Genomic DNA, 53,937 nt, shown 5'->3' with positions numbered 1-53,937 from the left:
CCTTCACTGAGAGAGTCTTTCCATTCCTTTACATTGCCTGTAGTCTCCAACCTCTGCAGATCTTACCAGTGAAGATCTCTGTGGCAGTGGAATAGCACTGATACATATGGATGTGATGTCATTTTAATTTCCATTTCATTTTCATGTACACCTTCTGCTACTCCATTTTTTGTTGTTTTTTCCTCATGGTGGGTGTGTGGCCTTTCTGCGGTATGTACTGTGGTTTAGTAACAATTTGTGCACTTTGTTCATTAGAAAAAATCCAATACAAAGATAATTTAAAGATCTTGAAGAGAAACTATACCACAAAAACAGTTTGTGTGTGTGTGTGAAACACGTCATGTCGTTGCTGGTCTTCATTTCAACAGTTTGTTACAAAAGTGATATTTGTTCTCTTTTAGTAGTAAATATGGCTTGATTTTGCTCCTAGCGGTTTCACTGAAATCGATCACATAATTTAGAAGCACCTTTCAGGTGCTCCCTCGTCATCTCAGGGGAGCAGCTCTGGGTGAAGTACCCTACCAGAGAGGTGGGGGTTTTACCCCTCCACCTGTACCTTAGACTCACGAGTCAGTCTCTAAATGCTGAGAGGCGGAGATCTCGAAAGTCTGGCACCGTGACACTACCTGTATCTTGGTCCTTTTTGTGCGTGGCTGGAAGCCAGCGCACCATAGATAGCATCCCTCCCTCCGTCGTGTTGTTGACCTGCAGTTCTATGTTGCCACCACAAGAGGCAGTAGGCCCAGCACACCAAATAAATACACTATGACACCAGAGACTTTCCAGATCCCTAGGTGGTGGAGTGGATAAAGCTCAACTCCCATGTGGAAGGTCAGGGGTTCAAACCCCAGTGAGGAAGAATTTTTTTGTCACTGGATGTTATAGAAGCTATGTAAAAATGTGGTAACCTGGTGGTGCTATGTCAGTTATTGAATTAATGTGCAGTAATTGAACATTTTAAATACCCAGTAATTACCCTTTATATATTAGGCTATACTTTGCATGTATTTACCAGGTAAAAGTTATGTAATTGGGGGAGTATGAAAGGAAGGGTTATCCAAAAAATGTAAGTAAGTAAGTTAATTTAGCAATAGAAATCCATAAGCCTAAGGCCAATGGGCCTAGGATATAGACAATAAACTACCGGTGGAATGGTGGTGGAGCATCCATCGGGAACCCGCTGTAGATGCGCTAGCCTTATGTTATCTGGGTTTATCCCTTACCTTTGTCCAGAAACAGAAGTTTAACCAATTGCAGCAAAATAGCTAACGTTACAGGAATCATCAGTGTAACTGCTTTAGCCACTGACCGCTACCATTAATGTTATGGAAGCTGCTGCTAGTTGTTGTGAGCTCATGAGCTAACTGGAAGTCCAGCTCTTATTGTGCAGGATTAGCATTGAAAGCATTGGAACTGATGTGTCCAGGCGACAAGACCTATCTTAATTTATCAGACATGATTTCATGTCATTTCAATTCACAGCTATGTCAGTGGCATGACTAGCTTCAGTCCTACCAGTCCTGTACAGAAACAAGCCAGCCACGCACATAAGCCAGGTGGACCTGGCCTGGTTTAATTGGATAATCACCACATCTTGACTGTAGGATAATCTAGCTAGGCTTCACATCTGTGAGTGATTTCAGATCTAATGGACCTCGCAGTCAAGTTCAGCCTGGCATCAGTGGGCACTAGCTTCATTATTCAGCTGGGTGAATAGAGGCCACAACAGAGCTGATAAAGTCTTAATTTGACCGTCTGATATAACTAACAATATATGTACAACATGTCAAATGGTAATTACCTTTATCGATAATAATTTTTCTTTGAAATCAATTTGACAAGAAACCGTCGCCCTGAGATGGGCTAGCAGCATTCCACCTTTGAACCCCAAACACTCCAAGGCTGTAGGTGCCTCAAGACTCTTCAGACATCTACTCAGCCCCTCCCCACCTGCTCTTCACGTGCCTCCTCACCCTCCTCTTCACGCTCCTCACCCTCCTCTTCACGCGCCTCCTCACCCTCCTCTTCACGCTCCTCACCCTCCTCTTCACGCTCCTCCTCACCCTCCTCTTCACGCGCCTCCTCACCCTCCTCTTCACGCTCCTCCTCACCCTCCTCCTCACGCACCTCCTCTTCACGCTCCACCAAGGACTGACCGAAAAAGACCATTTATTTAATATTAAACATGACTGCATAGCTTTTCATTGTTCTCTCTTCTCAATGGTGTGAACATTTGTAATACACACTGACCACCACTAATGGCCATTAGTTGCCTACTAGTGGTCAATTAAATCCACTGCAAAGGGAGGCTACAGTACATGCAAAGTTCAATTTGTCAGAAAGTCATTGGTGGAGTTACATTCTAGCACTAGCAGCCACATTCTATTATAGCACTAGCAGCCACACACCATTGTAATGAGGAGTGTCATGGCTGTAGCTATCATGATCAGGGCTCAAAACAAGATGAGGAACCAACTTGATCTCTTCTAGGTTGATATTGAGCCCTGATTAAACAGGTTTTCCGGACCTTGGACAAAAGTACACACCATTACTTGTGGTGTGGCTATATTAGGCTGTTTGATTTCAGCATCCGGCTTCATTAAGAACTGTGAGCTCATAGTTGAGTGTTTTCAGCCAACAAAAATATAATTTGAATAGAACTGACTATGCTTTGTGTAAAAACCCTTCAGAAATTAAAAATAATAACCATGTATTTGCTCCACCCATGCACAAAACCAAACCAGGTTTTACACCTCTGTGTAGGCTAGGCCTACAGCCTATATAGCCACTACAGACAACAGAGCTACAGTACAATAAATATCAAGGAGCACAAAACCACTATTAATAGGCCTACACCATATCAGGTCAGTATGCACAGGCCCATTTGATCAGACCAAGGGTGCCTATATACAATACTGTGCACAAGTCTTAGGCTCCCTAAGATTATTTAGGCTAGTCTCCACTGTTGTTTTAAAGGTGTTTTATGAATAAAGTTTGACTTGACTTGACAAGAAAATTGTTTAAAGCTATTTGTCTGGACAGTAAGTGTTTATTTGCATGTAAAACACTATATAACATTACAACCAATACAAATAAACAGCAATAATAAACATAATAATAATAATGACACAGCAGTGTATCAAGGCAAATTTTGTGTTCTAAAGGAGGCCACACAAAATACCAACTTCTTTTAAAAACAAGAAATTCATATTTTGGTCCTCAGAGTGCCTCAGATTCTCTTCAGACTGCCAGTCTGCCACTGACCATGGTCAGCTACTTTTTTCTGCTTATTTTCAGGTAGCCTAGTTTACAACATACTAGGATTTTGCTTCGGTCAATGGTGCTTAACAATGATGGAGAAAACATTAGGTGCAGGGACAAGAAGGGACCGTGCAAAAGACAGGACAGTACAAATGAGCAGTACAAAATACAATAATGTAGTGTGATGAGTGTATATGCAGTAAGTGTAGAGTGTAATGTATGTGTGATGTAGACAGTGTATGTGAGGTGGTAGGTACGTGTGTGCGGAGCGAGTTATGTCCTGTGCGGTGCGAGCTATGTAGGTGAAATGTTAGTATTTTGTCCTCCTTGACTTTGAGATGTGTTACCTTTTCATATTTTGGGGAAATGTCTAATGATAGATAACCATTACCCCCCCCCCCCCCCCCAGTCTTCCTCCCATTATGCCCCTGGAGTTTGTGGGCTGCATTGGAGGCTGTGATCAGACGTTGAGGAAGGTGCTTGACCTCAGGTACCTCCGTACAGAAGGAGACTGGCCCTCTTCGTGACTGTCTCTTTCCCCCAGCGCCAGAGGGGGAGACCGAGGGGGAGGAAGACCCCAGCAGCCTCCTCCAGCAGACCCCCAGCTGCTGAGTTGGAGCGCGCTAATGGAGCCAGATAGTAGGCAGGCAACGAACGTAAGCAGCACCGAGGGCTTTTGTCCCTAGTTAACTGGTTTATTGAGACAGTTATTGGATTTTGTTTTCTTGTCGTAGCCTACCTGCTGCAATAGCTTATGTGAACTAGCGTTTGTTTGAGCAGAGGAGGACCGGTAGCTTGTTAGCTTAGTGTAGTATATCTAGCTAACGCTAGCTATTTCAGCTACGCATGCTCAGCCTCTCACTAGCCTATAATATCCGGCCATTTTGAAATATGAAATAATTATGAAAGTATATTTTAAAAACTGAAACACAACTGATCAAATGTTTGATCCATGCCGTTCAGTAATCAGCACAACAGAGTAGTCTAGTGTAAGCTAGGCCTAAGATAGGCTATAATCAAAGTCCTTATCTCTGATATAACAATAATAAACTAGGCTATTTAAACAGATTTAATAATAATAATAATAATTTCACTACAATGCCCTACTTACCCATGGTATAAGCACTGTTGAAACTTGAGTAGGCTATAGGCCTATAGTCATTTTCCTCAGCTTATTGGCTATAGCCTAGGCTACATTTAATTTTATAATAAATTTCAATTATATTTATAGTAATACATGTTTATTGCTGGGTTTATGAAAACCATTACTAGTAGGCTACACCACGCTGCCTGTGTCACATGGTTGCAGATAATATATTAGATATTATGACAAGGGAGAAAAAGAGCTACTATAACTGTTCTAGCAAAGCTGCTATGAGGACTTATATTTTGATTTAGAAAAATGTTTTTCAGTTTCTAACTAAATGTCCTAGAACTAGAATGTCCCCCAGTTAAGGGTGGTGGTGGGGTTCCGACATACAGGATGATGATGATGGAGGAATTATACTTAATAATAATAATAATAATAATAATAAACTTATAATAATAATAATAATATATAAACAGCAATTCTGATGCGTTGAAAGCACAGCAATTGCAATGCCAATTAATATTAGGTTAAAGAAATGCCATTTCCCCTCAGTTTAAACCGTTTTGAACCGACTTCCGGTTTAAGCACCGCCCACTTCTGAATCCGAATCCGAATAATTAGCTGTCATATACAAATAGTGGGCTCCCGGCACACCCCTCAGTGTTTCCCACAGGATTTTGGGCAGCTATGGGGGGTGGACCTCCGACCCAGTAGGGGGGTCCGGGGGCATGCCCCCCAGGGAGAATTTTTAACATTGTTAATTTAAATGCATCAATTTGGCGTACTTTGAGAGCAAAATCAAGAAGCCTTAGCAATTTAATCATCGGACCACATTTGGTTATGAAAGGAGATAGCAAAGAAGTAGTCATACACAAATAATGGTAAACAAGACTGGACTTTAATACATAATAATCAATATTAAATAACATCCAGTGTCGTGCCCAGTCTTTTTTAATGAAAATACAGGTAACACCCTGACAAACAACTCAATGTGCCAAAGACCACATTTCCATCTACTGTATAAAAGGCTATTCAATGCAACATACTGGGGACATGAGCCCTTAAAAATGTCAGTTCTGAAAAAGAAAAATCTGGGAGAAAATGTGCCAGTGGAAGCTGAAATGACTGCAGTTGCTAAAAAGAGCCAGCTGACCATCATCTAATAGAGATCCCTCAGAGATGGCAATCGTGCAGTCTGAACAAGGCTTACCCTCTGACACTAACAGCTGCCACACACCAGGGCAGAGGGCCTGGACATCTTACTGGTCTAATATATCTCCCACCCTCTCTCCCTCCTTCCTACCATCTAATGAGCCTCTGACACTAACAAAGTGCGAGTGTGTGTGAGAGAGAGAGTGTGTGTGTGAGAGAGAGAATGATGAGTGAGCTACCTGCCCTGTTGCCTCTACATGCCCTCCTGCCATCTGAGAGTCAGAGTCAAGTCCCTCTCTCTCTGTCCCTCTCTGAGAGACTGCTGGCTGCTGGATGGAGAGGAAGCTCTCCTGCCTGAGAGTCAGAGTCAGTCCCTCTCTCTCTCTGTCCCTCTCCCGCCACTGGCTCTGCTGGCTGCTGGTTGAGACTGCTGGCTGGAGAAGCCGTCTCTCCTGTGGTAAATAAACATTTCACTGTTAGTTAATCCACTTTATTTTTTGACAAAAGCGCATAAATAATAATTAATCATAGGCAATTCATAGGCAATGTTTGGCTATTGACTTGGCATCTATTGCTACGTGATCCTAGCTATCAAGCCAAAGTTACTTCAGGCTCCGCAGCAGTTTCTTCATCTGCTTCTACTCTCACTTTCTTCTTGAAGAATGTATATATTGGTCTGGTACTCATGACCTGAAAGTCAAGAGTACACACATATTAGCTAAGCTTAAGACAGTCCCGTTTTTCAATGACATTGGCCTGACTAACGTTACATGCAAACCTATATAGCTAACGTTAGCTAGTGCTAGCCTAACTTTAGCTAGGTAACGTTGCTGGTAGCTAATTAGCAGTCTAGCTTGCTAGCTGGAAAATTCACGTTACATAGACTGGAAAATAAACGTTGCAGCATAGCCCAAATTATGTTTGGACAAGTAGACAACTACAGTGGATATTCAATATGGATTGTATTGTATATATTGTAAGTAGCTAACGTTAACTTACCTCACACAACCGTATCTCAACTCCGTGTGGAATTCCAGCATGAATCAATGCAGCTGTGTGCAATTCACACTTCCAACAAGTGTGATTGGCACGCGACCTATTTCAATCCACGTGATTTGCGGGGGATGGGGAGGGGGAGAAGCACAGCGTTTGAGTTTTGTTATTTATTTAGAGAAGTAAAAACTTTTGATAACCTAAATGTTGCAGCTATGGCGGGACAAATTCATCCATGGCGGGCCGTATGGGAAACACTGCCCCTAGTGTCCAGGTGACAAGACCCATCTTTATTTATCAGACATTACCGTCCTACCAGTCCCGCACAGAAACAAGCCAGCCAACACACATAAGCCAGGCTGGACCTGACCTGGTTTGTTGTTGATATCTTTATACCTTATTTTATTCATAATGTGTGCTGTAACGAGTGGTGTCCACTGATTAATAGGGAAAACCCAGATATTCAAAAATGTGATGGCAGGTTGTTTCTTCATGCAAAAATAGATTTGTATATAAAATCTAAATAAGAATAGGTTTACAATTAAATTAAGCTGATTAATGTTAGGCTAGTAGTTTAGTGGAGGAAGGTCATTTTTAACCCTTAGGACAAGGGGAATAGGCTATACTTGGGACATCACATTTATAGCGGAGGACAACACTGGCTGCATAGTGGTGTGGCTATTGACTTTATAATAATGACACCCGATTAAGCTAGGCCTATTGGCGTTTTCTTGTTATAGCAGTGTCACGCATGTTGGTTAAAAGCAGCTGTCAGATATCAATCAATTTACTCTTATCGGGAAGGTATCTGATTTATGGTACTGTCTCACGGTGATCAGATTGGGTACCTGTAGGCGTGCATGTTTTGAGACACGAGAGTAATGAGTTAAATTGAAATTCAATAGGCTATTGAGCCTCCCTCCCTGACCCGCCCAAACATTTCTTCACATTGTTGAAGCCTGTGCGCGCTCATGGGACATTATCGTAAACGCGCCCCGCCTCGGGAGCGAGCCGAGCTCAAATCCTCCCCACTGTATCGATGAAGTTGTTTCAAAGATGGCGGATTTCCTGCCGTCCCGGTCCGTTTTATCTGTCTGTTTTCCTAACTGTCTCCTCACGAACAGCGAGGCGGAACAGGTAAGGAAATCTAAAGAGATAGACAAATGTCTGAATCGGGACAAGACGTATGTGAAACGGCTAGTGAAGATCTTACTGCTCGGAGCGGGCGAGAGCGGCAAGTCCACTTTCCTCAAGCAGATGCGCATCATCCACGGACAAGACTTCGACCAGAGGGCCAAAGAAGAGTTCAGAGGCACGATATATAGCAATGTTATTAAAGGTACGTTTCGAGAGAACTGTTCTTGTTCTGTTACTTGATGGTGCCGGCGAGTTACGGGCTTCTTTGACTGCGTATTTTACAAGCTAGCTCACAAGGTGTGTGGGAAGTAGCAGTTAGCTGCTGGGCTATCTGGTACGTCGAGTTTCTCATTCTCCTGCTAGCTAGGTTAGGCTATTCTAACGTAGCTAACTTAGCACAGCACACACAAAAGCTACGAGAAACGCCCATGTTATTTGAAAGTGTTTGTCCACCACCGTGGGACTGAACACAGGGGTAGCAGAGATGGAGACAGCTCCTTATCCACACACGTCATTTTATACAGTATGATGCTATTAAATCATGCTGTTTGACAGACACGTAGCTGACCAACGTTTTGCTCAAGTTTGACAGTTGTTCAGCTGTTTGATGAAGTTGTTAATGAGTTGAACTAGCTAGTGCTAGCTAATAGCTTAGCACCACTACCAGCTAACGATATTAAAGGTGGTTAGCTCGTTATACTAGCTATATTATCTAGTGCTGGCGGGGTTACCGTAATATGTGAATATTGTACACGAAGATTAAGTATAAAGTTCGCCTATTGGGACCGAAAGCTTTAGACTAACGTTATTTGCCTTTTTTTTTTTTTTTCGCTTGCTGTTCACTCCTGTCTGTTGCATGGTCTTTATTGATACAGATTGCTATAGATAGACATACACCTTGATAGAGATTTTATTTTATTTTAAGGACGTTAGGACGGGGTCCCTGGTGTTCAGCTAACATTATCATTGCTCTCGGCATAAGTGTCAAACTAATTAACTACACCTTCTCTGTTATATTAAGTGGGTGTGCAGTATGCAATATTTTGTTCAATATTTAGCTGGAAACAGACATTTTTTATGGAAGATAAGGCACTCTTTTAGAAAACATTTTTGCGTTGGCTTTAAGCTTTGGTGTAGTATCAGCCTCTTAAGTTCATGTGATGGATGTTGAAACCATTCAGCTTCACACCTCTCAGAAGGCAAGGCACAAATGATACCATATTTTCCTACAATCTAAAGATTGCGGCAGAGATGAATCATAATGGTATTTTCTTTCTTCTCCATTTCTTCTCATTTGAACAAGGAGGATATCCCCGCTGTTGTTGTGTGTGTGTGTGTGTGTGTGTGTGTGTGTGTGTGTGTGTGTGTGTGTGTGTGTGTGTGTGTGTGTGTGTGTGTGTGTGTGTGTGTGTGTGTGTGTCTGTGTGTGGTGTGCTGAAGTACCTGGGGTTCAGGGGGGCTTCCCTGTGTGGGTTGATATTACGTCAATACTGTAACTTAGGAAAGACTATGACAGAGCGAGGTGCAGACAGGAGGTTACATCTGGGTAGATGGCTGTGCAGTGAGATATAGGATCCCCAGTGGAATGCATTGTTCTGTGCAAAATGTGGAGTACTGGTGTAAGCAGTTATCTATAGGCCTGACTTAAACCGGATATTTCCTGTTTAATTATATTTCTATATACTAAGAAGGATTGACCTACCTAAAAGCTCATCCTGACGATGATAAGTGTGTGTGACACTGGGTGGCGAGTGAAACTTCTGATCAAGCTTATGGACTTAGTTTCCCCCTTCCTTGGTTACTGCTTGATATGGCCATGGGTTAAAACTCCCCCTTAACTATATTGCTGATATAGGTCATACTTTACCTTTCCCTTCACAGGAGTTTTAAAGAAAGTGTTGGTTTGTCACATCGTCACAGAGCCCAGCGTGTGGGCCTGGTTTACTGTGTAGGATTTGGGGGTAGAGAGAGAGAGACAGCCGTCCCTGACCCTGCCACCCCTGTAATTCACCCTGAAAGAATTCCCAGCATTCCCTCCCGCCGGGGTAGCATATAAATGCTGTGTCCTCAAACCAACACAGACTCATTTGAATTCACCAGGAGTGGCCTGCTTTTCTGGCGCTGTCGTATACATCTCTATTGTTTCCCTAGTAGTAGGCTAATGCCCCCTCGAGAGATCCTTTAGGCCTATCCATACATATCTGTTGACAGGCTAAAGGCTGTGTTGTTTAGGGAATGACAGTGACTGTGTCGCAGTGACAGGTTTTTCCAGCAGACTTGAAGGAGACACTGATGCATCTGAACTTCCTCTCGGCGTGATTGTATTGATAGGGGGGGGGGGGGCATAGCAGCATCTGAAACTCCCTCCCACGTCGTAGATAAGTATAAGTGTGACTGCGTGTGTGAGGGTGGAAAGGGCTATTACTCTATCAAATTTACAGACAAATTACTTGGTACACAACAGACTGGAGAACACCTTCCTATTCAGTAGATGAGGTGATGGTGACTGAGAATCACCCAGATGTCACCATAGGAAAACCCTTTCTTTGAGATCATCACTTTCTCTTTGTGCTGAGTTTTTCAAATGTTTTCTTCCATATCTGCCTCCAGCTAACCTACAGACAACTCTGGGCCAGTGACCTCAACTTGTCATATTGAAGCACAGCAGCTAGTTGTGAGTGTGAAAGCCCCTGTCATGTGCGCGGTTAGCTGGCAAGGTCGCAGGCCAGGCCAGTCCGTGTTGGTATGCTGCGGGTCCCCTAAGCTGCTGGGCTGATCCCGGCCTCTGCTCTGATCCTGGGAGACCGGTCTCAGCCATGCATGCGTTTGCATCCTGCTATTGTTGACTACTTTAATGACCGCTGCTCTGGAGAATGTGTGTGTATGTGTGTGTGCGCGCCTCCTGAAGTGCCGGAGGGAGCGAGAAGGGACAGACGCTGTTTTCTAGAATGTTCTTCTGGTGGAAGCGAAGCCTCTTCAGTTGGAAGTGAACAGTTGTTGTGTAGAATATGGAGTGGTAAATGACCATTTACCAGGCCAGGAGACTGCTCTGTATGTTGGGCTTCTGCAACATACTTTAACCCACTACTAGTTCTGATAACCCATTGGAGCACACAATCAGTAATAGGCTATATAGTCCATTATCAGGGTTTTTCTTAGAGGACTTTTTGGCGTCCCCCAAAGAGATTTTAGCCAGAGCCAAAGGAAAATCACCGGTGCCAAAATGCTAAAAATTGAGAATAAAAATAGTAATTCAAATCCTCTCCAAATGTGTTTGATAGCTTGTTTCAAGTGCAGCCCATCCCTCTTTCTTGCATTGTCCATGGTTTGGACCACTAGTAATCGAGATAATTAATAGACAGGTTCAGTATCTTAAACATTGTCTTCATATCCATTTTGTGAGAGATTTCCCGCAATTGTGAAAAGTGAGCTCAGTCAGAACGACAGCAAAGAATATAGGCCTATATACTGTATGCTGGTAGGCTACTCGGCATTAAACTGAGGTTTCCCCCCAAAATTGTGCACGCATCACCCCCCAAAGACCCATTCTGAGCCAGGAAAAACCCTGATTATATGCCCCCCCTCCCCCAAAACCTGAGATGCAGGTTTTGGAACCAGGCGGCAGACAGAATGAATGGGGAAATGTATTTTGCTCCTGAGCCCAAGTCCCAACTGAATGGTGCTCAATGGGCGGTTATTCTCTGTGCATAGAACGATACTAATCGACTAAAAACTGCTCAAAAGTACTTTTCTAGATTCTGTAGGCCGAGTAGAATCCAATTATGTCAACCTCTTGACAGTCTGTTTTACTGACCGCTAGATTGACCAGAAGACATGCAACTGTTCTGATCAGCGGTGTAAGTCCCGTCTGAATGATGGCTTCCATTAACATGAAACTAAAAATGAGGTGTTGTATAGTATTGATTGCTTGCTATTGAGACATGTTGATGATCAATAGGCTCTTCGTGCACACTGCTCACTTCGCATAAGTTTGCAGCATTGTTTGTGGACATCCTACTATGTTGAAAGGTCATGGAGGTACTGTAAGATTGTGCAACGGAAATACCCAGCATTCCACACACGTGCGAGCACACACACACACACACACACACACCTACCTTTGTCTTAGGTGCTCAGATGGCCAGTTGAGATAAAACAGACAGCACTTAACCTCTCTCTTTTGCCCTGTCCCCTAAATACAGGTCTGTGATTGGCTCCACTTGGTTTCAATAGAGATGCTCAATAGAAACTTTGCTATCAGCAGATCTGGATGCTAATTTGTGACCTCAGATAAATTGTAGGTAAACAGTTAGCTCAGGGCTGTACATTGCGACATATGTCGCACGTGCTATGAAAAAAAATGTCTGTGCGATTAATTTATTTGCCCTGTAGCACGCGTGCGACAGACAGCGAGCCGCTTGTATGTAACGTTAGCGTTTTTTCCGTGTTGAAGCCGGGAGGACGAGTGAGGTGAAATGAAGTGAGAGCAGTCAGCCAGTAGGCTAGACTAGCTTCCCCCGGACCAGTAAACTCTGTTTGGGCAAGTGCCTCATGCAGTTGTCTGATCGGACAAGTAAAAAATAGCCTATAGTTGAAGTGTGATAAATATGTAATGTAAATACAGTCTAGAAACACAACGTGGAGCTACACATGCACCCAGTAGCCTAGATGTTTGAGTTGAAGCAAAGCCTCCATCTACGTAGCTTACGCACTGCTGTGTCAGTCAGCAAGCATAATTTGTCAAGGAGACTGCCCACACCATAAGCGTCAGTAGCCTACAACATGCGAATCAGAGGCGCTGCCCTGACTGACTGATTGAGCGACCGTCTTTTTGGCTGGCTGAACCGAAACGACGCTAGCTTGCGTTAATGTTCCTCCAGCCACCTAAAGGTGCCAATCAAAGCAACAGCAAATGCAACGAAATATCAGTTAAGCGTAGCCTAATCTAGTCTATTATTAATGTAAGCTATGTAAAAAAGGCAGTGATTTTGGTAGGAGAAGACAGGACCAGCACTGAGTGGAGGGACAGGTGAGAGGAGAGGATAGAGGTTGTTGAGAGGAGAGCAGGAGAAGAGAAGGAAGGGGACAGGGCAGGATGAGAGATTAGAAAGAGTGATGATTTAGAAGGAATGAGTATGCAGTTAAGCATCAATGGCATCAAACATAACTTTCTTTTATTAAATAAAACATTCTATTATTCTCACCCCATAACTCAAAATTAAAGAAGGCATATTTCATGTAGGCTAGACATGCTGTTTCAGTATACTTTTCAATTATATATGTCTCACGATTTTGTTATTTTCATTCTTTAAAAGTCACCAGAATACAGGAAACTAGGTCTCTGAAACTTTTTGGGGGAAGGACGCCCAGACCCCCGCTTTGATATAGAAATCCTCCTTATTTTGGCTGTCTCCAGCTTGGCACCAGCACACCAAGACATCAATTCCACAGGAAACACTGGTTCCTTGTTCAGATCATAGAGAAAAACACAAACAAACGAGCAAAGGAAAAATATGTTCAAATTATTAATGAAAAAGAAGATAACCCAAATCATGAAGAAACCGCAAAATCAAAAGCCAGGAAAACTTAAAGATGCTTGTCTGAAAACATTTGTTATTATTTCATATTGTATACGTACAGTAACATCCCTTTCCAGGTGGTTTTAAGTGATGAACTGCATAACTTGTGTTCAGTAGAGGTGATAATGGACATTTTATACCTGTGCTTCAACTTTCTGGCTCTGTGCTACAGAACTATCAACCCCTGTAGCACATGTGCTATGTGCTAAAAAAGTTAATGTACAGCCCTGTAGCTACATAGGTATCATGCCTGTCTTCTGAATTACATTGAAGATCCTGAACAAAACCAGATTTTAAAAATAGAAGAGGCCACTATGTAGGCCTACTTGCATTATTTAAATAAATACAGTGAATTGTCTGTTGTATTTGTATACAGTTGACTACTTGCTAATGTCTTTGTCAGTGTGGTATAGCGCATTGGTTAATTATACTAACCCTCCCCCCTGCTCCAGTGCTCTCCTATTGGACAGTGCATATGATTACCTCTTGAGCTCTATTAGCACTCAATTGCTTTTATGGCCCAGTGGGTTTGTTTTGGTAGCCACAACAGGATAATTACTGTGCTGTTATGAACGCAGTGATGAGTGCTAACCTCCGGAGAGTGTCTCTTACCTTGATTACAGGGCTGAAGGCGGAGGCCAGTGCATGTGGGCTCCTTCCAGCTGAACTGTGTCTAATGCATGGGCATAGTCCATGGCTAATGGGCAAGTAGCATGCGGGCTGATGTGTGTCTATGGACCACCATGACCTGAGGTGGAGTTCATGGTCATAACCACAGCCCAGAGGGGGAGGGGTGGATATAATAGCTATGCTGTGTGCGTGTGTGTGTGCGTGTGTGTGTGCGTGTGCGTGTGTGTGTGTGCGTGCATGTGTGCGTGCGTGTGTGTTTCTGACCTTTGTAACAGTAGAGGTGTAGGCATTTTTTTTGTTGAACTCAGTGAGGTGACCATGTTGCTGGGATCTGAGGGGCGATGGAGGGCGAGTGCTCTTTCGTTCACGTTGACATTTGTACACAAGTCCAGACGTGTCCCCTAAACAGCAGATTCCAGGGAAGCCCGCTGAAGATCCTCCACCCAGATGAGAGTTTTCCTACCAGGGTTGGGATTGGTGGAGAGTATTCCTACCAGGGTGGGGTTGGTGGAGAGTTTTCCTACCAGGGTTGGGATTGGTGGAGAGTATTCCTACCAGGGTGGGGTTGGTGGAGAGTTTTCCTACCAGGGTTGGGATTGGTGGAGAGTATTCCTACCAGGGTGGGATTGGTGGAGAGTATTCCTACCAGGGTGGGGTTGGTGGAGAGTTTTCCTACCAGGGTTGGGATTGGTGGAGAGTATTCCTACCAGGGTGGGGTTGGTGGAGAGTTTTCCTACCAGGGTTGGGATTGGTGGAGAGTATTCCTACCAGGGTTGGGATTGGTGGAGAATTTTCCTACCAGGGTTGGAATTGGTGGAGAGTTTTCCTACCAGGGTTGGGATTGGTGGAGTGTATCAGTGCTGGGATTGGTGGAGAGCATTCCTACCAGGGTTGGGATTGGTGGAGGGAACAGATCAGTGGGCACAGGAGCCACAGTGGGAAGGGTCCCTGACTTACAGTTCTCCAGTGCACCCTTTTTCTTTTGCACTTTTTATCCACTTTCAAGTTTAATTTTTGTCCACATTCAAGTGAAATTTGTGTCTACTTTCAAAGCATTGGATTTAGAACCTAGTGCTGCTCACCTCGGGGAGAAAGATGGAGCATTGGGAGGCAGGAGAGACCAGCAGTGTCCTCTTATACTCGGATACAGAGGGAGAGACCAGGAAGGTCCTGCAGGGCTCTAAGGTGCGACCATTTTACTCGCATTTGCGACTAAAAATAATTTTGTGCGATCAGAAAAGTCATTTAGGAGCACACTGTGCGAGTACTGTTTTCAACTATTTCACTCACATGTTTTGCCTAAAATAAATCCATGCAAATTGGATCAAACTAGAGTCAAAGTTTCGCGCACCCGTATACAAAACTACAAGTCCCACAACTTTTTAATTTTATTTTTTATTACAAGTTCCACGACTGCAACCTGCAACGCGCAGAACTCTCGTGATGATGCGCAATGACAGCTCAGCTGCCCTCACTCAAAAACGACTGCAGATGCCAAATTCCACTGCCAGTAATGTTAACAAAATGAAGAAAATGAAGCTCATTCAATCGTATTTTGCCAGGCAAAGTGGAACCAAGGAGAGAGAGGAATTCGTTGAGGCCCGGGGGAGTCGAATCAACTGTCACTCAAAAATCTATTGATTCGATTAGATTCAACATTGCACCGTAGCCTACCAGTAACTACTGGATCCACATCAAAACGCAATGAAATCCCGTTGACATCGTAAAAAGTTTTTTTTTTCCTGAAATGCGTGCCATAATGATCCAATGACATGTTCCTTTGCATCTACATTAAACTAAGCTTTTCCACGGATTTTACCATTTTTGAATGATTATTTGCGAAGATATTGGGCTTTCTTCCCACGTTTTTTCACGGCACCGGCAGCTATGTTTCATATCCCTGCCTAAGTTCGCAAAGAATTGTGTGAATTTTCATGTACCCCTCGGTTTCAAGTCAGCATCTGAAAACCCTCGTTTTGGAGGGCTGTTTGAACGTCCACTAGCCCTCGATATGCCACCTAGCCCTAGAAGCTAAAAGGAATGAGACACACTACCCTACGCGTGAACGCGCAACAGGCCGCAGAGAAGCTGCAGAGACGCGTCGCACACATCCAGAAAAATGTCACAATGCGACAAGCTACGCAGAGCCCACGGAGGTTTGATTGGACTTCAGTGCACGAGGGCGGGATTTCCGGTCATACATGTCACATCCGTTTTCTTGTAAACAAGCAAGCCTGGCAAAATGGATCAATCCGAGGAGATGCTAGCGGAGCAAGTTCGCAAATACCGGCACCTGTACGATGCAAGCTCGAAGGACTATTAAAAAAAAAAAAGAAACGTGTCTTTTAATTCATGGAGCGAAATTACATGGTCTGCATAATCGGCAACTGTACCATGAATGGCAAGCGCGCGTGAGGTGACGCACAGAACGCACACGCGTTCACACACAGGCATAAAACAAGCTTAACATGGCCAGCTGGAGGCCCCGCTGAAGAGAGCAGGGGGAATTTCAACCACGGGTCTGGAGTGGATATGTAGGCCCGGGTCTGTACTGGTATCGGGCCTGTACTGGTATGGATGTGGGACGTCTTTTCCTCCCAGCTGACAGTATGGCTGTCAGTCCCTGCCCTCATAAACAGGTCTGGCTGGTTATCCCTCCCCTCAGAGAGAGAGAGAGAAGGGGGGGGGGATAGAGAGCAGGGGAGAGAGAGAGAGAGGGGACAGGGAGATTGGCGGGGGAGAGAGGCTGAGGCCACAAAAAGCTAGAGAGAGGAGGCAGGAGCGTGTGTGTGTTTATTTGTTTGTGTGCTTGTGTGTCCAAGAAAGAGGACAGGAAAGGGCGTGCCTCCTCAGCACAGGAAGTACAGACATGCACGTTAGTCCCCTGCCGTCGCCCTGTCTCTCTTCACTGGTGAACGGACGGACAGCGAGCCCCGTCATATGACCTGTAGACACACACCTGGCTCGTTTACCTCCAGATTAAGGAAGGGCGAGGGGTGGGACGCTGTGTCCCAGGAGATGGAGCGTGTTCATTCAGACCATTATGACTTCCACCCGCTGTGCGCTGGTTCCTGGCGCTGATCTCCTCAGTGCAGTCCTGTCCAGAAGGGCACAGCGGGAATCACGCCTGGCAGCAGCGTTGGTCGTGTTTTTGTGGGCTACGTGAACCGTGACAGAAGCACAAGGCTGGGCCATGTCACAGAGTGAGGAAACCCACTGGAGATCTTCTCCAAAAGATTTGAACATCGTGGAAAAATTGTTTTCTTTTGCCATAAGGCTTTCAAAAAGTGAAACTTTCATAGATTCTAGATTCATTACACACAAAGTAAAGTATTGCTAGTATTTATTTGTTTAACTTTGCATAAGTTTGGCCTCCAGCTCATAAAAAACCCAAAACAGTATTTCAAGAAGTTCAGTAGATGAAAAGTTATGTTAATGCCTACACTTAATACTTGGTTGGGAATCATTTTGCACAAATTGATATGATAATTAGATATTTAGATGATATTCTAATTATTTTGAAATGATCTGTAGTCTGTGCTATTTCAGCACTGGGCTGGGGTCACCACCACCAGCAGACAGTAATTATCATGGCTATGTGGTTGTTACCATGGTGCCATTACAGGCCAGGGTAGGGGACTAGGGGTCACCACCATGGTTTGGCAATATCACTTCCCTATGGCAGGCTTGGGCTGCTCCATGTTGCCAGAGTGCAGGGGTGGTCAGTCCCAGCCAGATGGGGGAGGCGGGAGCAGGGCTTGGAGGGAGGGAGGGAGGGCTGACATGGCTCTCCAGCAAGGACACCCCTATTTATAGCTACGGCGACAGCCAAATCTCATCACTCCCCTCCTGCTGCTGTGTGTAGTGTAAACAGATCGTAACACTGGATTTCCTGTGTGTGCATGTGTGTGTTAAGGCTATATAGGCCCACTCTAGTCTCTCCAGACTCAAATATTACGTTGAATCGCTGCACTCCGCATGCTAGATAATGGAGTCTGTGCCATTTTGCCGCCCAAGCTGGTGTTCTGAGGGCGTATGGATCGATGGGTCAAAATTGAAAGAGTGACAGGTCATGGCAGCAAATGAGAGATGCTAGCCCAGGTTAGATGGGCGGGGTATATCTATGGGTGGGAACGCCTGATTGCGAAAGTTGTTACCGATTGGTGTCGCCGGGATTCCGGCGCCATCAATGAATTGCCAGGATTTGAGCACCAGATTTTTGCATGAACTGTCTCAGATCCATAGAGAGATGTGCAGCATGCAGTAATGTTAGTTAGTGTAGTTTACTTAGTACATCAGCGAAATAACTCTCCTGGATCTGGCACTGAGACTAGGCCTTTTGTGAAAATGACTATTTATACCTGATGTACTGTATATGGGAGAGCTGATGTTAAGTAATTTCACACTTTGTGTGGCATTGTAACAGTGCCCTTTGGAAAAAATAGTCTCTCTAGTGTGGCCCAGGCCTGTTTCCTGACATGCATAGGGTCTGTGATTATCACCACAACTACCTTATCAGAGAGCATGGTGTGACTGTTATTACTACCCCAGCGTAGAGAGCGTGGTTTGACGGTTATCACCACTACTACCCCAGCGTAGAGAGCGTGGTGTGACAGTTATCATCACTACTACCCCAGCGTAGAGAGCGTGGTGTGACTGTTATTACTACCCCAGCGTAGAGAGCGTGGTGTGACAGTTATCACCACTACTGCCCCAGCGCAGAGAGCGTGGTGTGACAGTTATCACCACTACTACCCCAGCGTAGAGAGCGTGGTGTGACTGTTATTACTACCCCAGCGTAGAGAGCGTGGTGTGACGGTTATCACCACTACTACCCCAGCGTAGAGAGCTTGCTGTGACAGTTATCATCACTACTACCCCAGCGTAGAGAGCGTGGTGTGACTGTTATTACTACCCCAGCGTAGAGAGCGTGGTGTGACGGTTATCACCACTACTACCCCAGCGTAGAGAGCGTGGTGTGACTGTTATCATCGCTACTACCCCAGCGTAGAGAGCGTGGTGTGACAGTTATCATCACTACTACCCCAGCGTAGAGAGCGTGGTGTGACGGTTATCACCACTACTACCCCAGCGTAGAGAGCGTGGTGTGACGGTTATCATCACTACTACCCCAGCGTAGAGAGCGTGGTGTGACTGTTATTACTACCCCAGCGTAGAGAGCGTGGTGTGACGGTTATCACCACTACTACCCCAGCGTAGAGAGCGTGGTGTGACTGTTATCATCGCTACTACCCCAGCGTAGAGAGCGTGGTGTGACGGTTATCACCACTACAACCCCAGCGTAGAGAGCGTGGTGTGACTGTTATCACCACTACTACCCCAGCGTAGAGAGCGTGGTGTGACAGGGTGGTTATTACGTGGTGTGGTGACAGTCAGGGCCGTATCTGTGTGGAGTTCCTTCTGACTAGAGCAGGTCACACACAGCTCACACCACCACGTCATCATCACCGTCATCAGACCGTCCTCATACTTGATGGAGGCTCATTCATTCACTTACACACGCAGACACGCGCGCGCACACACACACACACACACAAACTGCTGCTTTCATCAGACAGTCGTCATACTTGATGGAGGCTCACTCACTCACTTACACACACACACACAAACTGCTGCTTCTCCACAGCGAGGAGGAGTAGTGGTTTTTGTGGGTCTCAGCGAGGTGTGGGTGTTGTATATTTCAGGTTGTGTGTTTTGCCCGTGTCATGTACCTGCGTGTGCATTTGTGTGGACCAGTCCCTGGCTTGTTCAGCCCCAGTCCTCTGAACTAAGATGCCTAGGTTACGCCTGACAGACCACAGCTGATGGGAGATCCAGCTACCAGGGAACTGCTCCTCTGCTCCACTGTGTTCCTCATCTCTCCCCCCCCCCCCCCATCTCTCTTTCTCTCTCCTCCAAGGGTGCTGGTATTCCTGTCTGATGTGTTTCTCTCTCTCTCTCTCTCTCTCTCTCTCTCTCTCTCCAGGGGTGCTGTTATTCCTGTCTGATCTCTCTCTCTCTCCTCCAAGAGTGCTGGTTTTTCTGTCTGATGTGTGTCTCTCTCTTTCCTCCAGGGGTGCGTGTGTTGGTGGACGCGCGGGAGAAGCTGCCCGTTCCCTGGGGCGACCCGTCCAACCAGAAGCACGGCGAGAACATGATGGCATTTGACACGCGCTCGTCCGCCGCGGCCCACGGCATGCTGGAGACCAGCGTCTTCGTCAAGTACCTGCCCTCCCTCAGGGCCCTGTGGGCCGACTCGGGCATCCAGAACGCCTACGACCGGCGCCGCGAGTTCCAGCTGGTGAGACCCTGAAGACGTGTGAATGAACACCTATGCACACACACACACACACGCATACACCAGGCTTCAAAACTGCGACCACATTGGTCACATTTGCGACCCTTTTTGGGGGTAATGCGATATAAAAATTGAATGGATCGCTTTGGTGCCAGTAAAAAAAATTGTCTACAATTTGATTATACAAAATAGATGGCAGTGAATTTCATAATCGATTCTTTGGTATTTGAAACGGTTTCAATTCAAATTTTCTGCACTATCACTGCTCTCTTCTCCTCCCTGACTGGTCTCTCTGACAGTTCTCTCTGACGGCCAGGCCAGTTGACACACACCGCTGAAGTGCGCACTTGTTTGGAGGATATCTGTTAGGCTATATAGCTGTATATTTGTTTTTATTAAATTCATCGATCAATGTTTTTTATGACATGCGTCAAAACAATTGTTGCCACCAGGTGCCACCAGCTAAACAAGTTAGGAGCAGCAGTGCCACCGGTCGAAAATGTTAGTTTTGAGCCACAGGGCGGTTTTATCTGTCTCTCTTTCTCTGACTCTGTCTCTCTCTCACCTCCACCTTCATCTAGCTTGTGTAGAAAAAAATGACTCGATCTACAGGAAATAGATCTGTAATCACAGCCGAATAGACTGCGTGCGAGCATGCATGCCCGTGTGTGTAAACCCATGTCAGTGACCCAGGCCTGACCCAAGCACTAAGGCTCTTATTTGACCAAAACATCAACTCTGTGTGTTGTCTGCCCAGTGGTCATTCAACTGAACTTGAACATCAGCTTCGACTACCACTCAGCAGACTGTTAACACACAGACTACCACTCAGCAGACTGTTAACACACAGACTACCACTCAGCAGACTGTTAACACACAGACTACCACTCAGCAGACTGTTAACACACAGACTACCACTCAGCAGACTGTTAACACACAGACTACCACTCAGCAGACTGTTAACACACAGACTACCACTCAGCAGACTGTTAACACACAGACTACCACTCAGCAGACTGTTAACACACAGACTACCACTCAGCAGACTTAACACACAGACTACCACTCAGCAGACTGTTAACACACAGACTACCACTCAGCAGACTGTTAACACACAGACTACCACTCAGCAGACTGTTAACACACAGACTACCACTCAGCAGACTGTTAACACACAGACTACCACTCAGCAGACTGTTAACACACAGACTACCACTCAGCAGACTGTTAACACACAGACTACCACTCAGCAGACTTAACACACAGACTACCACTCAGCAGACTGTTAACACACAGACTACCACTCAGCAGACTGTTAACACACAGACTATCACTCAGCAGAGTGTTAACACACAGACTATCACTCAGCAGACTGTTAACACACAGACTACCACTCAGCAGACTGTTAACACACAGACTATCACTCAGCAGACTGTTAACACACAGACTACCACTCAGCAGACTGTTAACACACAGACTATCACTCAGCAGACTGTTAACACACAGACACGTTCATCCGGCACAGCACACAGCCGCCATGTTCACTTAGATTTAAGAAACTTTAATGTCCTCAATGTCTTCTTGTTGTACAGCACACTTTAAAAACACATATAGACACATACAATCACAAACAAAACAACAGTAATACAAATCATATACAGGTGCATCCCAAAAAATTAGAATATTGTAAAAAAAAAAAAAAAAAAGTTCATTATTTTCTGTAATTTAATTCAAAAAGTGAAACTTACATGTATTCTAGATCCATTACACAAAGTGAAATATTTCAAGCCTTTTTTATTTAAATCTTTATGATTGTACAGTATGTTCAGTATGTTCATTTATACACTCAATACTTGGTCGGGGCTCCTTTTTCACAAATTACTGCATCAACGTGGAGCGTGGCATGAAGGCAATCAGCCTTGAAATATTTCACTTCATGTGTAATGAATCTAGAATATATTAAAGTTTCACATTTGGAATTAAATTACGGAAAAGAATTAACTTTCCACAATATTCAAATTTTCTGAGATGCACCTGTATAGTAGCCATCAAAAATATCATCACAGTTCAGTTCATCCGAAGTGCATGTAAGCATAAATTACATCATGATGTGCATGATGTCAATAGTATCTGCAGATAAAATCCCCTAATCCATGAACTCCACACCCCCTAGTTTACGTTCCCCAGATTCCTACCTCATCATCTTTGAGTTACTGCCATGGGAATACATTTGTTTTTTGCTCGGTTGGTTCTGATTTTGGCGCACGATTTGGGGTCTTCAGAAACGTTCCTGGTCACATCATCCGATGTAGGCAGCAGTCGTGTTCAAAAACGTTCCTGGTGACATCATCTGATGTAGGCAGCAGTCGTGTTGAGAAACGTTCCTGGTGACATCATCTGATGTAGGCAGCAGTCGTGTTCAGAATCGTTCCTTGTGACATCATCTGATGTAGGCAGCAGTCGTGTTCAGAAACTTTCCTGGTGACATCATCTGATGTAGGCAGCAGTCGTGTTGAGAAACGTTCCTGGTGACATCATCTGATGTAGGCAGCAGTCGTGTTCAGAAACGTTCCTGGTGACATCATCTGATGTAGGCAGCAGTCGTGTTCAGAAACGTTCCTGGTGACATATGATGTAGACAGGAACAGGAGGAGCTCAGCAGGAGGCTGCCTGAGTTGTAATATGAATTGGTAGTTTAAGCTGGTCTGTGCTAGTATATAAACACCAACATACCCAACTAAACTAGTATATAAACACCAACATACCCAACTAAACTAGTATCTAAACACCACCATACCCAGCTAAACTAGTATCTAAACACCACCATACCCAGCTAAACTAGTATCTAAACACCACCATACCCAGCTAAACTAGTATATAAACACTAATATACCCAGCTAAACTAGTATCTAAACACCACCATACCCAGCTAAACTAGTATCTAAACACCACCATACCCAGCTAAACTAGTATCTAAACACCAACATACCCAGCTAAACTAGTATATAAACACTAATATACCCAGCTAAACTAGTATATAAACACCAACATACCCAGCTAAACTAGTATATAAACACCAACATACCCAGCTAAACTAGTATATAAACACCCCCATACCCAGCTAAACTAGTATCTAAACACCAACATACCCAGCTAAACTAGTATATAAACACTAATATACCCAGCTAAACTAGTATCTAAACACTAATATACCCAGCTAAACTAGTATATAAACACCACCATACCCAGCTAAACTAGTATCTAATCACCAACATACCCAGCTAAACTAGTATCTAAACACCACCATACCCAGCTAAACTAGTATCTAAACACCACCATACCCAACTAAACTAGTATATAAACACTAATATACCCAGCTAAACTAGTATATAAACACCACCATACCCAGCTAAACTAGTATATAAACACTAATATACCCAGCTAAACTAGTATATAAGCACCACCATACCCAGCTAAACTAGTATATAAACACCAACATACCCAGCTAAACTAGTATCTAATCACCAACATACCCAGCTAAACTAGTATCTAAACACCACCATACCCAGCTAAACTAGTATCTAAACACCAACATACCCAGCTAAACTAGTATCTAAACACCACCATACCCAGCTAAACTAGTATCTAAACACCACCATACCCAGCTAAACTAGTATCTAATCACCAACATACCCAGCTAAACAAGTATATAAACACTAATATACCCAGCTAAACTAGTATATAAACACCACCATACCCAGCTAAACTAGTATCTAAACACCACCATACCCAGCTAAACTAGTATCTAATCACCAACATACCCAGCTAAACTAGTATCTAATCACCAACATACCCAGCTAAACTAGTATCTAAACACCACCATACCCAGCTAAACTAGTATCTAATCACCACCATACCCAGCTAAACTAGTATCTAATCACCAACATACCCAGCTAAACTAGTATCTAAACACTAATATACCCAGCTAAACTAGTATCTAAACACTAATATACCCAGCTAAACTAGTATCTAAACACCACCATACCCAGCTAAACTAGTATCTAAACACCAACATACCCAGCTAAACTAGTATATAAACACCACCATACCCAGCTAAACTAGTATCTAATCACCAACATACCCAGCTAAACTAGTATCTAAACACCAACATACCCAGCTAAACTAGTATATAAACACCACCATACCCAGCTAAACTAGTATCTAATCACCAACATACCCAGCTAAACTGGTATCTAAACACCAACATACCCAGCTAAACTAGTATATAAACACCAACATACCCAGCTAAACTAGTATCTAAACACCACCATACCCAGCTAAACTAGTATATAAACACTAATATACCCAGCTAAACTAGTATATAAACACCAACATACCCAGCTAAACTAGTATATAAACACCACCATACCCAGCTAAACTAGTATATAAACACCACCATACCCAGCTAAACTAGTATATAAACACCAACATACCCAGCTAAACTAGTATCTAAACACCACCATACCCAGCTAAACTAGTATATAAACACTAATATACCCAGCTAAACTAGTATATAAACACCACCATACCCAGCTAAACTAGTATATAAACACCAACATACCCAGCTAAACTAGTATCTAAACACCACCATACCCAGCTAAACTAGTATCTAAACACCACCATACCCAGCTAAACTAGTATCTAAACACTAATATACCCAGCTAAACTAGTATCTAAACACCACCATACCCAGCTAAACTAGTATCTAAACACCAACATACCCAGCTAAACTAGTATCTAAACACCACCATACCCAGCTAAACTAGTATCTAATCACCAACATACCCAGCTAAACTAGTATCTAATCACCAACATACCCAGCTAAACTAGTATATAAACACTAATATACCCAGCTAAACTAGTATATAAACACCAACATACCCAGCTAAACTAGTATATAAACACCACCATACCCAGCTAAACTAGTATCTAAACACCACCATACCCAGCTAAACTAGTATCTAAACACCACCATACCCAGCTAAACTAGTATCTAAACACCACCATACCCAGCTAAACTAGTATATAAACACTAATATACCCAGCTAAACTAGTATATAAACACCAACATACCCAGCTAAACTAGTATCTAAATACCACCATACCCAGCTAAACTAGTATCTAAATACCACCATACCCAGCTAAACTAGTATCTAAACACCACCATACCCAGCTAAACTAGTATCTAAACACCACCATACCCAGCTAAACTAGTATATAAACACCACCATACCCAGCTAAACTAGTATATAAACACTAACATACCCAGCTAAACTAGTATATAAACACCAACATACCCAGCTAAACTAGTATATAAACACCACCATACCCAGCTAAACTAGTATATAAACACAAACATACCCAGCTAAACTAGTATCTAAACACCACCATACCCAGCTAAACTAGTATCTAAATACCACCATACCCAGCTAAACTAGTATATAAACACCACCATACCCAGCTAAACTAGTATATAAACACCACCATACCCAGCTAAACTAGTATATAAACACCACCATACCCAGCTAAACTAGTATATAAACACCACCATACCCAGCTAAACTAGTATATAAAAACCACCATACCCAGCTAAACTAGTATATAAACACCACCATACCCAGCTAAACTAGTATATAAACACCACCATACCCAACTAAACTAGTATCTAAATACCACCATACCCAACTAAACTAGTATCTAAATACCACCATACCCAGCTAAACTAGTATATAAACACCACCATACCCAGCTAAACTAGTATATAAACACTAATATACCCAGCTAAACTAGTATCTAAACACCACCATACCCAGCTAAACTAGTATCTAAACACCACCATACCCAACTAAACTAGTATCTAATCACCAACATACCCAGCTAAACTAGTATATAAACACTAATATACCCAGCTAAACTAGTATATAAACACCACCATACCCAGCTAAACTAGTATATAAACACTAATATACCCAGCTAAACTAGTATATAAACACCACCATACCCAACTAAACTAGTATATAAACACCAACATACCCAGCTAAACTAGTATATAAATACCACCATACCCAACTAAACTAGTATCTAAATACCACCATACCCAGCTAAACTAGTATATAAACACCACCATACCCAGCTAAACTAGTATATAAACACTAATATACCCAGCTAAACTAGTATCTAAACACCACCATACCCAGCTAAACTAGTATATAAACACCAACATACCCAGCTAAACTAGTATCTAAACACCACCATACCCAGCTAAACTAGTATATAAACACCAACATACCCAGCTAAACTAGTATCTAAATACCACCATACCCAGCTAAACTAGTATCTAAATACCACCATACCCAGCTAAACTAGTATATAAACACTAATATACCCAGCTAAACTAGTATCTAAACACCACCATACCCAACTAAAGCCTAGGTGGTTCCTAGATATCTCACCAGTCCATTGGCCTCACTGGTCATCACACCAGTACACTGGCTTCACTACATCACAGTAGTGTTGTCATGATACCAATATTTGAATATTTGATACTATACCAGCCAACGTATCACGATACCAAGTAGTATCACAATACCGCAGCATTTAAATTTGAATTTTATTTTTATGAACATACAATGTATTTACAGTACATTACAGTACACAGATTAGTTTTTTATTCCTTTGTTACCTTGGAGGTCCCCCGGGGGAGGGGCTTATGTTTCTGTTAGTCAGCAGAATTACTCAAAAACTACCAGAACACTTTTTAGGAAACTTCGTATGGTAAGAACCCTTTAGATTTTAGACCGGATCCATATCACAGGGTGGATCCAATAATTATTTTTCACTTTTGAACATTGCGCGATCGGGTCTTTGGCGGATCCACTATTTATTTTTCACTTTAGTTAAAATCGAGATCAACATCAAGAGACATCCTCTAAACTAGAAAAGCCCACTCACTTACGCATTCAACAACTGAAGCCTGCATGCTAACGACATGCATTGTGGGCTGAGGTCTGCTCTCTCCAAGTGCCTTTCTAGTTATCAATGATATTATTAATACCAATATTGAGAACAGTTGAAACTAGAAGTATGGTCGTGATAAAGGCGACAGCAGCACACAGACAGCTGGCGCCAGGGTTCGATCCCTGCTTTCCGGGGGGGGGGGGGGGTGTAGTACACTGTGTACTTGTGTTTCAGAGTTGGTGGGCTCACAGCCCGAGTCACAGTCTGGGCTTCATTAAGCTTTGCAGCCTCTTCTGTACGTGACGCGTGTGTGTGTCCTTTTGTCCATCCGTGTGCGTGTCCGTGTATTTCGTAGCATAAGATTTAGATCAATACCGTTGAACACCGGCACTACAGGGCAGTAGAGATTGCTCTCAATCTCTGCACCGCTTTCTTCAACACCTGGGTGTGATTTGTCCTTTCTGATTGTCAGTGACTGACTATGCCGCTGGAGACAAAGCTGACTGCCTGGTTTTGTTGGGGTCAAGACATCCAGTGATTATGGGTCATATGATCGCTCATCTCAGAGTGACTGGAGCAGCCAGAGAAACGGGAGGACCTGCACGCCATACTCCCACTTCCACAAACACTCTCACTTCCATACACAGCGCTGTGGCAGGCTCGCCCGGAGAGTTCACCGCCAAACCGGGGTTTAAAGAGAGAGTTCACCATCAACCGGGGTTCAAAATGGCACAGTCACACTTGTTTCATTTCATAATGTTAGGATAAAATGCTTTAAATTCTGTGCGGAGGCCTTTTTAAAATCACCATCAGTGTAGCGGTGACCGCTCAGATGGTCAATCTCCCACCTGTAGGCGGACTCATCCCCATCAGAGGTGAGCCCAATGAGGGTGGTGATTTCAGGAGCTTGACTGGCGGTGAAGCTGTTCGTACACGGGGAGAAGAGTAGAGGGGAAAGGACACAGCCTTGGGGGGAACCAGTGCTGATGGTCCAGGAATATGTCACAGTATTTCTATACTGGCCCCTGCAAATGAATGAGAGCGCTTGTATGATTGCAATAAGAGTGAGAGTCTGGGTTGGCGTGTTTCTCATTGTGATCCGCTCTTTAGTGCAGAATCGGTTGTTCTCTCGTTGCGTTTTCTGTTGCAGTAAAACTGTCTCCAGACCAGATGGAAATGGCAGGATATATCGCAAGCAAACACGCACGCACACACACACACACACACACACACACACACACACACACACACACACACACACTCTTGAGAGTGAGCGGGTCTGGACATGAGGGAACATGACAGTGAGCAGCCCAGCCAGCACCGACCCTCACAGATCTGCAGCAGTGATAGAACAGAGCCGAGCACGTCTCTAATCCCCCCGCCTCTCTGACTGGCTGGCTTACTCCTCCTCCTCTTTTCTCTCTCTTTCGCTCTTCCGCACCTCCCTTCTCTTATTCCCTCCTCCCACTTTCCTATCTTTACCCTCTGTCTCTCCTCCTCTTTCTGGCCTCCTTGCCTTCCCCACCTCGTCTGTAAATCATGCTCTTCTTTATGTCCTCCAGTTCAACACCCAGATCTGACCCATACCCACCACCATGTTTTTAGTTCAACACCCCATCATCCACCATACCAACCGTGTTTTTAGTTCAACACCCCATCATCCACCATACCAACCATGTTTTTAGTTCAACACCCCATCATCCACCATACCAAGTAGGGCTGTAGGATTGTATCGATACAACGATGCATCGCGGTACGTAGTCTCGCGATACTGTATCGATCTTTCAGCCCGGAGTATCGATACAGCCGGGCGCTGTAAAATTTCAATTTTTATTTTATTTTTTTTTTATTTTTTGATTTACATTTTTAAATCCAGTTTAAAAAGCATATTCTACAATATTAAGTTAAAAAAGCATACATATAAATAATTTTGAAAAACCATAAATACTACAATGTTGACAGTTTAAAAAGCATGGATATCAAATGTAAAATATTTATTAGCTAGCTCTCTGTCCAGTCATTGAGTTTGAGTTATCTATATAGTGCATTTGAGCCATTCAGTTTTCAGTCTTGAACACTTAAAATCTTTCAGTAAATGATGTGTGTATCGCAATACGTATCGTATCGTATCGTATTGTATCGTGACCTCTGTATTGTGATACGTATCGAATCGTGACCTGTGTATCGTGATGCGTATCGTATCGCGAAAACCAAGATGATATACAGCCCTAATACCAAGCGTGTTTTTAGTTCAACACCCCATCATCCACCATACCAACCATGTTTTTAGTTCAACACCCCATCATCCACCATACCAACCATGTTTTTAGTTCAACACCCCATCATCCACCATACCAAGCATGTTTTTAGTTCAACACCCCATCATCCACCATACCAAGCATGTTTTCAGTTCATCCACCATACCAACCATGTTTTCAGTGTATTCAGTGAAACATGAATGCATGCAAAGCTGGTTATTGGTTTGCTTTTGTGTTTCTTAGCGGTCCCCCATATTGACTCCGTCAGTGAGATGGGGGAGAGGAGGGAGAGAGAGGGAGGGAGAGCAGGAGAGGAAACCATATGTAGAACACTTTAGTGAGCAGTAATCTGGGAACCACGTGTGCTGAGTGCCAAACATGTCAGACTTCCTGCTTTCACAACCTCTCAGCAGCAGCGCAGACCCCCCCCCCCCCCCCCCCCACGCCTTCCCCATGCTGCCCATGTATGGACCTGCTGGGTAGGGCACACACACGCGCGCGCATAGGCAAAAACACACACACACACACACAGGGCAGCCGATCCAGCTTTCTTGGAAGTCTTGTTGTCGCTGTTTACATTTTTATACACAGTTGGTCGCCCGACAGGATATTTTCTTGGTGATTGTGCCTGCCTACTTTAGGGGTCTCGCGCACGCACACACACACAGTTCTGTAAACATAAACTGCCTGCAGTGCAGCAGAGCAAAGCTAGTTCCTGATTCTTTGAGTAAATGCCCACCCCCCCTTTCCTAGGTGTTGCTTAATCCTAATCCACTGCAGTAATACAGCCCCCCCACCCCCAGATACAGTGAATACTGGATAGTGATACACTGAAGGGTCAGAGGAGTGTGTAGTGTTGTGTGAAGGGTGTTTATGAGGAGTGTGTAGTGTTGTGTGAAGGGTGTTTATGAGGAGTGTGTAGTGTTGTGTGAAGGGTGTATATGAGGAGTGTGTAGTGTTGTGTGAAGGGTGTTTATGAGGAGTGTGTAGTGTTGTGTGAAGGGTGTTTATGAGGAGTGTGTAGTGTTGTGTGAAGGGTGTATATGAGGAGTGTATAGTGTTGGGTGAAGGGTGTATATAAGGAGTGTGTAGTGTTGTGTGAAGGGTGTATATAAGGAGTGTGTAGTGTTGTGTGAAGGGTGTATATAAGGAGTGTGTAGTGTTGTGTGAAGGGTGTATATGAGGAGTGTGTAGTGTTGGGTGAAGGGTGTATATAAGGAGTGTGTAGTGTTGTGTGAAGGGTGTAGGAGTGTGTAGTGTTGGGTGAAGGGTGTATATAAGGAGTGTGTAGTGTTGTGTGAAGGGTGTAGGAGTGTGTAGTGTTGTGTGAAGGGTGTATGAGAAGTGTGTAGTGTTGTGTGAAGGGTGTATATGAGGAGTGTGTAGTGTTGTGTTCCAGGGGGTTAAGGCTCTCCGCATTTGGCATACTGTTCGTCAGAGTGTGAGGGCCAAGCAGGGTTTCCGTTAGAGAAAATTGGTACCGGTCAATGTGTCCGGGAAGATTAGACTTTTCCGGACAAACTGGAGAAATTCCGGTCATTATAATATAATATGCCTATTATAGGTGTTTGTCGCGGTGATTGGCCGTTGTGTAGCTTATATATGCCATTTATTGTCTTATTTCGCATCCATATGATTAAATGTGTGATAGGCTGTCATGATTCCATGCGCTAGGCCTATATGTAGGCTAATTGCACAGCCACAAAAATAGTCACCTTTGAATTGCGACTGTAGGCTAGAACATGAATGTTTATTTCAATTGCATGAATCGGATTTGAGGATGTAGGCTAATTGGTTTGGGATTCGCGACAGTAGCCTAATATGTGTTTACCAATTTCTCTTTCCAGTTTTACCCTTTTTATCAATAAAACAGCGTCATTATAACCACGGACATCGCAGTAGGCTATGAGGATGAGGAGGACATAACTGTTGAGAAACAACTGATAGGCGGGCTGGGCTAAATAAAGAAATGCCACAATGCATGTCTAGATATATAACATTTTTATTTAAAAGTGCAAGAGGTTAGGCAACATGTAGGCTTCTCGTAACATTTTATTTTAAGGCCTACGGCTGCGCTGATTGGAATTCATAGGCTAAGCCTAGGCCTATAGTAGGGCTGGGAGTCCGAACTTCGGGATTCGAATATAATTCGAATATTGACAGAAATACTGGTATTCGAACGAATATTAGGCAGCCCTTAATATTCGAACCTGTTATAGGCATAATTTTTTGTAAATGTGTTGGCTAGCAAACGTTGCTTTTGATTCAGATTCAGAGGGTTTTTCACGCCTGGTGAAGTTGCAATCGCGAGCTCATTAGCAAGGCTATTGGACACCTGGGCTCCTGTAGGAGGTGACGTTAGTTAGCACGTGTTCCAGGCAACCCGTAACTCGTGTTTTTCCGACCTCCTACACGTGAAAATGCTCTGGAATGGCATTCAAACCCGTAACTTCCCACCCGTGAACTCGTACAGATCGATGTAGGCTACTGCCATTCCAGAGCATTTTCACGTGTAGGACGTCGGAAAAACACGAGTTACGGGTTGCCTGGAACGCACCATAAACCCAAGCATGTAGTCATGCCTAAACACTGACTAAACTCTTAGTTGCTACTAGTTAGTCGCATATTAGTTTGGTGTCTAATTTCGGTTGCACCACGGCAATTTAGGCGTTGTCTTAACTAGTAACTACTAACTAGTTACTAAAAAATAGTCGTTGTATGACTGTGACGGCAGGATCCAAATAGCCAATCGGTAAGCAAGTAAAAATGTAAACAAGGAGGTTGATCGCCCTTACCCAGCCCTTACCAAGGAGCTTGGGCCGTGTCCGAATGTCCATATTACATACTATATAGTACATACTGCAACTCGCCTACTACATGCGATTTAGTACATACCTGTACTACTCCACGAAAACATGTTTAGTATGCGAGATAAATGAAGCATGCTTCACGAGTCATCCAGTGAAAGCGACGGGCTCCGGCTCACAACAATATTGAGCTAGCCAGGCATTTGAGTTGGTCATCCAACACGCTCGATCCTCACCTTTCTGTATAATCCCAACTGTGAAATGGATGTGATAATAGTCCACAAAATATTCTTCCTTTGCCTCGTTTAGCACCAGCTGCAACTCTCCTCCAAATGCATTATCTCCGTTAGCAAGGCTAACGTTGCACTCGGTAGCTTGTGCTTATTATTATTATTATTATTATTGGGGTTGGTGCTTGTGCAGTGGAGGGGTTCTTTTGGGGGAGTTGGAGCCGTTGGATTGTTATGCTTAAATGATCCTAGCCAGCTAGTTTGATAACCTTCTTTGATTCAGACATAGCGTAGGCTGCCTGGTACCGTCCACTGACCAGTTGCTGGTTAACTATGAGAGGCAGGATCCCAGCCGACCGTTGCTTCCCCCCAACCCGCAACGGAGGGTTATCAGCTGGGCTGGGACTCCCCTCGCAGTTAATCTTGATATAACTAAGACATCTGATAAAAAAATCATTCTGAAAACATCATTGCTTATCGATATTGCCTATGATACAATGCCCACTAGTGGACAGAATGTGCACAACTTTATTTTAAAACCTAGGTAGGTCTTTCTGTAAGAATTTAATGGTAAAAAATATTATTAATAATAATTCGAATATATTCGAATATTATTATTAATAAATAAACGAACTTCGAATATGATTTTTGGGCAAAAGTCCCAGCCCTAGCCTATAGTCTAATTTCAGCCTTTTATCAGATAGGCTAAAATATAACAAAACTCTGAAAATAAATATAGCCTACTTAAATAAAGTGTAAGAACTTACAACGTGCATAGGCTAATTTCCATTCGATATTAATAGGCCTTTCCATTTTCGCCTCAAGCTCCGTACCTCGATCAGGCTATGGTCTCGCTTGCTATGGTGGCCCGCTAGCCTATAGGCAGGTTTATCTTACGGCTGTTTTTTCATCGCATAGGCCTACTAGCCAATAGCCTACACATTAACGGAACAAAATGAATTGGCCTATTCATTTTTTTTTTATATTCAAAAGGAATCATAATATATGGAAATTTAATTTTAGCCTATTGTAGGCCTAATACAATTAGGGGGAATTATTTTGTCTGGACATTATGACCGTTGAGATTTTAATATATCGGACTTCAACGGATTTTTACGGACAAAAAACGGTAATTACCGGCTAACGGAAACCCTGGGGCCAGGGGTTACGAGAGGTCAGACACTGTGTGTGTGCGTGTGTGCGGGTGTGCGTGCGTGCGTGCGTGCGTGCGTCCACCGGGGGCCTGATGTCTGGTCACATTAAGCAGGAGAAGATTGAGTAATACCACACACTGTTGTTTTTCTCCCATCTCTCTATCCTGTTCTATCCCTCTCTGTCCCTCCATCTCTCTATCCTGTTCTATCCCTCTCTCTCCCTCCATCTCTCTATCCTGTTCTATCCCTCTCTGTCCCTCCATCTCTCTATCCTGTTCTATCCCTCTCTCTCCCTCCATCTCTTTATCCTGTTCTATCCCTCTGTCCCTCCATCTCTCTATCCCTCTCTGTCCCTCCATCTCTCTATCCCTCTCTGTCCCTCCATCTCTCTATTCTGTTCTATCCCTCTCTCTCCCTCCGTCTCTCCCACCTCTAAAAGTGACTGCAGTGTTTCAGACTCCCTAGTTTCAGATGCTCTAACAATGACTTGAGTGTTTGTGACTTAAGCATAATATTAATATTTTTTATTATTATTATTTTAACATCTTTGTACAGTGTGCCTTTCAAGCATAGATTAAACAAGGCACCTTATGACAATCTTTAATCTACAATATGCAATAGCCTATATAATGATAATAATAATATGCAATGGTACAATAAGGATAAGACATACTGTAGCTACAACATAAAGTACAATATAATAAGGAACACAAAATGGATAATGGTAACATCATTGCACAACAAAAAGAAAATCAAACATGAAGAAATAAACATATCTACTAATACTATTTGCATTACACCTTATCAAAAAACGTATCTACTATTATTTACATTACACTTTATCAAAAACCTAACTATTAATATTATTTACAGTACATCACACCTTATCAAAAACCTTACTAATATTATTTACATTACACCTTATCAAACGTGTGCGTGTTGAGAGGTTTAAAGTGACCTTTTGCCCTGGCCTGTGTATTGGATGCTGGTATTACCAGAGGGAGGAGTGTTGAACTGTGATTGGTGTGTGGGCTCCTCCCATGCGCTGTGATTGGTGTTTGGGCTTTCGTGCTCTGCAACACTGACCTGTCATAGTGGAGCCTCCTGGAACTAAACCTAGGAGTCTGTCGTCTGATTGGACAACATCTCACACGCGTACACACACACACACGGCACTCACACGATTTGATTTCAAGTCAAGGTTTACATACATAGATGATTTTTCATCATTTGACTCACTTGTGTACACACACGCACGCACACACACGCATATATTTGCATATAATCACACATACCACTTGAACTATATGAGATCCACAATGGGGAAGAAAGTGTATAATAAGTCTGTGTCTCTGTGTGCGTGTGCGTGTGTGTACGTGCGGCGTAATGGTTGACGCTGCGTTGGATCATAAGCATGCGTCACCCTCTGCTAGACCGGTCCATCCGGCTCCCTGGCATTCTGGAGATACCAGCCATAAAAAACAATCATCCCCGTGGAGAGACGCTAGCCACAGAAACCTCGTGACCTCCTCCTGACCCCGCTGTGACGCTTGGCGCACGACCTGAGACCAGCCTGGTGGTGGGCGGAGTCATGTAGCCGCGTGGTCAGCGCTAGCGCAGCTGCAGGGCTGTGTGGGTGGCTGTTTTCCGGTGGCGTGCGTACATGCGTTTGCGTTTGACCTGCGTCACGGCGGCAGCGGCGACCGCAGCGCGAGGGCAGGAGAAGTGAAAGCAGGGGAACGCTGCTTCAGACTTCCCTGGGAATCCGCTCGCTGGGAATCCACCAGCAGCAGTCCTTCTCTGAGTATAACGTTTTTTGTGCGTCTGATTTAGGCGTCTCTCTTTAACTAGCGCCCACACACACCAAACCCACACACACACACACACCAGGAGCTGGTGGTTTGGCAGAGCATGGCAGAGTGTGTGTGAACGGACTGCTAGGCTTCATCTCTGGTTTTCTGGGAAGGAGGAAGTGCCCGCCCTCTCAGGTGGCTCCGCTCAGTCACCACTTCCTCTTTTCTGCTCTCACTCAGCCTTGCGCTGTCCCAGCTGGGCTTGCTTCCCCGTGCGCGTGTGTGTGTGCATGCATGCGCGTGTGCTTGCACTCTCCTATCCATTAGTATCCGACACTGGCAACTTGGATTGTTTTGGAGTGATTTGGAGATTATTCAGTCTTCTAACAAGCAGACTCTGCTGTGGATCAAACTTCTTCTGTTCTCCCACATGTAGACCTCAACAGAGCAGGTCGACTTCTGTTCTCCTGTAGAACACAGCAGGTAGACTCTCCTGTTCTCCTGTAGAACACAGCAGGTAGACTCTCCTGTTCTCCTGTAGAACATAGCAGGTAGACTCTCCTGTTCTCCTGTAGGACACAGCAGGTAGACTCTCCTGTTCTCCTGTAGAACACAGCAGGTAGACTCTCCTGTTCTCCTGTAGAACAGAGCAGGTTGACTCTTATGTTCTCTGTAGAACAGAGCAGTAGACTCCCATAGTATGCAATGGTTGAGGGTGAGATGTTCATGTGACACGCACACTGAATCACATGCTAAACATCTAATATCCATGCTAGAGACAGTTTTTCGGGTGCCAATCACAAGCAAAGCATGCTACGTGACTATCCCAGTAGGACAGCCGCTTAACACGTATAACGTTACTTCCACACGCACAACGCAACCAAATCCATCAACACCTGTCACAACTATCCTGCTTAAAAAGATAATGGAGGACGAAGGCTCAGGTCAGTGGACACCTGCCGAGGTAACCTGTCTTTTGAGCCTTTGTGGCGAAGAGTCAGTGCAAGCCAATTACTGGTTTGTACCGAAACAAAGCCGTTAATGAGGAAATTTCAGCCGCGATGGCAGAGCAAGGTTTTAAACACTCGTAGCTGCAGTGTCATCAAATCAAGTCCCTAAGTCCCTATAGTAGGCCAATTACCACAACAGCAAGAGTGGAAATAGTCGTATTGCATGCCCCTTCTACGGTTGCTAGGTAACCAAGGTAACCAAACCCTCATGTTCGCATGCGGGTTTTTTCAAGTGTTAAGCAAGTATGTACGTGTAAGTACAGGTATCTGATATGGGGCACTTTTAAAATGTAAGCAGGCGGTCAAAATCTGGGCATGCAGTGTAAATGCGGCCTAAGACACACACACACTCAAATCCTAACACACTCACATACTCTAACCATAACACACACTCACATACTCTGACCCTAACACACACTCGGACACTCTAACCCTAACTGTGACACTCTAACTCTAACCCTAACACACTCTCACACACTCAAATTCCCTCTTTTGTTGACTTGTTCCATCTTATGCTATGTTTGCTGATTCCTCGGCAGCTTGTTTCGATTACTCAGATGTTTCAGTTATAGATGTGACTCCCATGGAGGTGTGTGTGCATGCGTGCATGCGTGTGCATACCAGAGTGTGTGTGTGCGTGTGTATGGTGCATGTGTGCGTGTGCCTACCCGTGTGTGTTTGCGTTTGTGTGTGTGTGTGTGTATCTGGTGCAGTTGACTGTGTTGTCTCCCTTTGTTTTTACGTTAGCCTTGCTGGGGTTTGTGGAACTCATGTCGTTGTAGCCTCGCTAGCTGGTGTGATTGTTCTGAAAATTGTTGCTGTGAGATTTCCATTTCCTCCTCAGTCAGGCGGTCACAGGAAGTAGTCTGGCCTCGTGGACGTGGTTCCAGCGGAGAGCACTAGCTGTGTGTGTTCTGGGTTAAAGGTCAGGAGGAGGAGGGAGAGACGCACGCCTCTCTTCTCTCTGTCTTCCTGCAGCTAGAGAAGTGGAGCTATGATTTCAGTGTGTGCGTGTGCATGTGCGTGTGTGTGTGTTTAGACTGGGATTCCAACAGAGGGAAATACTCATCAACACCATCACTAAAGAATGACCTTGAGTTGTCCTCTGTCATTGTGTGCGCGTGTGTTTGTACTTGTAACTAATCCATTCTTACGTTTACAATAACAACTGTTTCTCTCTCTCTCTCTCTCTCTCTCTCTCTCTCTCTCTCAGGGGGAGTCGGTGAAGTATTTCTTGGACAATTTGGACAAGCTTGCACAGCCGGTAAGACCTCCCATCCCACTGCCAGACATCTAATCACAAATCTGAGAACCAACACTTTCAGTTGGTCAGTTATGATAGTTCGACTGAGATCCAGTTGGTCAGTTATGATAGTTAGACTGAGGGTCCATTATACTTCGGAGATTAGATTCAGAGATTAAACCACTTGGGAAGTACATCTTCTGATGCTATCTCTCTCCCTCTCTTTTTAGTGCTCTATTTCCTTTGTCCTGTACACTCTCTCTCTCTCTCTCTCTCTCTCTCTCTCTCTCTCAGAGCAGATCAGGGGATGTAGGGATCATTAAGGCCTGTATGCTTCTTCCCATTGTCTTTCTTGCCACTATGTCAGATGAGTTCACACACACACTTAGTGAGTAGCACCATGTCAGCTATGACACACGCAGAGTGGTTAGCACCATGTCAGCTATGACACACGCAGAGTGGTTAGCACCATGTCAGCTATGACACACGCAGAGTGAATAACTCTGTGGGTGTTGCGCAAGACGGCCAGGGCCCGACAGGAAGAGGAAGTGGAGCATGGCTGAGTGGGCGAGGGGGAGACGGCCTCTCCTCCTGCGCTCCACGCCTCACAAACACGTAGAATCACGCGCTGCGGAGGAGCACGGTGGTCTGTCATCCATCCCCCGCCCTGCGCTCTGCCCCGGCCTGCACCCCTGGATAACTCCTCGTCTCATGTGGGAGCCGGCGCGTGGGTGTTGGAGCGGCCGTGTGGGTGTTGGCGTGTTGGCCTTGTAACCCATCCGTTCCGGGATGCCCAGGGCGGGATTAGAACCCCGGGTCTCCCACTTGGGAGGCGCGGACGCTCTGGCAGTTGCGCCAATAGGGACGTCCCTCTTGGAGGGTGTGTCAGCCCTCCTTTGAGGAGTGAGTTTCACCAGCTGCTCCACGTTTCACACGGTTACACTGGTGTGGGCGTTGGCGTGGGTGGTGTCGGTGGTGTCGACCTCGTCCTCAGCTTGCGCCAAGCTGGTTCCGCCTGGTGGATTCTCCAGTGGAAGCTGACTTTTGTGATGTCACTGTGCCAGGAATGTCAGGAATCCAGCTCCGACACTGCCGGAGCCCTCTAGCAAACACAGACACACACAGCAGCAGCCAGCCGGAGCACACACACACACACACACACACACACACACAGCAGCAGCAACTAGCCACACACACACACACGCACGCACACACAGCAACAGCAACTAGCCACACACACAAACACACACAGCAGCTGCTAGCCGGAGCACACACTTTTAGCTACACTTTTAGGAGGAAACTTTTTTTAAACTTTTTTTTCACTTGTCTTCCCAAAGAGTTTGATAAAGATTTACTGATATTCTTCTGCCTCAGTTTGACCAATGCCTTTACCTCGTTATTTTAATGTGAACACCCACACTCCCCCTTCCTCCCCCACCCTCCCTCTAGTTGATGTATTTTGCTATTCAAATAACGCTAGTTAGTTCCACTGCCCCAGTCATGGGAGGTTTGGGTATATGTTTATGTCCATGCGTGTGTTTATCTGCCTGTGTGTGTGTGTGTGTGTGTGTGTGTGTGTGTGTGTGTGTGTGTGTGTGTGTGTGTGTGTGTGTGTGTGTGTGTGTGTGTGTGTGTGTGTGTGTGTGTGTGTGTGTGTGTGTGTGATATACTGTAGGGCATTCACAAGTTAAGAATTTTAGTTTTCAAATTTTACTCCCCAAAAATAGTCGATTAATCACGGGTTTCCGCAAGTATTTTTTTCACCCCATAACAATGATCAATAAACACAATCTTTCAAAGTTTTTTTTACGTTTTTTTTTATTTATTTATTAAAAAAGATGAAACAACGAAGATGACCTACCCACAGCCAGGGCTGTCAGTTGGAAGCGTTAATATCGCATTCATCGATTTTGTCCAGCTGTAAGTGGCACAGTTATCAATCAATCAAAGCTTTATTTGTATAGCGCATTTCATACCCAGAGGCAACACAATGCGCTTTACAGAGAACAAGGGAGGTGGGTATACGACCCACCCCTACATATTCCAGAGGGAAGCAAAAAAACAGTATCACCCGGGGGCCAGATAAGTGAGCTGTAAAAATTCTTCCCTGACCCCTCGTTGCAGCGTCATTGCCTGATTTAACATTATTGAAGCGACAAACTTAATTTGGACCTGAACGACCTGGTAGGCTACGTCGTGTGTCACGCAAAAGCATCATTGCCTTCAAACAAACTCAAGGAGGCAGATAATCAGACTTTGCTTGGCCCGCTAAATGGAAAGTTTACTTTAAAAAAAAAAAAAAAAAAACTCCCAGATGGGACAGTTAATAAGAGCGTGGTTGAAGCAGTCTTAGCCTAACTTATCTCAATGCTAAACATGTTAACAGCCGTCAGCCCCAGTAGCAAAGGCATGAACTATTTTACACAAGAATATATCCATGAGGTTTGGATTTCGGACGGAGCAGGTGAAAACATACGAGTGGATCTAGGTGTTGGCGATGTACAGTATGTGTGTGTATATATATATATATATATATTTATATCAGCAATCCACAGGGTCGACTAGTCATTTGATAGTTTCTAGTCTGTGAAAACCCTAGTGTAATATAAATAATGTAGTGGGAGCTAATAGTTTCTAGGGATGTTTGTGAGCAGATAACTTCTCTACTGTATTTGGTTTCAAATGTTTGCAAAGTCAAAGATTAATTTGAAATAGAAATACTACGTCCCCGACCAGCATGGGATATCTCCCTCATTCACCTGCTCTCTCTCTCTCTGTGTCTCTCTCTCTGTGTCTCTGTCTCTCTCTGTGTCTCTCTCTCTGTCTCTCTCTGTCTCTCTCTCTGTCTCTCTGTCTGTCTCTGTCTCTCTCTCTGTCTCTCTCTGTCTCTCTCTGTGTCTCTCTCTGTGTCTGTCTCTCTCTCTCTGTCTCTGTCTGGCCACCAGGACTACCTGCCTAGTCAGCAGGACATCCTCCTGGCCCGCAAGCCCACCAAGGGCATCCACGAGTACGACTTTGAGATCAAAAACGTGCCTTTCAAGATGGTGGACGTGGGGGGCCAGCGCTCTGAGAGGCGGCGCTGGTTCGAGTGCTTCGACTCAGTGACCTCCATCCTCTTCCTCGTCTCTTCCTCCGAGTACGACCAGGTGAGTCAACGACCCCCCCGCCCCCCCCCCCCCCACGCACACACACGCTCCGAGTACGTCCAGGTTAGTCACCCCCCCCACACACACTCTCACACATACACACTCACGCACACACTCCTCCGAGTACGACCAGGTAAGTCGTTCTCCCACTCCCCCAACACATACACTGCTCCTCTGAGTACGACCAGCTGAGTCCCCCCCCCCCAAACACACACACACTCCTCCCCCGAGTACGACCAGCTGAGTCCCCCCCCCCCCGCACACTCCTCCTCCGAGTATGACCATGTGAGTCACTCCCACACGCACACAATTTTACATCAAGACTACACACCTTTCGGCAAAATGTGCCGTTTTGAATCCAAAATAGTGTTTTGAAATGGTTGGGGGGGGTCTTGGTCTGTGAGAACAGACACGCGGAATGAAATAAGAAGACGTCTTCTGAGTTGTCAAAAGAAAGGCTTCTGTACTTAGAGCCTGTACTCTCGTCTAGCTATGCTAGCTATAGCTGTCTTGCTACAGTAGCTACCACTTGTAGCCAGCTAGCCTAACAACGCTAGCTAGTGGCCCGTTTATCTAGACGGTAAGGTTAACTAGATCCTACAAAGACAGTTTAGCTTGTGTATGGTTTGTTTGGAGCTGTATCAACGTGGAACAAACCTACATTCCCTTTTCAGATAGGTGCTCTACATCCATCTATTTTGTTCCAGGGGCAGCTGTGACTCAGAGGTAGAGGGGTCGTCCAATGATCGTAGGATCGGCGGCTTGAATCCCGCCTCCTCCTGTCCACATGTCAAAGTGTCCTTGGGCAGAGACACTGAACCCCAAAATGCTCCCAATGAGCAGGCTAGCACCTTGCATGGCAGCTGCCGCCATTGATGTGTGAATGTGTGTTTCCCAGGTGTATGAGCTAGGAAATAGCTAGAGAGAGGCTTAAATAATGCATTACACTTCAAACACCAAACCTGTTAGACCTTAGATCTAGTCAACTAAAATCTTAATATTTATTCACTAAAACTAGATTAAAAATAGTGTGCTAGAGGTTTCAGTAAGTGAGAACAGTAGCAGGAGCAAAAGACACACCAGCACCTGAAAAGATGCAGGGAGAGAATAGAAATGCTATTGCTTCCCATTGACTGTCACAAATCCCTATCGCCTATCCTCAAGCTAAAATCCACTGTAAATCCTTTTTTTTTTTTTTTTTTTTTTTTTTTTTTTTTTTAAAGCTGATATTTAAAAAATGTCTTCCCGGGGGTCATGTCCCCGGACCCCCATAGGGGGTTCAAATCTTTGTTTCCTTTTTCACCCCTGATGAGTTTGCATCCCTGTTCACACTGAAACACACCCACACTAACGGAGGCGCCCCCTGTCTCCAGGTGCTGATGGAGGACAGGCAGACCAACCGGCTGAGCGAGTCCCTCAACATCTTCGAGACCATCGTCAACAACCGCGTGTTCAGCAACGTGTCCATCATCCTGTTCCTCAACAAGACGGACCTGCTGGAGGAGAAGGTGAAGAGCGTGCCCATCAAGGACTGGTTCCCCGAGTTCAGCGGGGACCCCCACAGCCTGGCCGACGTGCAGCGCTTCCTGGTCGACCGCTTCCGGAACAAGCGTCGCGAGCAGCAGCAGAAGCCGCTGTACCACCACTTCACCACCGCCATCAACACCGAGAACATTCGCCTGGTGTTCCGTGACGTCAAGGACACCATCCTGCACGACAACCTCAAGCAGCTCATGCTCCAGTGATCAGCAGTGTTGTCCAAGACACAAAAAAAACATCACCTGACCTGACCCAAACCCCCCCCCCATCCCCCCCTCCATCCCTCCCCCAAGTTTCACCTTTCCTTGTTGACCCTCCGTCATGGTCTCGCAGGTCCGTTTGGGTTGTGGAACCGCCCCCGCCCACCGTAGTCCCCCCCGTAACCACTGTAAAATAACTCCTCCCCCTGTCCAGACGCCTCTCGCATCTCCCATCTCGCATCTCCCGGAGGGCCGACCTGTGGATGTGTCCACCCTCTAACTGTCCTCTCTGTGTGACAGACACACTGTAGCCTTCCCCCGAGCTGCTCTGACCACTATTTGACGGGAGGGGGGGGGGGGGGGGGATGTCTTTTTTTAATGGAGTTTAAATAAACACAGGGTGGAGGAAGAGGAGGAAGGTGTGATGATGAAGATGACGGTCACCACGGGCAAGAACTGCGCACGTTCTTTTTCTGCTCCCCCCCCCCCCCCATCCCCCTCTCCGCCCGGTCTCCCGGAGCGACGGTGTGCTCTCTCCTCCGAGTTTCTCTCCTCCGGCGCATGACACCTGTCCACGTGGAACTGAACGCTTGTTCTTGTTGCACCGGGGATGTTTTAAGAGTGGGGGAATCCACAGCACTGTACTAATCCTGTAATGATTCCAGGGTGGAGCGCTGCCCAGAGCTCTCTGTAGCTGATCCTGCCAGGCCCAGTTAGCTTTCTAATCACTTCTGTTGAATTTCTTATGGATTGATTTTCTGTTTGTTTCTTTTAACACATAGATATGAATATATGTGCCTATGCATTTTCTCTTAAGTTATATTTCATAGGTTTACACTTGTGATCTGCGACTGCTGATGGACACTGTTACAGATAACGGAGGGTGAGAGTGAGCTCGCACACACACACACATGCACGCTTGGACCACTCGAAAAACGGAATATATACTGCAATGATAGCTGTTGTGGAGCTAAGAAAAACTGTGTATTTAGTGAATTCTCAGGGCACATTGTGGACCACTTATTTGTGTATTTGAAGCAATGATTTTCATGTGCCTAAGCCCCTACACACACACACCTTTCACTGCCCCCCCCCCCCACACACACACACTGGAAGTGTGAATTGCTTCCAGCTCTAGATTCCTTCTTCCAATGCCTGTGGAGACTCAGTTTTCACATTCTGTTCTCTCTGTCGGAGAAGAGAGATGAAATAGTGTCGTCTTGTATTTATTCTGTCCCTCTCCTTGCTGAGAATGTGGCTTTTCCCTCCGAATCCCAGCCTTTAAAAAAATTAAAAAAAAGAGGAAAAAAAAACAGATTGGGAAGGTGTCGGCCAACTAGCACCCCCACCCTTCCTCCAGAACACCCCTACACCCACCCTCCATCCAGAACACCCCTACACCCCCCCCCCCCCCCCCTCCCTCCAGAACACCCCTAGACGGCACCCCCCCCCCCTCAAGAAGTGCCACTATCATTGTTCGTAAAGGTACCAGTTATGCCACTCTTTCTCTCTCACTCCGTCTCTGTGTCCGTGGTTTAACTAAAGGGATAGAACCAGCTGGCGTAGTGAACCGACGGGCCGACCACGGCGTGCTCCGTTGCCGTTTGTTTATAGATATTTGTACAGTCCCCGGCCGCCTGGCTCTCTGACACCTCTCTGACGTGTATGTATAGTTAACGTATCTCCCTCCCCACCTCACACTCCTGTCCTAACAGCCATGTAACCTCCCCTTACACACGTATTGTACGTATGACTCCTGGCGCGTTTCTGGTTCGGTTGGTTCGTGGTTGTGGACGGTGTATATTTCCAGTAAAGCCAGTCGGGTCCACCATCGCTCTCCGGCTGGCCATGCAGTGTGTTACTTTCATATGGTTAGTCTGGTCTGTCGGTTCGCCATCTCGCCTCACAAAAGATGCCTGTTTGTGAGTGACACACAAACACGCTGTCTGTCCCCTTGTCCAGGCCCCTGATGGCTCCAGGCACCCCCCCCCCTGCGGGCGGCCCAGCAGAGAGGCCTTTGTCTGGGCTGAGACTGTGTGTCATGCCCCCTCTTGGCTGGAGGCCCTGGGCTGCGCTGGGAAAGAAAGGCCACCATCGCATCCTCCCTCCAGTCTGCGGGACTTATGTGACTGGTCCCAGTGTCTCACATGCACACACACACACACACACACATATACACACAACACAGAGTCAGACCAGACTAAGGGCCCTGTGATGGCCTTTGTCAATGCTGAACAAACTGGTTTTTAAAGCCACTAATTTAGAAGCGCGCACACACACACACACACACACACACACAGGGCCAGACTGTGATGTCCCACTGGATCTTCAAAATGCAAGAGACGTCCCAATGTGCCTCCACACCCTGGTCTAAAGCCTGTAGCCTTACGGGCCAGCCAGCACTTCTATTTGAAAAGTCTTCCCTGACCTGATGCTCCTTGCCTGCAGGTTTGACACTAGCCGTGTCTGACCGTCCGCAACTAGTAGTCTAGTGTCCACTGAGTAAAACTGCCCAAACAATCGTATGGACGACTTCGGACCACAGGCGAGGCCTCTGTGCCTTACGTCCCCGGCCTGGTGTGCAGGTGAAAGTGAATGAGTAGAACAGGCCTTCTGTTTCAAAGCTTTGTTGCCTCGGCCAGGGCAGGTTGCTTTCATTCATCCAAAATGATCTACGAGCAGCACAGTCCACTCCAGGCCTTCTACCTCCATAGTGTGACTGTGGCGGCCCAGGCCACAGAGACATGGTCTGATCTCTGGTCAGGGAGAGTGAGAAAGACGGGGCCTGGTCTCTCTGGTCAGGGAGAGACCCAGGGCCTGGTCTCTGGTCAGGGAGAGAGATGGGGCCTGGTCTCTCTGGTCAGGGAGAGAGACGGGGCCTGGTCTCTCTGGTCAGGGAGAGACCCAGGGCCTGGTCTCTCTGGTCAGGGAGAGACACAGGGCCTGGTCTCTCTGGTCAGGGAGAGACACAGGGCCTGGTCTCTGGTCAGGGAGAGAGATGGGGCCTGGTCTCTCTGGTCAGGGAGAGACCCAGGGCCTGGTCTCTCTGGTCAGGGAGAGACACAGGGCCTGGTCTCTCTGGTCAGGGAGAGACACAGGGCCTGGTCTCTGGTCAGGGAGAGAGATGGGGCCTGGTCTCTCTGGTCAGGGAGAGACACAGGGCCTGGTCTCTGGTCAGGGAGAGAGATGGGGCCTGGTCTCTCTGGTCAGGGAGAGAGACGGGGCCTGGTCTCTCTGGTCAGGGAGAGACACAGGGCCTGGTCTCTGGGCCGTGTTGGTGACTGTGACGGTCAGTATTCATTCTGATTCTGTTCCCTCAGAACCCTGCGAGGTTCTAAGTGTGCCAAGGACTCGGAACCAAGCCAGATGGTATACTCTGCAGTCTGCACTGGTATGGCCAGAGATGCTGGTTATGACATAGAGGCCTTGTATTGTCAGGGTCGTACTACAGACAAACTCCTCCCAGTTTTAACACAAGCTTCTTTTTGAGTTTTAATGAAAAAAGACGTGAAAAGATCATGTGAAGACTCAAATGCCTTAAACTGTTTTATTTTGCAACATTAACTGTCTGTCCTGTCGTATTCCCCACCCCATCCCTGTTTTTCACTCAACTTCCTGTCTTGTGATTGACATCACTGTGGATTGAAGAGCACAGATATTGAATGAACAGAATGAAATTCTAGTTCTATGGATTCTGTATCTGAGAGGTTGTGGAAGTTGGGAGGGACACTTGTTTTTTTTTGGGGGGGGGGGGGCGGGGGGGTGTAACCTGTGAGAGAAGTCATAGTGTTAACGACTATAGTGGTAAGCTATGCAACTGCACTATGTTCCACAGGGGGGAGACAGGAACCCAGTGTGTATATGAGAAATAATGAACACCTTGATTATGTTGATCATGTTCTTACGATGCTGATGACGTTGTTGTCTTTTGTTTGGCCCAGTATAATCAAATCAGAAGGAGAAAAAAAGAAATATGCAAGTGATCTGCCAAAATACACTGATATCTAGTGCCTCCTGTTCCAAGCTCAGCCCATTTTCTCCAATCAAGTTTTCTTGTTTTGTACTTTTAGGTTTTTCAAATTCTGCCTTACTGGTATTATTGTGTCCTCATATCAACATTTACATACGATTACAAAAAAAACGTTCTCTTACAGTTTGACATTTTTGGAAAGACGAAAACTGCTTTCATTGTACAGTCTAACTTATACTGTCTTACCCTGTACTATCCTCTCAATAAAAACAAACAATTTTTCAAAATGTGTTTGCCTGTGTGTATGTGTTTGTGTGTGTTTGCCTATACGTATGTTTGACTGTATGGATCTGTTCTGAATTTCTTGCGATTCTCATCCCTGTGCTGGTGTTACCAAGCATAACAGCAGAGGAACACTTACAATTTACCCAAAATATTCTGACTATAGTGGTAAGCTATGCAACTGCACTATGTTCCACAGGGGGGAGACAGGAACCCAGTGTGTATATGAGAAATAATGAACACCTTGATTATGTTGATCATGTTCTTACGATGCTGATGACGTCTTTTGTTTGGCCCAGTATAATCAAATCAGAAGGAGAAAAAAAGAAATATGCAAGTGATCTGCCAAAATACACTGATATCTAGTGCCTCCTGTTCCAAGCTCAGCCCATTTTCTCCAATCAAGTTTTCTTGTTTTGTACTTTTAGGTTTTTCAAATTCTGCCTTACTGGTATTATTGTGTCATATCAACATTTACATACGATTACAAAAAAAACGTTCTCTCTTACAGTTTGACATTTTTGGAAAGACGAAAACTGCTTTCATTGTACAGTCTAACTTATACTGTCTTACCCTGTACTATCCTCTCAATAAAAACAAACAATTTTTCAAAATATGTGTTTGCCTGTGTGTATGTGTTTGTGTGTGTTTGCCTATACGTATGTTTGACTGTGTATGGATCTGTTCTGAATTTCTTGCGATTCTCATCCCTGTGCCGGTGTTACCAAGCATAACAGCAGAGGAACACTTACAATTTACCCAAAATATCCTGACACGTTTTAGAACAACTGCGGTTCAAGAAGAAAGTGTTTGAGAAAATGATCCACCCACATTGTGGTTCAGGGCCCTCATTTAATCATTAACACTATTATTCTTCATGATATAAAAGGTGAAACTGACTAAACCAGCAGCATTCCTACTCCCAGGTGCTTGGTGAAGCATGGGTCCAGGTCTAATGCTGCAACTGCACATGAGCTCAGAGCAGATTAGAATAAATGTGTGGTCCTCAGGCTCTGGGCCCTCAAAGCTATTTAAGTGGCAAATAGGATCAGATCAGCAGTACCAAGATGCCAGGCTGTCGACCTCAGTCTGCTCTCTGTTCACTTGTGCTTTCCCACTCTACCCAGCCCCACATGTGATCTCACTCTCTACCCAACCTCACATGTGATCTCTCACTATCTACCCAGCCCCACATGTGATCTCACTCTACCCAGCCTCACATGTGATCTCACTCTCTACCCAGCCTCACATGTGATCTCAGCCTCAAATGTGATCTCTCACTCTCTACCCAGCCCCACATGTGATCTCAGCCTCAAATGTGATCTCCCACACTCTACCCAGCCCCACATGTGATCTCAGCATCAAATGTGATCTCCCACACTCTACCCAGCCCCACAGGTGATCTCACACTCTACCCAGCCTCACATGTGATCTCACTCTCTACCCAGCCTCACATGTGATCTCACTCTCTACCCAGCCTCACATGTGATCTCTCACTCTCTACCCAGCCCCACAGGTGATCTCACTCTACCCAGCCTCAAATGTGATCTCACACTCTACCCAGCCTCACATGTGATCTCACTCTCTACCCAGCCTCACATGTGATCTCTCACTCTCTACCCAGCCCCACATGTGATCTCACACTCTACCCAGCCCCACATGTGATCTCAGCCTCAAATGTGATCTCACTTTCTACCCAGCCTCACATGTGATCTCTCACTCTCTACCCAGCCCCACATGTGATCTCACACTCTACCCAGCCCCACATGTGATCTCACACTCTACCCAGCCCCACATGTGATCTCAGCCTCAAATGTGATCTCCCACACTCTACCCAGCCCCACATGTGATCTCAGCCTCAAATGTGATCTCACTTTCTACCCAGCCTCACATGTGATCTCACACTCTACCCAGCCCCACATGTGATCTCACACTCTACCCAGCCTCACATGTGATCTCACACTCTACCCAGCCCCACATGTGATCACTCTACCCAGCCTCACATGTGATCTCACACTCTACCCAGCCTCACATGTGATCTCACTCTCTACCCAGCCTCAAATGTGATCTCACACTCTACCCAGCATCACATGTGATCTCACTCTCTACCCAGCCTCACATGTGATCTCCCCAGATGACCCCAATGTTTTTATATAACTCATGTTTCGTAATTAGAATCTGGTTGTATGCAGTACAGTATAAATATAGACTGGAAGGGTTCTGTACAGTAGAAGTCAACTTTCCGGTAAGGGTATTCTATTCCCTGGACGTGTCAGAAGAATGCTGACTCATTTCAGATTGCCATGGTGGATATTTCCAACCTTCCCAAGGTTGAGATGGTGATCATAATGATGTAGGTTCATTTCAATTAATTGATTTCTAGGGGTCAGAGACAGCATAGTATATCATCATTAGTTATCCATCCATTGTTGTTAAGCAACAGGGAAGCACTTTTGCGACATCAGGGTGCAACGCCAGAGATATGGCACTAGGTGGCACTCTGATACCAGAGTTTGTAGGTCAGCCCCTGTTTCCTTGTTTCCCTAAGCAAGGAAGGTTGCTGTATGGGTGTAGACAAGGCAAATTTATTTGTATAGCACATTTCAGCAACAAGGCAATTCAAAGTGCTTTACATGAGACATTAAAAGCATCAAGACAAAGTGCAAGAAACACATTATAAAAGGTCATGTAAAACGAAATGCAAAAAAGCACATTGTAAAAGCACATTTAAAACAAAATGCAGGAAAAATAAAATACAATAATGAAAGTTAAAGTGCAGTGTACAAATGAATAATTATTTGATTTAATAAAAGGCAGTGGCAAAAAGGTCTTGATTTTTTTAAGAACTGAGAGCAGACCTACAGTTTTCTCAAAGTTTGTTCCATATATGTGGAGCATAAAAAACGAATGCTGCTTCTCCATGTTTTGTTTCAACTTTGGGGACAGAAAGCAGACCTGTGCCAGACGACCTGAGAGGTCTGGATGGTTCATAACGTAGCAGCAGATCAGAAATATATTTTGGCCCTAAACCATTCAGTGCTTTATAAACCAACAGCAGTATTTTAAAATAGTAGATAAAAAATAAGAAAATAAAACAGGACAGATCATATATGGTAAAAGAGAATAACATTTAAGAAACAGTAGAAAAATGTAAAAGTGAGTATAATTTTTTTTATTTAATTAAAACGTGTAAAAAATACATGATAAAAGTGAGATTAAAAAGTTATGTCTTAAGATCTTGCTTAAAAGTACCCACAGTTTCAGCCATTCTTAGGTTTTATGGGAGACTATTCCAGTGTAAAAACTTAAGGCTCCCTCCCCATGTCTCCTGGTTCTGGCTCCAGGAACCGTTAAAAGTTAAAGGCCAGAGGATCTCAGGGACCTACTTGATCTATATCTTAAGCGCATGCCTGACATATATTCAGGTGCATGACTATGGAGAGCTTTATAAACTAATAAAAGTATCTTTAAAAAAAAATCTATACTAAAACTGACTGGTAACCAATGTAGCGATTGTAAGACTGGTGTGATGTGTGCCCTCCTAGTCTTAGTGAAGACACGTGCTGCAGCATTTTGTATCATCTGAAGTTGACTAATAGCTTTCTTTGGTAGACCAGATAGAAGAACTTTACAGTAATCCACCTTGCTACTTGCTACAAGCATGCATTTGTCTTTCAGTGTCAGCCTGGTATAGAAAATGTTTCACCTTAGCAATCTTTCTCAGGTGATAAAAATATGTTCTTGTCACATTCTTAATATGGGTCTCAAAATTAAGATCAGAATCAAACATGACACCTAGGTTTCTGACTTGGCATTTGGTGCTCGTAGTCAGTGTTTTTAAGTGCAACAGCAATCGTCTAAAGTTGAAAACGTAAAAAATCATAACAAATCAGCCATACGTGCTATCACCACCAAAACATAGGCCCTATGTAAAACAAGGGGGGATCTAGGCAGGGAACATCTTCCCCAATCGATAGATTTGCATCCTACATGGGTTAAAGGTGACATTCTCTGGGTTGTAATGAAAACACCAACTGTTGTGGGGACATGGGCGCCGAGGCGGCGGCTTGGCTATCTTAACTCAAGGCTAAAGCAGATAGAAGTCACCAGGACCGGCCTTGTCAGGGAAGGGGGGGTGGAACACCCCCAAACCATTAAAACTTTCACTCAGTCCTCACATGCTTTGATTTTGGGGCCAGACAGCCATACAGGCAGGAACGCTGACATTAGACTAAACGCCATTGTCTTTTTACATGTTAGGGGTCTCAGATTAGTAGTGTATCATATTAATTCAAAAAGAAATTCCATCTTTCCACTCCATCATTGCCACAAAGGAATATGCATCATGGGTGGGGGACAACATGTTTACTGTGCACTTGTTTGATTGGTTTCCACCAGTGTCTTGTTAGTCTATATATGTACATGTAGTTAGTTCCCCAGCCTTTTTGTTCTTTGTCTGTTCATTATTCACTGTGCGTTGTCCCTGGTGTTTCTGTGCCATCTTGTAAGTTTGTCTTCCCAGCTTTGTCTTTTGTTCACCACTCATTGAGTGTGTACTGTACCTTGGATGGTTTTATTGTTTAGTCTTTGGTTTTGTTTTTCTCCCTAGTGCCTTTAGTTTAATAAACATTTTGTGGAATCTGCTGAACCTGGTGATTGCTTAAGTCAGTGTGAAACTATCTATGGCTTCTCACTTTGCAGGTTCATTACTTGTCCTTGGTGTAATGTTGTGAGTTCAAGCCCAGGGTGATGCAGAGTAAAAATGTGAATGCATACTCAGGTATTGTGCTGTGTGACCAGATTTTAAAGATATTTGTATATTATGGCCCAGGCAGTTCTGCTGACAGACACTTGTATTTCCCATTTGCCTCTTCTTCCTCCTCTTCTACCTCATGCACACTTTTTTTCTTTCTTTTTTCTTATGCACACTTCCCCATAGTGCGATTCAGCTTAGCATTAGCCTTCATGCACAGTTTGTCCTTACAGGCTTCTGTTGCCCAGTAGTTCTACTTTGATGTATTTTACAAATGTAGGCTACTGCAGTTTCTGTTACCCTCTAGTAGTGGGAAAATGCTTAGTGCATCTTCAAGCTAGGGTGACACAGTTGACTGACAGATACTACTTGCTATAGGCCGGCCATATTGGTGTTTGATGTTCGGAAATACTTGGAAGTGAATGCAGGTTGAATACACTATTGCAATTACAAACTCATCATTAACGGACTCCGATTAGGGTCGTCACAGTATGAAGTTAAGTTTAGATTTTTTTTGGCTATTTAGATGGTTGGCACTTAAAGTAAGCCATCAGTATGAAGTTAAGTTTTGATTATTGGGCTATTTAGATGGTTGGCACTTACCGTGAGCCATCAGTATGAGTTTATGTGCTGGCTATTTAGGTTTTCAATAGCGTTCAATAGTGTTGAAGGAGAACAGTCGCATTCACACATGGATACCAGTGCACATTTAAGTATTGTCTAGCTGACGTGGTCGTCTGTAGGCTACCTGTGGCTGAAGGCTGATGGGCTATAGTATTACTGTAATTGTTGTACCGAATAATAGTCGGGGATATGAACTGTACTGCAGAAATAACCATCAAGGAAAATTGCTGGGTTTGTTCTCAACTATAGTGATGTCTTAAAAGGGCACAGATCATCACTCTCCTCTGTCCTCTCAGCCCTTACTAAACAATAGCAGATTAGAACGTCACTGTCAATCAACTATTACATTGTTCAAAATTAAATCAAGTCAAATCTGTTTAGTAAAATGAACATGCAAATAAAATACACATGCTATAGAAAATAGTCTTTCTCTATTACTTCAAATATTTTAGGCAAAATTTCAATGTCTGCCCTATGCACTTCTAATTCTTTAGGTGATTACATTCTTAAAATATAATTGCTGGATGTAGAATGCAACACTTAGGCCTAACTCATCAGCCTTTCACCAGGCCCGACCTGGTTTCTGCTTGGCATCTCTCAGTCCCACCTGTAGCCAATCCAATCAATTCAGCCAATCATTGAGTCTATCAATCAATCAACTATCAATCCCATAACCCATTTCCATTACGCTATGTACTAAAATGTTCCTACAGATTCCTATGGTGTAAATATATAAGCTGTGACATTTATACTTTTTGAGTTAGCTATTTGAAGCTGGCCATGCTTTCCTCATGCCAATGGTATTTGAATCCCCTCGAGTCCAAAAATAGCAGTTGTAATCAGTTCACAACAAACACCTGTGGGGACACGAGCGGACTCACTGCAGAGCAGAGTAGACTGTGTTCGGAATCGCTCCCTATTCACTATAGTGCACTATATAGGGCGTCAGCCATTTTGTTTGTAGTGTCCGAATTCTCCACGGAATTTTCGTTCACTATATATGGTGCATTCGTTTATAACTGGGAGGTGGCAAATTGCGACTTGCTACTAGGAATGATTAAATAAAACGCTGCATGAACTCGCACTTCCTCGTCGCAAATTCGGATATGTTTCTCAGCCCCCAGTTGCCGGCTGATGTCAATATCATATCATATCATCATCGTATCATTCGCTATAGCTCGAATGCACACAGGTCGGAGGTAGGTATTTTGCCACTTGCCACCTAACGAACGCACCAATAGTCCACTATTTATTACCCACAATTCACCTTGATTTGCAGGGAACAGTGCATGTACCCTACATTTTCTCCGTTCCCTAGTTCACTACATGGCGAACCCTATATAGGGAATAGGGAGTGAGGGAACGAGGGAGCGATTCCGAACACAGCTTTGGTACAGACACTTTTTATGACTAGTGAATGAGCATGAATGAAGAGAGGTCTACTTGCTCAACTAACGGATAGGTTAGTTGTTTTCCATAGCCCAGGAGTTTCACTTCTCATTTGTCTTCCTCCTCTCCCTCCTTCATCTTCATAATGCCCGGCCCCGATTCTAAACTGCGCAACCGCTAATCTTTTTTATTTATTTCAAAACATCTTGCCAGGCAGAGGAGACGGGGAAGTGAGAAGGGAGTGGTGGTGGTATAGGCTACCAAATTTAATGATTAGCAGGTTAAAGGTTAATGACCCAATCTCAATATGAATGAAACGCTTCCCACATTCTCATCACGCACCATCAGCATATCAATTCAGAGGCCATTAGGATGATGATGC

At 44.7% G+C, this 53,937-nt stretch overlaps 1 protein-coding gene and 1 pseudogene across 2 annotated transcripts in view; both read left to right on the top strand.

Annotated features, from left to right (window-relative positions):
- Window positions 1–95, top strand: part of LOC311309685 (zinc-binding protein A33-like) — a 4,566-nt pseudogene extending 4,471 nt beyond the window's left edge. The window contains exon 4 of the transcript in view: window positions 1–95. This exon is cut by the window's left edge and continues 428 nt beyond it. The product of the transcript in view is annotated as a zinc-binding protein A33-like (transcript).
- A 7,442-nt stretch (window positions 96–7,537) lies between these two features.
- gna13b (guanine nucleotide binding protein (G protein), alpha 13b) lies at window positions 7,538–42,646 on the top strand. The gene is made up of 5 exons (XM_084437713.1): window positions 7,538–7,835; window positions 19,917–20,143; window positions 37,623–37,673; window positions 40,598–40,798; window positions 42,172–42,646. The coding sequence occupies exons 1-5, from the start codon at window positions 7,553–7,555 to the stop codon at window positions 42,541–42,543; spliced, it is 1,134 nt and encodes a 377-aa protein (XP_084293839.1). The 5' UTR covers window positions 7,538–7,552; the 3' UTR covers window positions 42,544–42,646.
- The last annotated feature ends 11,291 nt before the right edge of the window (window positions 42,647–53,937 follow it).

This window comes from Borostomias antarcticus (assembly GCF_949987555.1).
Source record: "Borostomias antarcticus genome assembly, chromosome: 5".
In the NCBI taxonomy this organism is placed as follows: Eukaryota; Metazoa; Chordata; class Actinopteri; order Stomiiformes; family Stomiidae; genus Borostomias; species Borostomias antarcticus.
This window is presented reverse-complemented; position numbering and strand designations above follow the sequence as displayed.

Coding starts and splice junctions, on each gene's coding strand:
- gna13b (XM_084437713.1), top strand. CDS start 7,553: ATGGCGGATTTCCTGCCGTCCCGGTCCGTTTTATCTGTCTGTTTTCCT. Junction 7,836..19,916: donor ATATAGCAATGTTATTAAAG/GTACGTTTCGAG, acceptor TCTTTCCTCCAG/GGGTGCGTGTGTTGGTGGAC. Junction 20,144..37,622: donor GGCGCCGCGAGTTCCAGCTG/GTGAGACCCTGA, acceptor TCTCTCTCTCAG/GGGGAGTCGGTGAAGTATTT.